This window comes from Hyla sarda, chromosome 3, assembly GCF_029499605.1.
Source record: "Hyla sarda isolate aHylSar1 chromosome 3, aHylSar1.hap1, whole genome shotgun sequence".
In the NCBI taxonomy this organism is placed as follows: Eukaryota; Metazoa; Chordata; class Amphibia; order Anura; family Hylidae; genus Hyla; species Hyla sarda.
The window spans coordinates 123924910-123996998 of record NC_079191.1 but is presented as its reverse complement, the minus strand read 5'-3'; positions in this window follow the sequence as shown (position 1 = coordinate 123996998).

Sequence of the window (72089 nt, the reverse complement as noted above, 5' to 3'; positions counted from 1 at the left end):
AAAAATTGGGTAATCTTAGTGTAAAAAAAAAAAATTTTTCAATTTATGGCTCACTTTTCAAAAAACCTGTGAGGTGTTATTTCCCTCTGTACCCCTTGGTACCTTCCTTGAGGGGTGTAGTTTTAAAATTGTGGTCACTTGCCGGGGTATTTTTTAAAGAATTTATGGCAGAACCTCAACCATTGCAGTGCAAAGCACCACTTTAGGCCTCAAATCTCATTGATGCTGTCTCACTCCTAAGCCCTGTTTTGCACCCACGTAGAGCTTTACAGCCTTATATGGGGTATTTCCTTATTCTGGAGAAATTGGGCTTCAAATTTTGGGGGGTATTTTCTGCTATTACCCTTTTTAAAAATGTAAAATTTTTTGGAAACCAAGCATTTTAGGTAAAAAATGTTTTTCTTTTTTACATATGCAAAAGTCGTGAAACCCCTGGGGTATTAAAGTTCACTTTACCCCTTGTTACATTCCCCAAGGGGTCTAGTTTGCAAAATGGTATGCCATGTGTTTTTTTTGTTTTTTGTTTTTTTTGCTGTTCTGGCACCATATGGGCTTCCTAAATGCGGCATGCCCCCAGAGCAAAATTTGCTTCCAAAAAGCCAAATGTGACTACTTCTCTTCTGAGACCTGTAGTGCGCCAGCAGAGCACTTTTCACCCCCATATAGGGTGTTTTCTGAATCGGGAGAAATTGGGCTTAAAATTTTGGCGGTATTTTCTGCTTTAACCCTTTGTAAAAATGTAAAATTTTTGGGAAACCAAGCATTTTAGGTTATATATATATATATATATATATATATATATATATATATATATATATATTTTTTTTTTTTTTTTAACATATGCAAAAGTCGTGAAATCCCTGTGGGGTATTAAGGTTCACTTTACCTTTTGTTACGTTCCCCAAAGGGTCTAGTTTCCAAAATGTAATGCCATGTGGTTTTTTTTTTGCTGTCCTGGGACGATAGGGGCTTCCTAAATGCGGCATGCCCCCAGAGCAAAATTTGCTTCCAAAAAGCCAAATGTGACTCCTTCTCTTCTGAGACCTGTAGTGCGCCAGCAGACCACTTTTCATCCCCATATGGGGTGTTTTCTGAATCGGAAGAAATTGGGCTTAAGATGTTGGGGGTATTTTCTGCTATTACCCTTTTTAAAAATGTTAATTTTTGGGGAAACCAAGCATTTTAGGTAAAAAATAATTTTTTTTTTACATATGCAAAAGTCGTGAAACACCTGTGGGGTATTAAGGATGACTTTATTCCTTGTTACGTTCCTCGAGGGGTCTAGTTTCTAAAATGGTATGCCATGTGTTTTTTTTTTGCTGTTCTGGCACCATAGGGGCTTCCTAAAGGTGACACGCCCCCCAAAAACCATTTCAGAAAAATGTTCTCTACAAAATCCCCTTGTTGCTCCTTCCCTTCTGAGCCCTCTACTGCGCCCGCCGAACACATTACATAGACATATGAGGTATGTGCTTACTCGAGAGAAATTGGGTTACAAATACAAGTAAAAATGTTCTCCTTTTACCCCTTGCAAAAATTCAAAAATTGGGTCTACAAGAACATACGAGTGTAAAAAATGAATATTTTGAATTTTCTCCTTCACTTTGCTTCTATTCCTGTGAAACACCTAAAGGGTTAAAACACTTACTGAATGTCATTTTGAATACTTTTGGGGGGGGGTGCAGTTGTTATAATGGGGTCATTTGTGGGGTATTTCTAATATGAAGACCCTTCAAATCCACTTCAAAACTGAACTGGTCCCTGAAAAATAGCGAGTTTGAAAATTTAGTGAAAAATTGGAAAATTGCTGCTGAACTTTGAAGCCTCCTGATGTCTTCCAAAAGTAAAAACACGTCAACTTTATGATGCAAACATAAAGTAGACATATTTTATATGTTAACCAAAACAAATTTATTTTGAATATCCATTTTCCTTACAAGCAGAGAGCTTCAAAGTTAGAAAAATGCTACATTTTCTAATTTTTCATTAAATTTTGGGATTTTTCACCAAGAAAGTATGCAAGTTACCACAAAAATTTACCATTATGTTAAAGTAGAATATGTCACGAAAAAACAATCTCGGAATCAGAATGATAAGTAAAAGCATTCCAGAGTTATTAATGATTAAATTGACAGTGGTCAGATGTTCAAAAAATGGCCGGGTCCTAAGGTGTGAAATGGGCTTGGTCATGAAGGGGTTAATATTGGCATCATGGTGAACTTTGTAAAATAATGTAAAAGGGGTCTGGAAGCATTTTTGGAGAATAACAACATCGCTGGTTATGTATATTATATTTATAGGGACAGAACGTTGATCCAGGGATTTTTTTCTGAAGCCATATTTGGAGTCGGGAAGGAATTTTTACCTCTAGTATGAGGGTTTTTTGCCTTCCTCTGGATTAACTCACTAGGGACTTATTAGGGGTATAGGTTGAACTTGATGGACTCTGATCTTTTTTCAACCTTATGAACTATGTTACTATGTAATATGGTCAAACTTGGGGGTAGACTCGCCTTAAAGGGGTTCTTTGGTGCTTAGACATCTTATCCCCTATCCAAAGGATAGGGGATAAGATGCCTGGTCGTGGGAGTCTCGCCGCTGGGGACCCCCATGATCTTGCTTGTGGCACCCCATTTGTAATCAGTCCCCGGAGGTCTGATTACCGGCGACTACAGGGCGGGTGGCTGGTGGCGTGTGACGTCACACCTCCGCCCCCTGTGTGATGTCACGCTCCTCCCCTCAATGCAAGCCTACGGGAGGGGGCGTGATAGCTGTCACGCGTCCTCCCATAGACTTGCATTGAGGGGCGGAGCGTGACATTACACGGGGGCAGAGGCATGACGTCACACGCCGCCCGCCCTGTAGTCGCCGGTAATCAGACCCGGAGCGAACACGCTCCGGGGACTGATTACAAATGGGGTGCCGCGTGCAAGATCACAGGGTCCCCAGCGGCGGGACTCCCACGATCAGGCATCTTATCCCCTATCCTTTGGATAGGGGATAAGATGTCTAAGCACCGGAGTACCCCTTTAAGACAGTGTATAAGATGCAAAAAGAGCAGAGGAGAAGGGAAGAGGGTGGAAGAGAAAAAAAAATCTGACTCTTGCATTGTATACCTAATGCACATCACGGCATGAAAAGATGAAGGAAAAGGGAATTGTTTTCATGAGACATAGCAACAAATAAATCATATATTTATTTTTGAAATATGTTTCATTTTTTTCTATTATAAAAAATGTTTCCTTTCCCACATTACACACACAATCCTTTTCATACATATATTTTTGGCAGAACACTGAGTACACATTTTCTGAATTCTAATTATGGTTTTGCATTGCTGAGCTACTCTGTCTTAATTTATTAATGAAAAACAAATTTACTAATTCTCTTCCAATCTGTTTCTATCTCAGATGTTTTCATTATCCCTGGAACATACAGGCACCATATTTGTACAGACAGGATATAATGGATATGTTTATGACACTTGTTGATGTACTTGCAAGATCTTGTTAAAAATCTCTTGCTTGAACTTACAACAGCACTAATGTCATGTTATGATGACTAATATAAACAGCATTAATACTCGTGTGTCAAGTTAGTAATTCAATTATGATGTTATTTCTTTTGTGCTATTATGTGTTTTCTATAACCTATATTGATGATAAAATATATTTATTAAATACAAAGCATTCAAAGGTTTTCAGAAAACACATTCAGACCCTTTCCTATGATACTGAAAATTAACCTAATTGGTTTCCCATTTCTCTTGATCATCTCTGAGATGTTTCTACACCTTGATTTAAGTCTTCAGTGACAAATTCAGTGGATTGGACAAAATTTGGAAAGACACAGTCCTGTCTATATAAGGTTTCTCAGCTGACAATGCACATTAGAGCAAAAACCAAGCCATGAGTAGGAAGAAATGCCTGTGGAGCTCAAGAGATAGGATTGTGTACAGGCATAGATCCTGGGAAGGGTTCTAAAGAATTTTGCCGCACTAACAAGATTTCTGACCATTACTGGCCGCTGTGTGTTTCCTTACCACCCACTCCCACAACATGTGTGTCCAATCCCGTCACATGACATCCTAGAAAAATGAAATAAAAAGTGATCAAAAAGTTCCATCAAAATAAATATGGAATCAATAACAACAGACCACAATTGTCTCCACATGGGGTCCCCTTACCTTCCTCTGGCCGCTGATCACCAAGTCATTGATAAAGGCTGCCTGGGTTAAAAGGGAGGAAGAAAAAATAAAAACACAATTGCAATGATTCTTCCCCGTCTGCTTCGAGAGGTAAACATTTAGATTTTTGGCCTTATTTGTAGTTGCTGTGACGTCCCGATCTATCTGTGGGTCTGTCTCTTTAGCCATTCAGATATCTTGTGTGACCACACCTGCTCAGCTGCCTATATTAACTTGCAGTGTGCTTCTACTGTACATCTCGCGAGTGAAAGAATATTGTTTCTGAAGCTAGCTTCCTTATTCTGCTTTCTGCATTTCTCTTGATTACCTGGCATTTTGTGACTCTGCCTTTAGTCTAAGAATATTCTATCTGGTTTTTGCCTTGGCTTATATTTGTCCTTTTTGTTCCAACTCGGCATGTTGACTATCCTGTGTGTTTGTTTGTCTCCCCTGAGTATTGTTTTGTGTGTATTTGCCTTTTTGTATAATTAATCAACAAGCGTACCTGGACAGTGTGACTTCGGCAAGGCATGTGCTGACATCAGTCAGCGAAGTATTCACAAACTTGGTTGCTTTCTCAATAACTTCTTTTCTTTATTTGCAGTTTCATAACTTCATATTTTGCAGCGATAAACTTCATGCAAACAGATGTCTGATCTTATGCAGGTCAGATGGATAAAGACCTGTGCTCCATCCTGCCGCACTCCACGTTTCAGGGCAAACCCCCTTAGTCATGCGCAAAGGTAGGACAGGTCAGGTGCTAGATATAGGGTGTAGCAGTCTTACAATTAGCTCTTTCTGCACCAGAAATTCAGAAACATTCCATCATTCGCAAGACACATATCCTATCACCAATACAAATCTAGAGAAATACCTTAAAATTATATGCTTCATTCAAACCTTTCGGTTCGAGAGATTGCAACTCCAAAATCCAATACTTCTCATGACGCAGTAAGTTCCTTTTTATTATCTTCCCTATTCATTCTACATTCAACATTCCCGAGTACCTCCGAATTACAGACTTGTGTTCACCTATTCTTATTTTAATCTGACATGCTTTTTGCCCCACATAAATTTTGCCACAAGGGCATTTGAGGAGGTAAATGATGTTAGTGCTCAAGCAGGAGTGGAACCCTTTAATCTGTATATTATAGCCTTTAGTGGGGTGATAAATAGTACAGTCACCTTTCACTATGCCACTACATTGGCCCTCATTTACTAACAGCACTCCGACTTTTTTTGTCAGGTTGTGTGCCTTAATTCTGTGTAAATTCTGAATGTGTGACAGAAAAAACCCAGAGGAATCAGAAACTTGGAGGTAAAAAACTAAATACAAAATGGGCTTGGTTTTCAGGAAAAGAGGTGTGTTCCCTACATTTCATCCAAAATCACTCGTCTTTTATGAAAACCACTTTGAAAATCATGTGAATTTTCTGGGAAGAAAACCCTACACTTTAACACATTAAGGACCATGGATGTGTATACACATCCAGTCTGGATATACGTTCCGCCATTAGGATGAGTAAACTCGTCAATGGTTCTTGTGGGTGCTGCCCAGTGCACCCACGAGATCCCGGCAGGGACTCCAATGTAACACAGTCAGGTCACTGGTCCAGCCAATACACTTGTAGGGGTGCGGTATTGCTCTGACAGCTCTGATCCTTTGCAGGCATGCAGTGGGGTCTATAATTCATATAATGATGTCCTGAAAGCCAAAGGGAGCTCCTCTCCTTCTTGGTCCTACCTGGTGGTCAGGCAATCAGATAGGGACTAAGTAGGTGTACTGCCCAGCCCGGGATTAACAGAGTTATAACATATGGGGCGGATTTCCTCCATTTCAAAAGCTACTTACCAAAATGATGTCCCACAAATAATTTGTGGGGAAAAAAAGCTAATTTCAATTTTTTTGACTTTGAAATAATTCTAGCAACACAATAAGGGCTCAACGCACTTACTTTTGCCCTAGGTGAATACTTTAGGGGGCGTACTTTCAAAAATGGGGTCACTACTTGGGAGGCCGTATTGTTCTGACAGCTAGAATGCTTTGCAGGATGAAGTGCGGTCTATAATTTGTATAATGATATCCTGAAAGACAAATGGTGCTCCTCTCCTTCTGGGTCCCACCATGTGGCCATGCAATTAAAATGGCCTAAGCGGGGGTATTACCAAACACGGGACAAACAGCGTAATAAAATATGGGGCACATTTTCTACTTTTCAGGTGCAGTGTAAAAAAAAAATATGTCCCACAAATGATGCATTTGTGAAAAAAAAGAAAATGTAAAATTTTCCACTGACTTTGTAACCATTCCATATGTTGAAGATACAGCACTCTCTGTAAGGGCTTGGGTGCACTGTTAGGGTCCCGACCCATGTGGATTCAAACAAATGATAACATAGCACTCCAATTGCGGTGAAAATAATAGTAAATTTTATTCTTGCAATCCAAAAATATATATGTGACGTTTCGGTCAAAAATGACCTTCCTCAGAACGGATTGCTGCAGAGGAGAGGTAAAGTTAAGGAGAAACGGTGTCCTATGACCGTGTGGCAGGTAAGTGGAGATGGCGAAAGATGTCGCCATCTCCACTTACCTGCCACACGGTCATAGGATACCGTTTCTCCTTAACTTTACCTCTCCTCTGCAGCAATCCGGTCTGAGGAAGGTAATTTTTGACCAAAACGTCACATATATATTTTTGGATTGCAAGAATAAAATGTGGAGTGGAGTGCTATGGTATAATTTCTTTGTCACCATTCCAGCCACACAAAAATGACTCAGAGTACTCCCTTTTGGTCTAGGTGAATACTTTAGCTGGTGTAGTTTCCAAAATTGGGTCACTTGTGGGGGTTCTATATGGTTCTGGCTGCTAAAACCCTTTGAAGGCATGAAGTGCAGCCTATAATCCATCTGGCCCAAAATTATGCCCTGAAAGCCAAATAGCGCTCCTCTCCTTCTGGGTCCTACCACGCGGCCAATGAACCAAATATGGCCTAAGTGGGGGTATTTCCAAACATGGGCTAAGCAGCTCAATAAAATATAGGGTGCATTTCTTTCAATATCAGAAGTGATGTACAAAAAATATGTCCCACAAATGATGCATTTGTGAAAAAAAGCTAATTTTGAATTTTTAACACTGATTTAATAATAATTCCTGCCCAAAAAACTATGGTGCTAAAATACTCACTGTACCCCCTAGCGAATACCTTGAGGGGTCTAATTTTTAGAATAGGGGCAATTTGGGGGGGGGGGGGCTATTTTCTACCACCTAAAAATTTCTGCTAACCTTGCATAGCACATAAAAAAAGATGTACTTTTCAAATGTAAAAAATGTTGAAAATGTCAAGTTAAATTGTAAGGCTTCTAATTCATTTAAAATGTTAATTAAAAACTAAAGAAATGCTTTCAAAATAAAGTAGACATCTGAAAGTATATGTTTCATAAACTATTTGGTCAGAAAGTTTAAATATTTGCAACCTATTAGTGTTAAAATAGCGAAAAATCTTTTTTTTTTTTATTTCATGATTTTTTGCATTGTAAAAAAAAAACTACTAATGATATCGGCTTTTACTATGTACATGAAGGACAACTTGTGACAAAAAATACTGTGTCAGAATTATCGTGATTGGCAAAACATTAAATTTGAAAAAAAAAAAGGCCTGATCTTTCAGGGGTGTACAGGTTTACTTGTGTTGGTCCTTAAAGGGGTATTCCAGGCAAAACTTTTTTTTTTTATATCCAACAACTTGCTTCGGAAAGTTAAACAGATTTGTAAATTACTTCTATTAAAAAATTCTCAATCCTTCCAATAGTTATTAGCTTCTGAAGTTTTCTGTCTAACTGCTCAATGATGATGTCACATCCCGGGAGCTGTGCATGATGGGAGAATATCCCCATAGGAACTGCACAGCTCCCGGGATGTGAGTCATCAGAGAGCAGTTAGACAGAAAACAACAACTCAACTTCAGAAGCTAATAACTATTGGAAGGATTAAGATTTTTTAATAGAAGTAATTAACAAATCTGTTTAACTTTCTGGAGCCAGTTGATACCGTATTTATCGGCGTATAACACGCACTTTTTAGGCTAAAATTTTTAGCCTAAAGTCTGTGTGCGTGTTATACGCGGATACACCCCCAGGAAAGGCAGGGGGAGAGAGGCCGTCGCTGCCCGCTTCTCTCCCCCTGCCTCTCCTGGGGTCTAGAGCGCTGCTGTCGGCCCTTTTCACTCCCTGGTTATCGGCGCCGCTGCCCGTTCTGTCCCCCTGACTATCGGTGCCGGAGCCGATAGCCAGGGAGAGAGAAGCGGCGCCGACAGCCAGGGGGAGAGAAGGGGCAGCGGCACCCATTGCCGGCGCCGCTGCCCCGTTGCCTCCCCCCATCCCCGGTGGCATAATTACCTGAGTCGGGTCCGCGCTGCTCCAGGCCTCCGTCGTGCGTCCCCGGCGTAATTGCTATGCGTTGAATGGCGCGGCGCATGACGTCAGAGCGCCGCGCCGTGCATAGCAACAACGCTGGGGACGCACGACGGAGGCCTGGAGCAGTGCGGACCCGACTCAGGTAATTATGCCACCGGGGATGGGGGGAGGCAACGGGGCAGCGGCGCCGGCAATGGGTGCCGCTGCCCCTTCTCTCCCCCTGGCTGTCGGCGCCGCTCCTCTCCCCCTGGCTATCGGCGCCGGCACCGATAGTCAGGGGGACAGAACGGGCAGCAGCGCCGATAACCAGGGGGTGAAAAGGGCCGACAGCAGCGCTCTAGACCCCAGGAAAGGCAGGGGGAGAGAAGCGGGCAGCGACGGCCTCTCTCCCCCTGCCTTTCCTGGGGGTATATCGGGGTATACACGCGCACACACGCACCCTCATTTTATCATGGATATTTGGGTAAAAAACTTTTTTTACCCAAATATCCTTGGTAAAATGAGGGTGCGTGTTATAGGCCGGTGCGTGGTATACCCCGATAAATACGGTATATAAAAAAAAGTTTTGGCCTGGAATATCCCTTTAAGGAGTTAAAGCATGTATAAAGTTTCTGAAAGCAGAGTAAATTAGTAAATACCTTGGGAAAAAAAAGGTCGGAACAGCAAAAAACACAACAAAACCTAAACTCCACTCTTAGTAAATCAGGGCCTTTGTGTACAATAAAGCATGGGTATGTTCCTCTCTACTTTGCCAAGAATGTTTGTTAACTTGTCTTTTTCTTTGCCACATCACTCCTAATTGGTCTCTCTCCCAGTGAGTTCCATTTTTAATCTGTTGCACATGCTAGATCATTTATCATAGAGACTTATATACATTACGCTTTCAATAATGCATTTTTTCTGCCACTCCTTTTCCTATTTCATTTCCAGTATTTCTAACCTTCTTTCTATTGTAACCTTTTTAACAAATGTTCTACAAATTTAATTTAATTATTTCCAATTTCTTGTCATTACTAGATATTTTTCTGGCTCCAACAAACTGACTCTTCGGTAACCCTTTAACTACTTAAGGACACATGACGTACCGGTACGTCATGTGTCCTTAAGTAGTTAAAGGGTTACCGAAGAGTCAGTTTGTTGGAGCCAGCCTTGCCCCCGCGTCATAGCGGGTCGGGCGCCGCCTCTAACATCGGCCGGGACCCGTGGCTAATAGCGCGCGGCATTGATCGCGGTGCCACGCGATATTAACCCTTTAGACGCGGCATTCAAAGTTGACCGCCGCGTCTAAAGTGAAAGTGAAAGCATGACGGTTAGCTCAGGGAGCTGTTCGGGATAGCCGCGGCGAAATCGCGGCATCCCGAACAGCTTACAAGACAGCTGGAGGATCCCTACCTGCCTCCTCGCTGTCCGATCGCCGAATGACTGCTCAGTGCCTGAGATCCAGGCATGAGCAGTCAAGCGGCAGAATCATTGATCACTGGTTTCCTATGAGAAACCAGTGATCAATGTGAAAGATCAGTGTGCAGTGTTATAGGTCCCTATGGGAGCTCTAACACTGCAAAAAAAATAAAATAATGAAATAAAAAAGTGAATAAAGATCATTTAACCCCTTCCCTATTAAAAGTTTGAATCACCCCCCTTTTCCCATTAAAAAAACACAGTGTAAATAAAAATAAACATATATGGTATCGCCGCGTGCGGAAATGTCTGAATTATAAAAATATATCGATAATTAAACCGCACGGTCAATGGCGTACGAGCAAAAAAAATTCCAAAGTCCAAAATAGGGCATTTTTGGTCACTTTTTATTTCATGAAAAAATGAATAAAAAGCGATCAATAAGTCCTATCAATGCAAAAATGGTACCGTTAAAAACTTCAGATCACGGCGCAAAAAATTAGCCCTCATACCGCCCCATACGTGGAAAAATAAAAAAGTTAGGGGTCAGAAGATGACAATTTTAAACGTATCAATTTTCTTGCATGTAGTTATGATTTTTTCCAGAAGTACAACAAAATCAAACCTATATCAGTAGGATATCATTTTAATCGTATGAACCTACAGAATAAAGATAAGGTGTCATTTTTACCGAAAAATTTATTACGTAGAAACGGAAGCCCCAAAAATTTATAAAACAGCATTTTTTTTTTAATTTTTTGTCTCACAATGATTTTTTTTCCGTTTCGCTGTAGATTTTTGGGCAAAATGACTGACGTTATTACAAAGTAGAATTGGTGGCGCAAAAAATAAGCCATCATATGGATTTTTAGGTGCAACATTGAAAGAGTTATGATTTTTTAAAGGCAAGGAGGAAAAAATGAAAATGCAAAAACGGAAAAACCCTCGGTCCTTTAGGGGTTAAATACCATTGGTGCATGATAACTAGTCTGGTGCAACATACTATTTCTATCGGTAGATTTACTATAACGTGTAGTAGAGAAGCCATACTGGTTAAGATGTACCTCCACATCTCAAAAATGTATTACATGGGGATCATATGAGAGAGTGAACTTAATGGTGTTATGGCATTGATTCAACTTCTCTACGAACTGTAGCAATGACATTTCGTTCTGCTTCCAAAGCATAAAGACGTCATCCACATAGCTAAGCCATGTGGATGACTTCTCCAGCCCACAGGTACCAAACACATGAATATCCTCAAAATTTGCCATAAAGGTGTTAGTCAAACTTGGGGCTACTGCAGACCCCATCAATACTCCATCAATCTGGAGAAAGAAATCATTATCAAACCTGAAATACTTTTTTGATATAGAAAAATCCAAAAGGATTATCAGGGAATTAAATTTACGATTATCAATCATGTGGTTCCTTGACAATAATTATCTAACACACCGGATGCCTTCTTTTTGTGTTATCTTGGTGTACAAACTCTGGACATATAACATACATAGATATGTAACACTTCTATAGTCCCACTGATCTAAATCATCCAAAAAATTATTAGTGTCTTTCAGGCACCTATCCAGTATTTTAATATTTTTAAAATGTAACATAGCAGGTAGACAGAGTTTGTAGGAGACAGGATACATTTATTTGTAGAATCTGGAAGAGACCAAGGTAGCAAGGACCAAGCTTGTAACAGGGTATCTTGAAGCGGATGTACTTGGATGAAAACCATACTATGTCACCAGGAGAGAAGGACAGAGGAGGTCTTATACTCTTATCAGCTTGCGCCTTCATGCGTGAAGAAGCCTGGGATAACAACTGTCGGATATGTTGCCAGATGGTGGAGAAGTCATGGACCAGCTTATAAACAGCAGGCACACAGGAGGAAACTGGGAGAGGAAGAGGAGAACAGAGATGGAGTCCATAGACAACAAAAAAGGGAGACGGACTCGTGGACTCGGAATCCTTATGATTATATTAGAATTCAGCCCAGGGGAGAAGGTCGACCCAATCGTCTTGGCGAACTGAAACAAAATGCCAAAGATAAGTCTAAAGAATTTGATTAACCCTCTCCATCTGACTGTTGGACTGAGGGTGGTAGGCCAAGGAGAAGTCCAGATTGATGTCCAGACTGTTACAGAGGGCTCGCCAGAACTTAGAAGACAAACTGCACACCACGATCCGAAACGATATGCTGAGGAAGACCATGTAAACGAAAAACATGCAACAAGAAGTACTCTGCCAGCTGTGGGGCAGAAGGAAGACCTGGTAGAGGAATGAAATTAGCCATCTTGGAAAACCGATCCACAACAACTTATATGACAGTGTTATTATGAGATGGTTGCAAATCGGTGATGAAATCCATGGCGATATGAGGCCACCAGTAGTGCCAGGAGATTAGAAGTAGAGTCTTGTGTATATCTGGATGACCTGCTGTCAAGGAAGAATGACCCCATTTCAGTACCTTGAATCTCAATCTGGCGGGCACAAAGGATTTTACCGGAGGAACTTGCTGAATTTCAGCCGGAGCGGCAGGAATCAAACGGTCTGGAGGAATAATATGCTTAGGCATGGAGTCCAAACCAATGACATCAGAGGACCTGGAGAGAGCATCTGCCCTGATGTTCTTATCTGCCAGATGGAAGTGGATGAAGAAGTTGAACCTAGAAAAGAACAGTGACCACCATGCCTGGCGGGGGTTCAAATGCTGAGCAGACTGAAGGTATAGAAGATTCTTATGATCGGAGTAGATGCTGACTGGATGAGAAGAACCTTCCAATAAATGTTGCCATTCCTCCAAAGCTAGCTTGATAGCGAGGAGTTCACAATCTCCAATGGAGTAATTCCTCTCAGCAGGAGAGAAGGTCTTAGAGAAGAACCCACAAGTTACAGTCTTGCCATTGGCGTTTTTCTGAGTAAGAATGGCACCCACTCCAATTGAAGAGGCATCAACCACCAAAGCAAAGGGCCTCTCCGGATCTGATCTTGTAAGCACAGGAGCAGAGGCAAACGCAGACTTTAAACGGGAGAAGGCCTCTTCAGCCTCTTGAGGCCAAGACTTAGGATTAGAAGTCTTATTAGTGAGAGCCATAACTGGAGCAACCAAGGACGAAATATGTGGGATAAATTGCGGATAATAGTTAGCGAATCCAAGAAATCGTTGAATGGCACGTAGGCCCGAAGGACGAGACCAATCCAATACTGCAGACAATTTATCTGTTTCCATCCGCAGGCCCCGGTGGGAGACAATGTAGCCAAGAAACGGAAGACTAGACTTGTCGAACAGGCATTTCTCCAGTTTTACGTAGAGATGATTCTTCCGGAGTTGCTGAAAAACCAGACAAACATTAGTACAATGTTCCTCTAAGTTGGAAGAGAAGATCAGGATGTCATCTAGGTATTCGCACGTTCTGTCGGAAACTGTTCAGACATGAGCTCCAAGTGCATAAAGCACTGTGTAACGAAGCCTCTGCATAACTTGGAATCACCATCATACTTAGAAGGAAAAAGCAGATGTAGCTGGGAGCCAGAAGACACTGCAGGAACTGGTGGTGGGCCAGGTTGCGGTACCTGCTGCTGTTGTTGCTGCAAGGACAATAGCTGTTGCAGCATAGCAGACAGTTGGGTAAGTTGCTGCACCTGTCTCGCCAATTGCTGAGACTGAGGTACCACAATGGAGGGAAGATCCACGACTTAAGGCAGGGGTACCTCAGCGGGATCCATGTCCGGATCTAACTGTAACACTCACGTTTCAGTAGACTGGAACACAGATGACAGTGGATCCGCTAGACCTGTGTGGTAAATGACTCGGACTGTATCAGGGAGCGGAGTCTAAGGTGCTGCTTGTTTTCACCAGAGCCCGCCGCAAAGCAGCATGGACTTGCTACAGCAGGTGGCACCCAGGTCGCTACCCCTGGCATGGCTCGACCACAAAGGCGGCTGAGGAGATTTGAGGCACAGGTGGGATTAGGCAACTCGTGGTCTGGATAGCAGGAGGTCAGGGCAGGCGGCACAGTAGCGTAGTCAGGAATGTAGCAAATGGTCAGGTCACAGAGCAAAGTAATCAGGTCACGGAGCAAAATAATCATACACGGCAAGACAATACACAGGAATGCTTTCTCTAAGGCTCTAGGGCAACAAAGATCCGGCAGGGAAGTGTGGGAGGTGGAGGAATTTATCAATGAGCCACAGGTGTTACTTCACTAATGGGCGCATTGGCCCTTTAACCCCTTAAGGACCCAGCTCATTTTCACCTTAAGGACCCGGGCATTTTTTGCACATCTGAACACTGTCACTTTAACCCTGTAAGGACCCGGGGTTTTTCCGTTTTTGCATTTTCGTTTTTTCCTCCTTACCCTTAAAAAATCATAACTCTTTAAATGTTGCACCTAAAAATTCATATGATGGCTTATTTTTTGTGACACCAATTCTACTTTGTAAAGATGTCAGTCATTTTACCCAAAAATCTACGGCGAAACGGAAAAAAAAATCATTGTGAGACAAAATTGAAAAAAATGCCATTTTGTAACTTTTGGGGGCTTCCGTTACTACATAGTATATTTTTCGGTAAAAATGACACCTTCTCTTTATTCTGTAGGTCCATACAATTAAAATTATACCCTACTTATGAAGATTTGATTTTGTCGTACTTCTGGAAAAAATCATAACTACATGCAGGAAAATGTATGCGTTTAAAATTGTCATCTTCTGACCCCTATAACTTTTTATTTTTCCGCGTATGGGGCGGTATGAGGGCTCATTTTTTGTGCCGTGATCTGAGGTTTTTAGCTGTACAATTTTTGCATTGATAGGACTTTGCATTGATGAACACTTTTTATTCATTTTTTCATGAAATAAAAAGTGACCAAAAATGCACTATTTTGGAATTTTTTTGAGCGTACGCCATTGACCGTGTGGTTTAATTAATGACATATTTTTATAATTTGGACAATTCCGCACACGGCGATACCACATATGTTTATTTTTATTTTTATTTACACAGTTTTTTTTGTCATGGGAAAAGGGGGGTGATTCAAACTTTTATTAGGGGAGGTGTTAAATTATCTTCATTCATTTTTTTTTCCACTTTTTTTTTGCAATGTTATAGCTCCCATAGGGGACTATAACACTGCACACACTGATCTTTTAAATTGATCAGTGGTTTCTCTTAAGAAACCACTGATCGATGATTCTACCGCTTGACTGCTCATGCCTGGATCTCGTGCACTGAGCAGTCATTCAGCGATCAGACAGCGAGGAGGCAGGTAGGCTGTCATGTCAGCTGTTCGGGATGCCGCGATTTTGCCGCCGTGAGCCCGAACAGCTCCCTGAGCTAGCCGGCATGGTTTTAATTTCACTTTAGATGTGGCGTTCAACTTTGCCACGTCTAAAGGGTTAATAGCGCGCAGCATCACGATCAATGTCGCGCACTATTAGCCACGGGTCCCGGACGTTGTTAGAAGCCAGGCCCGACCCGCTATGTTATAGATCGGGAGCGGATTCATACGTCATGGGTCCTTAAGAGGTTAAGCATTAATAACTCTGGGATGCTTTTACTTTTCATTCTGATTCCGAGATTTGATTCTGATTTTCGTGACATGTAGGAAGCCTATTTGGCTGAATTTGTGCGAGGGGGCGTGAATTCCCACGCCCCCCTGCACCTAGAGGCGGGGTCTTGCTGGAGGCACCACTATTAAACGCCCCCGCAACACACAGGTGGGGCGTACGTGGTTTTCAGGCACTTCGGCGGTCGTCCAGCGTGCAGAGGTCCCACCACGAGAAACCCGGTCTCCGGCCTTATGTCTCAGTCAGGTACCACCACACGCTCCAGGTTCCCGGAGAGGACCGGAGCACCGTCCCCGGTTGCCCCACTCAGGTCCCCTCGCCGCCCTCTGCGAGGCCCCCTGCCACCCCCTTTGCCGTGTTACTCTACTGGGCCGGGCGAGACACGGAGGGGCGGGCGGCAGCAAGCGGCGGACATAGTCATAGCCTCTGCCAGGCGGCCCAGATTGCTTCCCCAAGAGTACCCACCCCCACTCCCGGGGGCCCGAGCGGCGAGACCAGCGTCCGCCGGGCCACGGGGGGGGGGGGGGGGGGGCGGGGCCCACCGCCGTCTAGGTGCTCACCGGGCCCTCACCTGGTTCGACCCGGGTCTCCTCCTCGGCCGCGGGAGGGGGCGAAGCCCACGTCCAGCACGGTGCCCGGTCCGGTCCCCACGCCGGGCTCTCCTCCTCCTCCTCGGTCCCCGTGGTCCCGGTCGGCAGGATGTGGCGTTCTCCCCGGCTGCCGGGGGCGGCGCCGCCGGGCCGTGGGGTGCGAGGGGGCGGAGCCAAAACGTAAAAAACAAAAATACAAATAATAATAATAATAATAATAGTAATAAATATGTCAAAACAAACAAGTAAATGTATAAACAACAAGGCAGCCGGGTGGATCACTCTGGCTTCCCAACAGTAGGGGGACTGGCGGCACCCCTGCACCATTCAAGGGCTCAGATCCCCGCGGCCACCGGGCAGCTGGATGCCATAGGGGGAGTCTCCTCTGCATTTCCCCTCCTCCACTTTCACACCCAGGCTTTCCTTCCGGTACCAGGGCCATCTCGGCCCAGGTTGGTGGGGGTCGACTCTTTACGTAGCGGCCATGCCTCGCAGCCGCGCACAAGCGTTGTGCCGTTCAGTCACTCATAACATTCTTTCCGCACAGTCGCCCTTAGATTTCTTTCTGTACAGTCACTCAGCTTTCTTACCTGACAGTCACCCGGCTCTTACGTCGTCCAGTCACTCATAGCATCCACACCATGCAGTCACTCATAGCATCCGCACCGTACAGCCTTTTCATAGCTTTCACACCGTGTAGTCACTCATAGCTTTTACATACGGCACAGTCACTCACAGCTTTCACACCATGCAGTCACTCTCAGCTTCCATGCCGTACAGTCACTCACTACGTCCCTCACTGTGCAGCCACTCCTAGCTTCATACCGTATAGGCACTCTTAGCATTATTCCGTCACAGTTCACGCACAGCGTTCTGCCGTGCAGTCACTCGTAGCATTCACACCGTGCACTCACTCATAGGTTCACCATACAGCCGCTCATAAGCGTCATACCAGGCAGTCGCCCATAGCTTCTTGCAGTCCGCTCACTCATAGCGTCTTACTGCACAGTCACTCATATCATTGATATTGCACTGTCAATAGGCGCTCATACCTTGCAGTCACCCTTACCATCTCATTCTGTGCCATCTCCTCAACGTTTCCACCATGCACCAACTCTCAGCACTCATACCATGCAGTCACTCCTAGACCGTTCCACACGTAGCTTCTCACGATACATGTACTCATGGTTTCACAACGCACACAACACGTATACGGTTCATACAGTCACAACATTCACCACTCTTACGTAATGTCAGTACTACACCGCCCGCCGTTCTTACTGAACCTACGTGCATGCATTTCACACCACGTATAAACATTCAGAAATTTCATCCTGCACAACAGGCGCTCTTAGCGGCACACACAGGGCATACAGTTATAGTGTTGTATAGAGCACACACGTCATAGTGCTTCATGCAGTGGGTACAGCAAGTCGTTCACAGGTTACTCAAATTCAGGGTCACTTGCCGCAAGCACAGTCACGTCATTGTACAAATACACGCTCACAGTCTCACATACAATAGGTACAGTCGGGGTACCGTGTACGGTATGTACGCTCTTGGTGTAATTTACAGTGAGTACAGTTGTTGTTGCATTCAATTCACACGCCCAGTCGCACATAGGGGGTACAGTAGTATCACACACAGTACACACGCTCACTCTGTTACATGCAGGGAGTACAGTCACATTGTCGCATATAGCACACACGCTCACAATGGTTATGCTGCGAGTGCAGCGGTAGTACGGTCACAGTTCATATGATAGTTCCATGCAGTGGGTACAGTTCCGTTTTACACACAGCACATATGTACATCACGCCACATACTGTGAATACAGTCGTAGTGCCAGACGTTCACAATTGCAGCACCGTACCGTGCCCATCATGGTCATTTCGCACTCACATGTGCCGCGGCGTCAATTTCAGGCGCTCGCGGCATGCACGGAACGCACGCTCACAACAATCGTCGTGTCTAGCTCCTCACTGTGTTGCCGCACTCTGCTCATAGCTACTACTGTTTCATACGAACAACCTCACTCGGCACACCACACTCACGCTCGTAAACTTCTCACGGTACAGATATTCTCAGGTGGCACTGTACAGTCACATATAGTTACCCTGCACACGTCGGTAACGGCGGTTGGTCCCTGTTGTTGACATGCCACATTCACGTTACCATAGTAACTGCTCAGTCTCAGCCAAGCATCCGCATCATGCCATGCTCGCCAGTCACCTAGCTTGTCCTAACGGTTTATTGTTGTTGCGGACACGTCATTCTGCACATTTCATGCAACGACACAAGTGGGTACACCCACTCCACCTGCCACGTCCTGCAGGAAGAGCCGCTTCCCATTCCTTGTTACTGTCAGGTCTTCTGAATACAACATCACGACACATAGGTGGTTGTTTCCTCATCACACCTGCCACGCCTGCAGGGGACAGCACTTCGCGGTGGCTGCTACTGACACTCCTTCAGAGCTACGACACCACGAAACACGGATGGTGGGCGTATCCCTCATGGCTGCTCGGGGTTGCGCCGAGCAGCCATGGTTATAGACACCGTCAGATCACACACACTTTAAAAAATAAATAAATAAATAATAATAATATAAAATAATGGGAAACATGTACACTCACGCATGTACTTCTCGACACGTACCCACTGTTTCCATGTCACTTTCATCACTCTTGTTTGCTTACCACAGTTACTCGTTCCACACACCGACGCTGCTACTGACACGTCTTCAGAGCCTCGCGCGTCCACTCACCCACCAAGTTCCCAGGTCCGACTCGCTCCAGTCAGGGTCCTGGTAAAGTCCGTTGTTCCTGACTCTGCTTCAGTGCAACATGACTCGTCACACATAGGCAGTGGGTCAACCGTTGGCTGACACGTCGTCAGTGGGGGCCCCTGCGTATGCTGTTCTGACTCTTCTTCAGCGCAACAGCATACACTTAGTCTCATTTTCACGACACCATGCATACATCATGTGAGGCACTCAGCTGTCTTTCACTCCCGAAAAAAAAAAAAAAAAAAAAAAAAATAATAAATAAAGATATATATATATATATATATAAAATTAAAAAAAATACAAAAAAATTAAAAATAAATAAATAAATAAAAAGGAAGCATGCACACTCTTATATATGTACGTCGCAAAACGTACCCGATGATCCATGTGTTACTTTCACCTCTTTGTTGCTTACTACAGTTACTCGCATCACACACTGACGCTGCTACTGACACGTCGTCAGAGCCTCGCGCGTCCTCTCACCCACCAAGTTCCTCAGGTCAGACTCTCTTCAGTCGGGGTTCTGGTGAAGTCTGTTGTTCCTGACTCTGCTTCAGTGCAACATGACTCGATACACTTAGGCAGTGGGTCAACCGGCTGGCTGACACGTTTTCAGTGGGGACCCCTGCGTAGGCTGTTCTGACTCTTCTTCAGCGCCACAGCATAGTTTCACAGCTTAGTCTCATCTCGCGTCACCACGCATACATCATGCCAGGCACGAAGCTGCCATTTCACTCCCGCAGTACGAAAAAAAATAAATTAAAATAAAATAAATAAATAAATAAATAATAATAATAATTCAAATAAAAATGAATATGAACCCAGGGGTTGCATACCATCTCCACCTGCCACGCCTGCAGGGAGATTAAAGGCTTCGTCAGTATTTCCCCAAACACAGGTCGTAGAGTTACTATGTCATGACTCATAGGCGGTTTATTTCACGCATCAATCTGTCTTGTCTGCGCATGTCAGCATCACATTAACAGCTATCTCTTCCACAGACACGAGGGCACTCTAAGACCTGTCACGCCACAGGCACGAGGTTCGAGTCAGACTGCCTTTCCAGGCACAGCAGTATTGCAGAGACCTGTCACATCCACAGGCAAAAGGGTATGCGAGACCTGTCAGGTTACAGGTACGACAGTCACATACAGGCCTTCCACAGGCATGAGAGCATACAGGACCTGTCAGAATCTACAGGCTCGATAGTCGTGTAGAGGCCGGTCATGTCTGCGGACACAGTGGTTCTGTTGATGCCTGCCTGCAGGCATGGCGGTCCTTAGGCTTAATTTGTTACTGGTATCTGTCGAGAATGCAAGCGTGATCAGGGCTGGGAGGCCCGTCGTTCGCTACTGGTCATTACCTCGGAGACTATATTCGGGACGGCATGTTGGCAGGGCAGGATATGGCTCACAGTACAGTCCAGCCAACTCTTCATATCTCTACACAATGAATTTTTGCCACTCTCTAGCAGGGACAGGAGGACATGTGTTGCCCGACAAGCTCTATCGGTTCCCCTTTTCGGCAATTACACAGTGAGCATGCCAATATGAACGAATCAGCTAGCACGTAGTCAGGCCCTGTTCCAGGGCTGGGCCGGACGCAGTAGGCGTCTCCAATATATTCTCTCCGTGTCAGACACTGCCTCAGGTGATTGCCAGATGGCAGGCAAAACTCTCTTGGTTCCTTGAGTCTAGCATGAACAGTTTGGGGGAAGATAGACATGACGAATTTTGGTGTTGGTTGTTATGGTTAGGGATGTTATCAACTCTACTTCTTGATTTTTTGCCCTCTATAGGCGTGCCCTCATACGCGGTTACGGGCACAATTCAACCGCTTTTCCAGTCATTTTATTGATATAAGTACATAGGTTTGTATGCAAGGTGCAATCACAAGTACGGAACAACGCAAGCCGCTTGGTAAGTCAACGTTATGGTTTGCATAGTTGTGTTTCAGTGCTTGCCACTACAAGCCCGAATGTAAGCCCTGAGCACAAATTCTACTTCCTGTTAGCGGCAAACAGCTGTCTGGGCATGCTCGGAGTTGTAGTTTTGAAATATCTGGAGGGCTACAGTTTAGAGACCACTGTATAGTGGTCTTAAACTGAAGACCTCCAGATGTTGCTAGGCAACTCACAGGCTTCGGTAGGATCCACGGAGCCACGTCTTCTTCTTCCGTCGATCCCCCCCACCGATCGCTGCCTGCTTCTGCCGCTGATGGGCAGCAGCCGCTGCCATATTCCGGGTCACCGGGTCACAATAGACCCGTGATGACCCTGAATCGGCGCAAATCGCCGGTATGAATTCACCGGCGATTTGCGGCGATCGCCGGCATGGGGTGGTCTAATGACTCCCCTAGGCATTTGCGTGGGGTGCCTGATGATAGATATCAGTAGTCACTGTAAGGAGATCTGATCTTATCTAGGTACCCCTGGTACCGAACTTCGGTGGTTAGCTTGATTTAAGTATTTATCTGGATCCAGGAGAGTGAATCTACCAGAAATAACACAGTAACAACAGTTTGTCCGGCGGTGACCAAAATTCACACAGGCGTACAGGTATGCCCTGGGTCCTTAAGTACCAGGGTGCGAAGGCTTACCTGTACACCCTGGGTCCCTATGTGGTTAAATCTTAACTCCTTAATGACGAAGGATGTATATTTACGTCCTCCGCCGTCTTCCACGATATGCTGCGGGGCCACGCGGTGACACCGCGTCATATTGCAACGGTCCCTGCGGCCATCAACGGCCGGGACCCGCAGCTTATACAGGACATCACCGATCGGAACCACCACTGTGAAATCGCGGCGTCCCGAACAGCTTACAGGACACTGGGAGGGACCCTACCTGCCTCCTCGGTGTCCTATCGGCAAATGACTGCTCCGTGCCTGAGATCCAGGCAGGAGCAGTCAAGCGCCAATAACACTGATCACAAGCATGTTAATACATGCGAGTGATCTGTGTAAAAGATCAGTGTATGAAATGTTATAGGCCCCTATGGGAGCTATAACATTGCAAAAAAAAAAAAAGTAAAAAGATCATTTAACCCTTTCCCTAATAAAAGTTTGAATCACCCCCCTTTTCCCATTAAAAAAATAAAACAGTGTAAATAAAAATAAACATATGTGGTATCTCCGCGTGTGTAAATCTACGAACTATAAAAATATATCATTAATTAAACCGCACGGTCAATGGCGTACACGTAAAAAAAAACATTCCAAAGTCCCAAAAAGTTTATTTTTGGTCACTTTTTATACCATTAAAAAAGTGAATAAAAAGTGATCAAAATGTCTGATCAAAACAAAAATGGTACAGATAAAAACTTCAGATCACGGTGCAAAAAATTAGCCCTCATACCGCCCTGTACATGGAAAAATAAAAAAGTTATAGTAGTCAGAAGAGTAAATTTTTAAAGTATACATTTTCCTGCATGTAGTTATGATTTTTTCCAGAAGTACGACAAAATTAAACCTATATAAGTAGGGTACCATTTAAACCATATGGACCTACAGAATAATGATAAGGTGTCATTTTTACCAAAATATGCACTGCGTAGAAATGGAAGCCCCCAAAAGTTACAAAATTGCGTTTTTTCTTCGATTTTGTCGCACAATGATTTTTTTTTTCTGTTTTGCTGTGCATTTTTCGGTAAAATGACTAATGTCACTGCAAAGTAGAATTGGTGACGCAAAAAATAAGCCATAATATGGCTTTTTAGGTGGTAAATTGAAAGGGTTGTGATTTTTAAAAGGTAAGGAGGAAAAAACGAAAATGCAAAAACTGAAAAACCCTGCGTCCTTAAGGGGTTTTAGCTCCGGCTTGCGCGTGCCCTAGGGGACGGGGACACGCGTGCTGGAGTGGAGAGGCAGGGGCAGGAGAAGCACCAGGTGAGTGACAGTCTGGGATTCGCATGTGGGCGCCTCCCATGATGCAAATCCCAGCTCCGCCGGCAGCAGCAGGTAACGGGACCATGCACTCACAGCCAGCTTGTGCGACCGGAGCGCATAACATAACAAGTACTCTTGGTTAATCACTACAATGGCCCCTCCTTTATCCGCCCTCTTCACCACCAAAGAGGGGTCATTGCAGATAGAACCGAGAGCATTACACTCCTCAGGAGTAATATTAGATTTCACATATACACATGTATCCCATTTTTCAACGATCTCTTTAGAAACTACTTGTATAAAAGTGTTAATACTAGACACCCTCACTTCAGGATCGAAATTGAGACGATTTGTGCAAGGCTACAGGAATGACCTCAATACAGTTAAACTTTCTTGACAAATGACTCACAACCAAATACATCCTCATTTGGAAATTTCTACAGAAACGGTAAAAGTCAATCTTCTGATCAAATTTTGAATTTTCATACAACTGGACGAAACCTAGTCCTTTATTAGGGAGCATTCACACCACGTTTTTGCAATACAGTTCTCGTATCAGGTTTTTAATGAAAAATGGATTTTTCAAAACTGTACTGCGTCAAAACGTGTGTGCAAATTTTAACCCGTATACGGTTTGAGAAATGATGTCCGAACATATATGTTTTTAACATTTCACTCTTCATTATGAATAAAGTTTCACTTGTTTGATTGAAATTCCAAGAAAATAACTGTGCAAAGTAAAGAAACATATGGCGCAAACCAGATGGAACCCTACGCACTTACGGTTCTCTACGGTTTCCATTGACTCCCATGTTAAAAAATAAAGGTATACGGTTTCAATACGGTTTTTCACACAGACCAAAAACCATGGTAGGCTACAGTTTTGGGTAGGGGAAAAAAACGGACAAAACCGTACAATATGCAAAACGGATGCAACCGGATGGATTATTTGGCATTGTTTTCAATGGAGAGTCAATGCATACCGTTTTTAATATGGTTCCATATGTTTTTTTTAAATTGAAAACATATATGGGAGCTGTATTGCAAAAACCTGGTGTGAATTCACCCTTAAGCAGATTTGACTCGGTTTCTGTAATTCGGAGGTACTTGCAGAGTGACATCATACCAGAAGTGGGAACTTAAGATCGTGAAACTAACGTAGCGTAGTATTTTAAAATTAGCAGTAATTCAGTATCAGATCTAAGGTGGCAAGTAATTGTTGAATGTAGAAGATGCATTGGATTACGGAGTTGGAATCTCTCAAACCGAAAGGTTTGAATGAAGCATGTAATTTTAAGGTATTTCTCTAGATTTGTAATGTTAATAGGATATGTGTTTTGCGAATTAGAGAATGTTTCTGAATTTCTAGAGCAGAAAGAGTTAATTGTAAGACTGCTACACCCTATATCTATGACCTTACCTGTCCTACCTTTGCACATGACTAAGGGGGTTTGCCCTGAAATGTAGCATGCGGCAGGATGGAGTACAGGTCTTTATCCATCTGACCTGCATAAGATCAGACATCTGTTTGCATGAAGACTATTGCTACAAAATATGAAGTTATGAAACAGCAAATAAAGTCACACTGAAGTCACACTGTCCAGGTATGCTTGTTGATCAATTGTGGGAAGAGTTTGTGCAGCAGACTCAGGTGCCTGTCGACTTGAGCAGTACTTTATTATTGGAGTACTTTAATCTGAACTGTGCCCAAGAACTGTGTGTTTCCAAATTAGCCTTTTTATATTCCTGATGTTGCCTGACCTGTGACTTATTATTTTGTAGTTTGTTATTTTGACTTTGAAGTCCCAGCACATAGCTAGGTAGGGACCGTCTTCGTGGTTGTGGCTCTATCAGTTAGGGTGGATACACAATAAGAAGGGACAGAGGTTGTGGGCAAGTGCAGGGCTTCACCTTTTCCCTGCCCATACATGACACACAATTATCCATATCCTAAATGCCAAAATGAGCAGTGTTCTTAAGGGGTTAATGGCCTTTTTGACTACATTCGGGCATTTAAGTCAATAGTATGCCAACAAGTACCTGTACAGAGTCCCCTGAGGAAAGAGACAAAACAGCTGTAGGGGTACATAGGTACTGGAGCACAGTCCCAATATGGGTAAGATATGAATTTGATGGCAATGTAATTTATGCATTATACGGTGTATATGGCAGGATATAATTGAAGGTGTGTCTGCATACCTGCACAGGCACTTTTACATAGATGCTAAAATTGTGGTAATCTATATCCCATACACTTGTGTATTATAGCACCTTATATAGCACATGCACTTTTGTGAAGATAGTTTACTAGACTCTGTGTATTTGATGTATATATGCACATGGTATATGTTACTACATGTAGTTGCCAATAGCGACCACTACATTTGTGCCAATGATATGTAATTATATTTAACTGTGGTACCAGGAGCCTCCATTTATTGGCTACTTTTGCCTTTTTTAACTTTATATTTATGTGTATTGTATATCATTAATAAAATGTCATTATATATTTGAATCTTATCTCTAGTAAAGTTTTCCTTGTGCTTTTGTGTAAAATATGTACCTGTACGTGTACAGCGCCATCTCATTTTGATGGTTTGCCAACGTATACATGCAGTGTATTGCACAATTGTAATGTGAGCCCAGCCTTATTTTTCATAAGAAGGTTAAAGAAAGGAGCAACAGGAAGGTTAGATGTTTAACAAAACTAAGACACTTAAAATGCCTTTTTAATTTATGTTTCATTTTAGCTTCTATTATCTAAAAAGAAACAAAGCTATTACCACAAAGAGCAGTCCGCTCCCTTCACAGGGATATTTATAGAGTGGATGATGTACTGTAGATAAAAATAGGTGATGGTGATAGAGATAGAACACTAAGTAACTTTTTCTTGTTTGATATTATTAATTGAAGGAATTGTTTGTAAAGAAAAACCTTGTAGCTCTACTAAAGTTTCCGGCTTTGGAGAGGCGTGCAGTCAACATTAGGGTAGAGGAACAAATGTTCCTTCTTTGTAGTAAGATAAAAGTTATTATTTTGCTTATTTCTGGTGGAAGGGCATGACTTCTTTTTTCAGTTCTTTTACGAGTGGATTTTCCTCTCAGGAGATACTTGAGTGAAGTCACATTGGACCTTCCTGTCAGGATTGCAGGAAATTGTTTCCTCCACTTCACATGTTTGTCTTTATATGATAAATGTCTGCATTTCTCACAACACTTTGCATGTGTACTGTTTATAGCTTCCCCTCCTCCACATCATTGGCGAGATAGATGAGAACTTACTAAACTCTTAGATGTGTAAATTTAAACCTGTTAAGAGAACATGTCCCTTTCCACTGTCTTTACATGCACATTTATTTTTATTCCAGTTTTCATAAGACATGGTAGATTATGTTGATCATTATATGTAAAATAAGTTACTTTTTTTTAACAGAGTGCTTATAAATATTTAAAATACAACAAAAAATATTTTTTATTGACTTGTCTGCAATTAATATTTGCGTAAACATGATAGAAGTCAACAATTATGTAAAGATGTTCGATGCTGCTTATCTCTTCCTCCAAAATCAGTCTATTCTACATTTAAACAAAAGCTTTTCTTTTATGCCATTTATTGATTTATGACAAGAGGTTCTTCAGTAGCTTTGTTATTTTTTTTCTCAGCTTTTCCCAGAGCCATATTGAATCAATCAAATAGTGTATAGAGTGTTGTTCGAGGAAAAATGTCATTGGATCAATCCAGCATTGAATTTCAACATGTACTGTAAAGCAGGTGATTTTTATCATCATTTGTTTTAACATATTCTCCTCTCTCATCCATGTGCATCCGCTTTATGTGCCAATATTTTCCTTACAATATGAAATGATCTGTATGTTCTATAATACTATTTGGTATATCACTTAGGAGTAGTGTTATTTACAGAATGTTTACATACAATGTAAATATTGATTTTTAAATGTAACAACCAACATTATTATAACTCTTAAGGATAAGATTAGAGATGAGCAAACTTTTGAAAAATTTGATTTGGCCGATTCGACAAATTTTTCGAAAACATTTGTTTTTATCCAAATTTATTTGCGGCAAATCTATATTAAAAACTGCTATTTCTAGACTACAGAGAGCCTCTATAGGGGTGTAGAACACTTTGTTTTGTTCTAACATGCATATGGAGTGTTCTGGGATAGTGAAATAACACTGTTATTCAGAGTGACATGCAGATTACAGGCATCACTTGGATGTGGCTGAAGCATGAGGAGACCATATAGTGTCTGAATGGCACAGCCTGGTGTTGGCACAAGCATGAGTAGACACTACGGCTTCACAATCCCTAAGATTAAAAGATTAATTAGGAAATTTAAATTGAAGATTTAGGGTAGCTAGTGCTACCATAAAACCTTTTAAGGCCCAGACCCAGGCCCAGCAGCATCAGTAAACCATATATTGGCTGAATGACACAGCCTGGAGTTGGCTGAAGCATGAGGAGACCATATAGTGTCTGAATGGCACAGCCTGGAGTTGGCAGCAGCTTCACAATCCATAAGATTAAAAGATGAATTTTGACATTTAAATTTAAGATTTAGGGTAGCTAGTGCTACCATAAAAAATTTAGGCCCAGACCCAGGCCCAGCAGCATCAGTAAACCATATATTGGCTGAATGACACAGCCTGAAGTTGGCTGAAGCATGATGTGACCCTATAGTGGCTGAATGGCACAGCCTAGAGGTGGCTGAAGCATGAGGAGACTATATAGTGGCAGAATGGCACAGCCTGGAGGTGGCTGAAGCATGAGGAGACCATATAGTGTCTTAATGGCACAGACTGCAGTTGGCAGAAGCATAAGGAGGCCATTGAAATTTAAGATTTTGAAATTTAAATTTAAGATTTTGAATTTTAAATGAAGGATTTTGAATTTTAAATTTCACTACTCTGCTGGACATACATATTGTGTATATGAGGGGAGTACAATACGCTTCACAATGCTTAAAACAGTATTGTCTAGAACAACAGCAGATGTGTAATATTGGCTGTCCTTTTACAGTATATAGACCCTTGACAGATGAACAGGTACAAAAACAGTACACTTAAAAAAGTACCTGAGGAAAAACACAAGCCGGTGAGTAAGTATCTAGGCCCTTGACAGATTAACAGGTTTAACATAGTGCAATACTTAGATGTAGGTATGTGGTATGCACTTATGAGGGCAGAAAAATGTGCTACAGTATGCTTAATAAACGTATGGAGTAAAACACCAGCCGGTGATTACTTTTGGCTGTCCTTTCACAGTATGTAGGCCCTTGACAGATTAACGGGCACAAAATAGTACACCACTTAGATGCAGGTATGTGGTATGCAGTTATGAGGGCAGAAAAATCCGGTATAGTACACTTAAAAAAAAAACATATTTTAGTAAAACACCAGCAGTACACAACAGTGCTGCAGCCAAAAAAGCTGTCTACTAAACACAAAATTTCACTCTGTCAAAGACTATTAGGAATGGACTGCTGGGCATTATACTGTCTACAGACTGGTATAACCAGCAGATGATTTGTTGTGGAACAAAGACACAGAATTGCACTGAAAAATTATTCCTGCCTCCTCTGCTAAGGTTTGTGAACTTGAGGCAGCTTGTTGAAATGTATGAGGCAACAAACAGCTATCTGCTCTTCTCTGTAATACAATGCTAAAGAAAGTAACTGGGAGATTAATGGCTGCAGTAAAAATCATTTTCAGTGAAAAAAACTCTGCTCTCTCTCTGTCCACCAGATGTAATGTGACTAGGATGTGAAACTCTGCTGGAAAAAGCTTTTCTGTGTAACACACACACAGCGATGTCCGTCCTATGTATGCAGTGTAAATGAATGATATCAATGGCTGCTGAATATATAGGGCTGTGACATCACAGGGGTGACTGGCTGCTGATAGGTTGCATCCTGCATGGGATTCAGGGTCATCTCGCCTACTTCCCACCTTTCCAGGGTTCCTAGCCCCATGTACTGACATGTGGATCCACCATTTCAGATGCCCTGGAGCCTGGACCGCAGTAAATGGAGTTCAATGAAGCGATTCAATCGATACAATCGCGGCGATATTCACATTCGTTGCAAATCGAATATTTCATGAAAATCAAAACGAATACGGGTTTGCCATCTTTGATTCGATCATCTCTGGATGAGATCAATGGTGCTGGCCTTCAAACCAGCGTGCACAGTGCCACTATAAGACATGTGCTACGGGGTAAATTATGCATTTTTAAAGGCACAAGAAAGAATTGTGTCGATTTATAGAGTCATAAAGACACGTCAAAAAATTTTCAGCAGGGGTTATAGCACAATACTGAGATGTCTGAGCTATACTGAGTAGAGCAGGATAAAGCTGATGCCGATATGAATTCTAATATGGGCTGTATATCTCACTGGAGCAGAAGACAAGTGAGCTGTAAGCAGCTCTATATCAAAGATACATGGAGACTTCCCTCTCCTAAACCATCCACTTCCTTCTATTTTCAAATAGCGTAGATGAAAGATACTTCGGCAACTCACCAAATCTTCTTTCTTTGTCTTTATTGCATAAACAAATACTCACATATTACATACAAGTGTCGGGGTGGACATGTCCAGGGGGGTACAGTAGGCAACTGCTGCCGTTGTTGCCTACTGTACCCCCCTGGACATGTCCACCCCGACACTTATATGTAACTAGCTGAGTACCCGGCATTGCCCGGTTTTTCCTTCCTAATCCATAGCAACCAATCAGATCGCTTCTTTCATTTTGCAGAGGCCCTGTGAAAAATGAAAGAAGCAATCTGATTGGTTGCTATGGGCAACTGAGCAGCTTTTCCTCTGGACAGGTTTTGATAAATCTCCCCTATTGAATTTTATATATATAGATATGTGAGTATTTGTTTATGCAATAAAGACAAAGAAAGAAGATTTGGTGAGTTGCCGACCTATCTTTCATCTACGCTATTTGAACAATTGATAACTGTATCACGTCAGAGCACCACTGCACTACTACAGACAGTATCCTAAAACACCTCATGAAGTTACTCTTCTGGTAATGCAGAAGTAAACTGTGCTAAGCTATCCTATTTAACTGCTTCTATTTTCAGCCTACAATCTCTTCATTACAACTCAACCCCTCCTGAGGATGGAATTTGAGGTCAGATATTGGGTCGGAATATGAGGTTGGAATATGAAAACGGGATATGAGGAAAAGAGTCTCCTCCCATGTTGCTTTTCCTCTCCCACACAGATTAATTAGGAAAAATGTTGGGTACTCTGCTAGTTAATCATAAATTGTGCAACAATATGATAAATGTATGTGAAATAAAAACTAAAAGTGGAGGCTCAAAAAGAGGATGAGTTGCAAATAACAAGAACACCCCCCCCCCCCCTTTTAGTACAAGTCTCACGGGAACTACCAACTTACCGCATAATAAAGAGTGTGGCTTTTTATAAGAACCACCTTGCTTTCTGTAGCTGTATATATGTCCCTGTAACTGCCAAGCATCACTACCTCCTGCATATAAAGTTATACCAACTGACTATATCTGTCTATTTACTGCTACAACATTTCTGCCATTAATGTTTATATACATATTTCTTGCTGACAGGACCACTTAAAGCATTTGATCATTTTCTGTCTGCACAATCTTTTTAAGATAATTACTTCACTAGGAGAATAGAACATGCTTTTGCCAACAAAATTATATGGGCACAGATAATATTGCCTCCCTCTCTCCTTATATTTATGTATGCACAGATAGTGCTGTCTATGTCTCTGATGTAAGCACGGGTAATACTTTCTTCCACTTCTCTAAGCCTTCAGAACATTTTGTTCCGAACACTGATCAGCGGAGTACCCCTTTAATGATGTTCTGTATAAGAGTGATAAAATTCTGATGAAGTCCATTCAGCATGAAGGTTCGGTATTGAACATTTTTTATCTATTTTGACTCATTGTCTAGTTATCTCTATTCATATCATGTTTACTTAAATCATTTCATTAAACTCAATGCAATGGAACAACATATAGTAATGCTTTCATCCTTAACAACCCAGGATGTAAATGTACGTCCTGGCGAGCTGGTACTTAAAGCACCAGAACATACATTTACGTCCTATACACAACCGCGAGTATCGGAGCGATGCTCAGGTCATGCGTGGCAGGTCCCGGCTGCGGATAGCAGCCAGGGACCCGCTGGTAATGGTGGACATCCGTGATTACGTGGATGTCCGCCATTAACCCCTCAGATGCCGTAATCAATACAGACCACGGCATCTGCAGCATTGCGTTACTTTAAATGGATGATCGGATCGCCCGCAGCGCTGCCGCGGCAATCCGATCATCCAGAATGGCAGATGGAGGCCCCTGCCTTCCACAGGTCTTCTGCTCTGGTCTGAGATCGAGCAGACCAGAACAGAAGATGCCCGATAATACTGATCAGTGCTATGTCCTATGCATAGCACTGAACAGTATTAGCAATCAAATGATTGCTATATATAGTCCCCTATGGGGACTATTAAAGTGTAAAAGTAAAAAGAAAATAAAAGTGAAGGACCCCTCCCCTAATAAAAACATAAATTGTCCAAATTTCCCTATTTCACCAGCAAAAAGTGTAAAAAAATTAATTTTATATACATAATTTGGTATTGCGACATGCGTAAATATCCAAACTATTAAAATATAATGCTAATGATACCGTACGGTGAACGTCGTTAATGTAAAAAAATATTATATTGTATTTATATTAGCAAATAATGTATCAATAAAAAGGTACAGATCATGGCGAAAAAAATAACCCTCATACCGCCGCTTATACGGAAAAAAGAAAAAGTTATAGGTTTTCAAAATAGGGGGATTTTAAACGTACTAATTTGGTTAAAATGTTAGCAATTTTTTTTAGCACAACAGTAATAGAAAAGTATGTTATCATGGGTATCATTTTAATTGTATTGACCCAAAGAATAAAGAACACATGTCATTTTTACCGTAAAGTATACGGCGTGAAAACAAAACCTTCCAAAATTTGTAAAATTGCGGTTTTCTTTTTAATTTTCTCACACAAATAGTATTTTTTTGGTTGTGCCATACATTTTATGGTAAAGTGAGCATTACAACGGACAACTGGCCGTGCAAAAAACAAGCCCTCATACTAGTCTGTGGATTAAAATATAATATAGTTATGATAAGGCCTAAATGGGCGGAGTCCTTAAGGGGTTAAAGTTTTGTACTGATTTCATATATTGATTTTTGTCATAGCTACAATAAATTTACTGTAAATGAATAAATAAATGTCTAATAAATAAATGAATAAATACTGTCACATTTTTACACAAATGGTAATATCCTCACATGGTAGAATCTATATTTACACCTACTATACGTATCTGTCTTTGAACAGCTGTGATAAAGATGATGTGCACATTTACTGTACATCACCGCCAAACATACAAGGGTAATGTATGGAGGCCAATGTGCCAAGGTGAAATAGATATGTTTATCTTGGTTTAATTATAGTAATTCTTGGTAAGTGGTGCAGTGATTTCCATCTATGTTGGACATATGATCTGTCTCTTGTCTGTTTTCTGTTTCCCTATTGATTCTTGACACTGGAAGCAATTTTCAGCAAAAACAATCAACAGCCGTTTAGGGAAAATATTACCTTAAAGGAATTGTGTATTGTGAGGCCCAGAATACAGTTTGTAAACTTAAATAGATCCATGCTTTGCTGCAGCACAGAACTGAAAAATGTTATCGAATTTCAGTCCAGATACAAAAGACTAGAGATGTAACTTTGGGCCCCTCAGACATCAGGGCCACTGTTCAGGCACAACTGTTCCATGAAGGAGTTTAACCCCTTCTCACTATAGGACGTATGCATATATCCCAGCATCCGACACATTCGTGCGTTGGGACATTTGCATACGTCCTAGCGATCTCCTGCACTGCCGCGGGCAGTTAATCACAGCAGGAGTCCCGCCGCAGCTGCCGGGGCTGTTATCGCACTGCTCCCGGCAGCATTAACCCCATTGATGCCATGATCAATCCTGATCGCTGCATCTATAGTGTTCACCAACGGTGCTGTCGTGATACAATCGCGGATTGTCATTAGTTGCTATGGCAGCAGAAGGTCAGATCATGACCTCCTGTCTGCCTGCTACGGAAGTCTGTGAGATGTAATGTAAATTATCCCATATGGTGAACAGCGTTAAAAAAAAACAACAACAAAGTGCAAAATTTACCAATTTTGGTACAAATAGCGGAATACATTTTTTTCCAGTTTTTCACAATATTTTGGAATTTTTCACATAAAATGCTGCATGTGTTAACAAAAATGCACCACTTATATAAAGTACAATATGTCACGAAAAAACAATATATAAAAAAAAAAGACTGGTTATTTAGGTTAAAAATAATCCCACAAAAAAACTAAAAACTGTTATATGTTACTCAGTACTTCACCCTGATCATGTACATGTAATTTTTATGTCTCTATCACCCATATTTCACAATGAAACAGTATATTACAGCTGCTCACTGTCTTTCCTAACTTTTCAAAGCGAAGGGGCATGTCTTTATCTAGCCTGCACTGTGATGACTCCTCCCCCTTCCTCACTCTGCTGACTCAGTGCTCTTGGAGCACTGGCAGCCCTGCACTGTGACTCATTCCTCTCTGGATTTATGCTGTACATACACACACAATAATTATTGGAGATTGCCTGTACTCTACCACCAAAGACAATGGGGGAGATTTATCAAAACCTGTGCAGAGGAAAACTTGCCCAGTTGCCCATAGCAACCAATCAGCTTGCTTCTTTCATTTTTTTTAAGTCCTGTCAAAAATGAAAGAAGCAATCTGATTGGTTGCTATGGCCAACTGGGCAAGTTTTCCTCTGCACAGGTTTTGATAAATCTCCCCCCATATGGTAAGTGTATAATTTCCTATGTCATTCATGTGTGTCATCATTTGTCAGTCCTGTATTGCTGGGACTTGTAGTTATGGAAAAGATGGAGGTACAGTGTTTGGATAACTCTTTTTTTGCAGCAGTGTAGCCTTCAGCTGTGTGCCTACAGCTTTTGCAAAACTACAATTCCCAGCATGCCCAGACATCCTTTAACTGTCCAGGCATGCTTGAAGTTGTAGTTTTGCAACAGCTGGAGGCACGGGATTGGTAAAAATCTTTGTTACAGCAGTGTTGCTGCAAGCTATGTTCCTCCTTCAGCCTTGCCAATCAGCCATCTCATGTCCATGACCCTTGAACATGATCATGCTGCTGTGAATGCATCAATGTCCCAGGAGGCATGGGGGACCCCTAGTGATAGGATTTTCAAAGGCAGTTTTCTTTAATAAAATGTGATTTTTTTTAAAAAGAAGTATATTCGAAAAACTATTGTTTTGCCAATATGTACATACAACATATAAAAAGTTTTTAAATCGGACATTGCATATTTAAACATCTCAATTCTTGCTTAAGGTACTGTAAATAAAAAAAAAAAAGAGGGGGACATTTATCAAGGTATTTAGAGGTTTTTGTTTTTTTTGCTTACTCTGGGCACATAAAAATTTGCACAAGCGCTTAAACTTTTGTGGGTGAACAGCCTTACCTAAGCAAATTAGTGATAGTGATGACAAATATGTAGCCGATAGGCAAAACTAAAGTAAAAAGGCCTTCAGAACTTGCTTACCAAAGCAACAATGACAAATGTTTGAGTGTTTTACTTTAAGAGACTCTTTTGATGTGCTTCTTGTTATTGCCTGGTATATATCATGAAATGTAATGTATATATTGTATGTCTGCTATATATGTTGTATGAGAGAGAGAGAGAGAGAGAGAGAGAGAGAGAGAGAGAGAGAGAGAGAGAGAGAGAGAGAGAGAGAGAGAGAGAGGAGAGAGGGAGGGAGGGAGGGAGGGAGGGAGAGGGAGATACAATTCTCTGTATCTGAACTTATCCTGTATATATATATATATATATATATATAGATGCTACACAGTACCAATTCTCCTGTTCTATATGTTGGGGTTAGGGATTAGGGAATTGACTCTGATGAATCCGAATAAGTTATGAATTTCAGGAAAAATTTTATTCCCAATGAATGCAAATATCGCCGCGATTCTATCACGTGAATCGCTTAATTAAACTCCATTTAGTGCGGTCCAGGCTCCAGGGCATCTAAAGTGGTGGATCCACATGTGAGGACATGGGGCAAGGAATCTTGGAAAGGCAGGAACAAGGGTCGGCGGGATGACCCTAAATCAGATGCAGCATGCAGCCTATCGGCAGCTGGTCACCCCTGTGATGTCACAGCCCTATATAATCGGCAGCCATGTTGCGGCCAGTCACTTCAGCCTTTCACTGCAGAGAGACACAGTATGTAGGGACAGACAGCAGTTTGTGTTGCACAGAAAAGCTTTTTTCCAACAGCAACATGCCTCCTAGTCAAGTTAGTGTTCTGTTGCACAGAGAGAGGGAGAGAGAGCAGTGTGTGTTTCACAGAAAAGCATTCTTACTGCTGTGATTCACCTCCCAGTTACTGTCTACAGCGTTCTATTACAGAGAGGGGCAGAGAGCAGTATGTTGCACAGTGTGTTGCACAGAACAGCAGCGATTCACCTAAAGCACAAATCCTGTTTAGAAGCACTGATAGGGAAGGGAGTGAGATTGAGAAAGTGCAATTTTGGGTGTAGTACACAGCGACTGTGTGCTGCAGCACTGTTTTGTACTGCTGGTGTTGTGCACAAAAACTTTTTTTAAGCGTACTGTAGCGCATTTTTCTCCCCTCATAAGTGCATACCACATACGTACATCTAAGTGGTGTACTATTTTGTACCTGTTAAAGTATCAAGGGCCTAGATACTGTGAAAGTCCAGGCAAAAGTACTCACCGGCTGGTGTTGTACACAAATACTTTTTTAAGTGTAGTGGAGCGTATAGTACTCCCCTCATATACGCACTAAGTATGTCAGGCAGAGAAGAGCCAGGACGTGCACAGAGGAGTGGCAGAGGCTTAAATTCATCAGGCAGATGTCGCAGCAGACTAGGGGTGAGTGGCAGCAGGAGTCACAGCAAAAGGCCTGAGCTCCTGGGATCAGCTAGCGGTCGTGTTTCGACCAGCAACCCATCTGCCGTTATCAATTGGTTAACACGGTCATCCACTTCATCACAAGTGACATCTGACACCCCTAGTCAACAGTCGGTTGGTTCCTCAGACACAACCCTCAGTTTGCATGGCCCGCAAGCAGTCCCTCTCCTCCCATTGCCTCTGTCCTATGCTGTTCCTTCCCCCACAGAAGTATCTTATGCTGTGGGTTCAGCTCCACTATTTAGTGAGGACAATCTAGAGGACAGTCAGCAGCTACTGCCCATCCAAGAATTGGAGGACACATTCGCTGCTTCCTATGCCATGCGGGCAAGCAGTGATGTGGAGAGTGACGTGGGAGGTGGTGTTACGAGCATACAATGTTGAGGAACCTGAGGAGGACATGCGTGATGTGCAGACACAACTCGATGATGATGATGATGAAGCCGATCGCACTTGGGAGCCAGGTACAGAAGGGGCTTCATCATCAACAGGATAAGAGGGTTGCAGGTTGCCCGTGAGACAGCAGCTGAGCCAGCAAGGTGGTCAGCATGGTGACAGAAATGGAAAGTCTGGAGCCAATCATGCCCGGGGTAGACCACCTGCTTTGCGGCAGTCTACCTGCCAGGTAGGTGGTGAAACAGGAGTTCCTAGAGTCCACGGGAGTAGCAGTCAATCGGTGCGGACTGTTGGTGGGAAAATTGGCTACTCGGCGGTGTGGCAGTTTTTCATCAAGCATCCGGAGGAGGTTCACATAGCCACATGCAAGATATGTCGGCAGAAGGTTAAGCCTGGCCAGGGTCCCAATGTTGGCACGATGGCCCTGCGTCAACATATGTAGAGTCACCATAAAGCGGCCTGGGAGAACCGTGGCTCTGATGTGGTGGTCCAGCCTGCTGCATCACCCTGTGGATGACTTCTGGCTCTCCACCTTATTGGACCCTCGCTACCGGCACAAAATTGGTGCCTTTTTCACACCCACTGAGAGTGAGGACAAACTGACCTACTACAGAGACATCCTACGTAGTCAGTTGGCTGATGCCTATCGGCGCCATTGTCCATCCTCTAGCAGTTCTGGCTCGGGGGGGGGGGGGGCCCTCTGCGCTCACCTTCCACTGTCATGGCTGCTGGGGAGGGGTGGGGTGGCAGGAGCAGTACCAGTTCCATCAGCAGCAGCCTGAGTCTACAGTTGTTGATGAGTAGCTTTCTTCAACTACATAGTGAAGCAACTCATCAGCAGCTGGTATACCTGGAGCAAGACCTGAACCAGCAGGTGGTGGCATACCTTGACATGAAAATGCCTACACTCCTTGAAGATCCACTGGACTTCTGGGCAGCCAAACTTGGCCGTAACTAGCAGAGTTTGCCCTCGAAAAGCTGTCCTGCCCGGCCAGTAGTGTGCCATCAGAGCGGGTGTTCAGTGCGGCAGAGTTCATATTAACACCAAGGAGAACTCATCTGTCAACAAAAAATGTGGAGAGACTGACCTTTGTGAAGATGAATCAGGCATGGATCAGCTAGGATTTCCACCCACCAATGCCTGACGCATCAGAGTAGATTGACCATGGTGCCACACCAACACTTCACAAATATGGATAGTGCAAAATATGTTTAAGGCGCTACTCCCCAGTTACAGACATTCCTCGCCATCAGACCACATGTAAGTATTGAGAATATGCATTAGCTAAAACTTAACTGTTTTAGGATGAAAAATTTTTTTTAAACCAAACAAAAGGAAAAGTGTGCAAAAAACACCATGTGCCATCTAAACCACCAAGTATTGATGCGATGCAAAGACCTCTAAAAGGTGGAAGGGAGCAACATATGGTCCATTGTAACCGGTGGGGGTAAAAACTTCTCCTGTAAGGCCTTACTCTCGCATTATAAATTCCCTTCTTTGCAAGTGTTACTCATTCTAAAAAGGGTGGCCCTACATAGGAACCTCTCCCAATTTAGCCCTACAAACACTGCCATTTCCCAGCATATTATTAAAAGTTAAGTTTCATGTAATGCATATCCTCAATACTTACTTGTGCACACTAACACTTTTAGAAAAGAGACCGTTTTCTTCTGCCTACCTGCCTCAGCTACTATTCTGATCCTGCCACCCACCTGAATCAACACATCTGATGCCAAGTTCTCCTTTTTTCACCCACCTTCATTACCAGGTACCGGTATTGCCACCCACTGCATCACTCTGTCACTGGGTCACTTTCAGGACTCCTAATGTTGCTGCTGCCACCTCCAGGCTGTCTCATTCAGCTACTATATGTTCTCCACATCATGCTGCTGCCACCTCCATGCTGTGTCATTCAGCCACTATATGGTCTCCTCATACTGCCTCGACCTTCACACTGTGTCATTCAAGCACTATATGGTCTTCTCATGCTGCCGTCACCTCCACGTTGTATTATTCAGCCACCATGTGGTCTCCTCATGCTGCCGCCAACTCCAGGCTGTGTCATTTAGCCACTATATGTTCTCCTCATGCTGCCGCCACCTTCACGCTGTGTCATTCAGCCACTATATGGTCTCCTCATGCTGCCAACACCTCCACGCTTTGTCATTCAGCCACTAGATGGTCTCCTCATACTGATGCCACCTCCTGGCTCCGTCATTGTGCCGCTCTGCGGCAGTGATTCTGAAAGTGATGCCAGTAATCTGCATGTCATTCTGAATTACAGTATTATTTAACTACCCCAGCACACTCCATATGCATTTTAGAACACAGCAAAGTGTTCTACACCCCTATTGAGGCTCTCTGTAGGCAATAAATAGCTGCAAATAAATCCAGAACAAAACAAATTTTTGGAAAAATTCGGCAAATCGTCCAAATCAAATTTTTCAAAAGTTTGCCCATCTCTAGTAATCATCACAAATTAAAATAGCAAAATGCCTTTTCAGAAATTCACAAATTTTTGCATATAATTTTCCAAATGTGTTTTTAATGGATTTTAAACACAATACAAAGCAATATGTGTAAGTGTGCATTCATATGTCCACATTTTTTAATGACTATTTTTTTTTTTTTTTGTGTGTGTGTGTAAAAACAGATATGTTTTAAAGGCACTTAAATTTTTCTCTATCCTGAGTTGGGTTACATTTAATCAGGGTTATTTGAGACATAAATCATATAGTACCATGTCAATTTGAAAAGGAATAAAATGTCCTTGCATTTTATCTGTACAGAACCAGCAGAGTAAATGCACAGTCATGCTGGAACAGAAAATGGCCCAAACTGTAATCCACAAATTTGGAAGCATATGATTGTCTAAAATGTCTTGGTATACTGAAGCTACTACAGTTTTTGACCCTAAGCCAGAAGTGGATCCAGTAGGAAGGATAAGTATAAGCCATTCCTTTATATTTCTCATTCCTCTTGTATCCACTTCTGGCCATGGTCAAAAACTGCAGTGGCAGTTGTCAAAAAAAAAAAAAAACTGGTAAGTGTAAACCCAGCCTTACATATTTCTCTTTACTGGGTTGATCCCCATTTCATTATCCCTCTTTCAGTAAACTGTATATCTCGTAAAATGGGTTTAGGCATTTGGGTAGAGGCAGAGGGCCTGGCTTGCAGCTTTGTCCACGACAGCTTAGCTGCAAGGCATGTCCCTTGCAATGATGTTGCAATGCATGCAGAAGGGCAGGTCTGGGTTTAGAGAAGGTGTAAGGGTTCCTGGCAGCATGGCAGGGAAAGTGAGGACTGCAGGAAAGTGTAGTTCACAGACAGCATGCAGGACGAAGCATTAGAAGATGACCAGAGTGGCAGCAGGAGCTGGATGATGCACCAAGGAGCACTAAGAAAATCCAGGGGCTAGGTGAATATATTTCACATCTTGCATTTTTTTTAAATAATTCTATGGATAACCCCTTTAAAGGGGTACTCCACCCCTAGCATCTTATCCCCTATCCAAAGGATAGGGGATAAGATGTCAGATCGCCAGGGTCTCGCGGCTGGGGACCCCCGGGATCTCCACTGCGGCACCCCAATATCATTACTGCATAGAGTAAACTCGCGTATTGTGCGTAATGACGGGCAATACAGGGGCCGTAACATTGATATGTCAAGGCTCCGCCCTCTAGTGATGTCACGGCCCGCCCCCTCAATACAAGTCTATGGGAGGGGGTGTGGTGGCCATCATGGCCCCTCCCATGGACTTGCATTAAGGGGGCGGGCCGTGAAGTCACGAGGGGCAGAGCCGTGATGTCACAATGCTCCGGCCCCTGTATCGCCGGTCATTACGCACAGAGCGAGCGTGCTCTGTGCAGTAATGATAGCGGGGTGCCACAGCGGAGATCCCTGGGGTCCCCAGCAGCGGGACCCTCGCGATCTGACATCTTATCCCCTATCCTTTGGATAGGGGATAAGATGTCTAGGGGCGGAGTACCCCTGTAAGGCTATGTTCACAGGGCAGAATTTCTGCTATTCAGCCCTGGGGTTCTTCCTGCTTCTTGGGCCCAACATGTAACACTGTGCTCCACTTATAACAAGTCACAATGGTTTCCTATCTCAGCTGGTGACAGACTAAGCATCAGTACCATGGAAATGGCCTGGGCCATTACATAACGCTGCCACTCAGCCTATCATCGAATGACACCTATAGGGGAAATGAAAAACAGAGTCCGGAGGACAGCGTCTTGTGTGTTACCATTAGGTGGCTGAGATGCTTAATCAGGGATCCTGAAACTCAAAAAGAACGTAGCTGGTCAAGATGGCCTCTCATCTTAATCAACAACAAAGTTGTGGTCTCAAATGACTGGAGGTGCTCAGCCCCAAATGCAGTTGTGCATATATACTGGGAGAGCAGATCCTGCCCTTGTGGTCCGTTGCTACAGGCAATCCCCAGCATAAAAATGCATACAATGGAGGATGCCTGCAGCGGACTACAAGTGCCACAATAGAATCCTACACCAGCTAAACGGTGTTGATGTGTAACAATTAGAATAATACAGGAATGTAGGTGCACTACTGTGGTAGATGTAAACAATGACATTGGCTAACCTTCAACACTGATGTTAAAACTGAGACATTAGCCAGTATATCCTTGTATGAAGGACATACCTGAGCCCGCACACCAACACCAAGGTTTCTCAAGTGGCACGGGACCTAACACTAAACCTACCTTTGCATGATAAGCAAAACCAGGGGCCAGTGGGCAATTCCGGCAGCATTAGGCCGACTCACAGCCTCCTCCCAGATACCCTCCAGTGTGGCTGAGCACACATACAATGGGAGGAGGGAGGCATCCTCCATTGTATGCATTTTTATGCTGTGGATTGCCCATAGCAACGGACCACAAAGGCATGATCTGCTCCCCCAGTATAAATGCACAACTGCATTTGGGGTTGAGCACCTCCAGCCATTTGAGACAACGTCTTTGTTGTTGTTTAAACTTTATACTTGGAGGTGTGTAAACTCCGTATGTAATGCGCCTTGAACATCTCCCAGGCAGCATTAAGGAGCACCTGTGAGGCCGGCAACTATATTAGCCAACTTAGGTGGGGCTTGTAGTCTGCCTCCCTCCTCCCATTGTATGTGTGCTCAGCCAGAGTGCTCATTGCCCACTGGCCCCTGGTTTTGCTTATCACGCACTAGGTTTAGTGTTAGGTCCCGTGCCACTTGAGAAACCTTGGCATTGGTGTGCGGGCTCAGGTATGTCCTTCATACAAGGATATACTGGCTAATGTCTCAATTTTAACATCAGTGTTGAGGGTTAGCCAATGTCACTGTCTCATCTTAATCAGGAAATAAAGTGTATGCACTAGTATTGGGGTACATATTAGCTGTTAATAAAGCTTCAGAACCCAGAAGGTCACAGGGAGAGGGAAACACAACCTGTCAGGATACAGTATTCTGGTGTTGGAAGAAGACCTTTCTATACGCAGACGCTGCTTGTTCCGAGCCAATGGAAAGAAAACTCCAGATGCTGGATATTGTTGAATCCACAAGGAATGCTTATTTAAAAGAGTAATGCATTTAAAGGAGTACTCTGGAGCGCTGGTACTTAACATTTTTTTTTTACCTCATCTGATAGCTCTTTCAAAGACCTTTCCAACGATACCTCATTTGTCAAATTTGGCCCAGCCAGTCTCTTGTAATTGCAGCCATGTCATAAAGACTACATTTCCCATGACTCCCTGCGCCAGCTTCCTGTTAGCTGCTGCTCTCTCCCCCTCCTCTCCCCCCCCCCCCCCAGGAAATTATAATAAATTATAATAAAGTTCCTTCCTTCCATGTGCCCACTAGCGCAGTGTTTCCCAACTAGGGTGCCTCCAGCTGTTGCAAAACTACAACTCCCAGCATGCTGGGAGTTGTAGTTTTGCAACAGCTGGAGGCAACCTGGTTGGGAAACACTGCACTAGCGGTGTCACAAGAATGCCACCCATCCCTACCATCACCGCTAGCGGGGTTGGGCGCGGCTAACGTAGTACTGCGCAGGCGCAGCACTACGCAAATAGCGTAGGGCTAACATAGGCAGCGATAGGAGCCTAGCGTTAGCCCTACACTATTTGCGTAGTACTGTGCATGCGCAGAATAAATTAACTTTGGGGGAGTAGCCAATTCCGGGCTGGGAGGCCGGCACAGCCCGCAGTGACTCATGGGAGCGATGAGTCACCGGGCTAAGATGGCAGCGGTGCAGAAGAAACAGCGGTCGAGCGTCATAGATTGAAGAAAAAGGAGCCATCTTCCGTTAGAAGGAGAAATGCGGGAGAAGACCAGGAAAAGAGCGATATGGATAAGGTAAGTAATTTACAATGTTATATAACTTTGCTTTAGGGTTAGTTTACCATAAAAAAAAAAATAGCATCGGAGTACTCCTTTAACAGAAATACCAATGACAAGTTTCGGGAGCTTGTCCCCGGAAGAAGTCTGGTGACGAAACGTCGGGTGCTGGAGTCCTGCGATTATTAGCCACTAGACAAGTTATTATGTATATACTCTATGTAACGTTCTAATTTTAGCTTTATGCCTAGATCACTATTTTGCGTACCGTAGCACTAAGTGACCCATGCATTGTGCTATTACAATTTATTTAGCTTTGCACTTTTGATGTTTAAATATCTGTTTACAATTGGACGTTTCCATGCTGTACATTTTTTAGGCCTCCTTTTCTCCTTTCTCTACTGGGTTATCCTCTCAGTTACATATGTTCTTTACATTGGACATTTATTCCCTCATTTCTCTGTGTTTTTAATGGTTTTAAATGTATGTATTTTCATATATGTTAATAAATGTTGATTTAATTTGATTCTTATAAGCTTGTCCTTGCTGAATTACAAACTACTACCCCTAGCAGACTTTTATAGCCTGGGAAAATGAGCGCCATACAAATTGTGGGCTGAGATATAAACATCATGTGCATGATCAATATTCATAATGCAACACATTAACAGACATGAGACTAAGCAGTTCAAGCATAACAAACATTACATAGGTACCACTAGACAAGTTAATCTATAATAAATAAACCTTAGATACAGTGAACAATATACTACCAGGTAAACTCAGGTCACTGAACATCCTATACAGAGTACACAGATGATGTCAATGCTCAAATCGTATGGTAAATATAAACAAATGCATGTGTTATCACAATGTAAACAGTTCTACCATGCATCTTACTGTGATGGCACCAATTTTCCCAGGATATAAAAGTCTGGTAGGGGTAGTAGTTCATTAGGCAATCTGAGGAAGGGGTAACAAGCTCCCGAAACATGTCATTGCCATTTCTGTTAAATGCTTTATTATTTTAAATTGTGGTGGATTCGAAAATATCCAGTACCTGGAGATTTCTTTCAATTGGCATCGACCAAACAGCACCTGCATAATGAAAGGTCTTGTTCCCACACCAGAATACCATCACCGGTCAAGGCGGGACATCCAGGGGCGGACATATCACTTGTTCAGCCGGTTCGGCTGCACAGGGGCCCATCGTGTTAGGGGGCCCACCTAGTAGCCCAGGTCACAGCCTGGGCCTCACAGTCTGGGCCCCTGCAGGGCCCCCTGCCAGTACTTCATACTATATGCTGCAGCAACAGGTCCCGAACCTGCCGCTGACAGCAGTAATTTACCTTTGAGACGGACAGGCAAGGCAGTCATCAGGGGGGTACAACCGGTACCCCAGTAAGGGGCCCGGACCCTCAGGGAGGCCCGACTGGCCCCAACACTCTTTCTTGCGAGTCAGTGAGTGATTGTCACTCACTGACGGCTGGGGGGGGGGGGGGGGGGGAGCCTTACTGTACACTGACTGACTACATCACATTCTTTTTTCTTATGTTCCAGCCCTGCCCTGTCTGTTGCCCAGACTGGCCAGCGGGGGCTGGAGCGAGAGGGAGCGCCGTCCGGAGGGTAGCACACTGTCACTTTAAAATGTCAGGGGCTGCAGTTGGTAGGAGACATGCCTGTGCGCGGCTCTCAGTTACCAGCAGGGCCTGCTAGTAGCAGCTGGTCAGTGACGTCAGCTCACGTGTCCCTCCTCTTCCTGCCCAGTTCCTGCAATAGAGGAGCGGAGCAGCAGGCTACACTGCACACAGGTACTAACTTGTATGGGGGCAGTGTATGATGGCTGTGTGTGTGTGTGTATGGGGGCAGTGCATGTGTGTATGGGGGCAGAGTGTGTGTGTATGATGGCTGTGTGTGTATAAAGGGGCAGTGTGTGTATATAGCAGCTGTGTATGTTTATATAGAAGCTGTGTATGTGTATATAGAGGCTGTGTATGTGTATATAGAAGCTGCGTATGTTTATATAGAAGCTGTGTATGTGTATATAGAAGCTGTGTATGTGTATGATGGCCATGTGTGTATACAGGGGCAGTGTGTGTATATAGAGGCAGTGTATTTATTTATGGCCATGTGTGTATGATGGCAGTGTGTGTCTATATAGTGGCAGTGTATATGCATATAGAAGCTGTGTATGTGTATGATGGCCATGTGTGTATAAAGGGGCAGTGTGTGTATATATAGTGGCAGTGTATGTGTATATAGTGGCTTTATATGTGTGTATGATGGCAGTGTGTGTCTATATAGTGTTTGTGTATAGTGGCTGTATATGTGTGTATGATGGCAGTGTGTGTCTATATAGTGGCAGTGTATATGCATATAGAAGCTGTGTATGTGTATGATGGCCATGTGTGTATAAAGGGGCAGTGTGTGTGTATATATAGTGGCAGTGTATGTGTATATAGTGGCTGTATATGTGTGTATGATGGCAGTGTGTGTCTATATAGTGGCAGTGTATGTGTATATAGTGGCTGTATATGTGTGTATGATGGCAGTGTGTGTCTATATAGTGGCAGTGTATGTGTATATAGTGGCTGTATATGTGTGTATGATGGCAGTGTGTGTCTATATAGTGGCAGTGTATGTGTATATAGTGGCTGTATATGTGTGTGTGATGGCAGTGTGTGTCTATATAGTGGCAGTGTATGTGTACATAGTGGCTGTATATGTGTGTATGATGGCAGTGTGTGTCTATATAGTGGCAGTGTATGTGTATATAGTGGCTGTATATGTGTGTATGATGGCAGTGTGTGTCTATATAGTGGCAGTGTATGAGTATATAGTGGCTGTATATGTGTGTATGATGGCAGTGTGTGTCTATATAGTGGCAGTGTATGAGTATATAGTGGCTGTATATGTGTGTATGATGGCAGTGTGTGTCTATATAGTGGCAGTGTGTGTATATAGTGGCTGTATATGTGTGTATGATGGCAGTGTGTGTCTATATAGTGGCAGTGTATGTGTATATAGTGGCTGTATATGTGTGTATGATGGCAGTGTGTGTCTATATAGTGGCAGTGTATGTGTATATAGTGGCTATATATATGTGTGTATGATGGCAGTGTGTGTCTATATAGTGGCAGTGTATGAGTATATAGTGGCTGTATATGTGTGTATGATGGCAGTGTGTGTCTATATAGTGGCAGTGTATGAGTATATAGTGGCTGTATATGTGTGTATGATGGCAGTGTGTGTATATATAGTGGCAGTGTGTGTATATAGTGGCTGTATATGTGTGTATGATGGCAGTGTGTGTCTATATAGTGGCAGTGTATGTGTATATAGTGGCTGTATATGTGTGTATGATGGCAGTGTGTGTCTATATAGTGGCAGTGTATGAGTATATAGTGGCTGTATATGTGTGTATGATGGCAGTGTGTGACTATATAGTGGCAGTGTATGTGTATATAGTGGCTGTATATGTGTGTATGATGGCAGTGTGTGTCTATATAGTGGCAGTGTATGTGTATATAGTGGCTGTATATGTGTGTATGATGGCAGTGTGTGTCTATATAGTGGCAGTGTATGTGTATATAGTGGCTGTATATGTGTGTATGATGGCAGTGTGTGTCTATATAGTGGCAGTGTATGTGTATATAGTGGCTGTATATTTGTATATGATGGCAGTGTGTGTCTATATAGTGGCAGTGTATGAGTATATAGTGGCTGTATCTGTGCGTATGATGGCAGTGTGTGTCTATATAGTGGCAGTGTATGTGTATAAAGTGGCTGTATATGTGTGTATGATGGCAGTGTGTGTCTATATAGTGGCAGTGTATGAGTATATAGTGGCTTTATATGTGTGTATGATGGCAGTGTGTGTCTATATAGTGGCAGTGTATGTGTATATAGTGGCTATATATGTGTGTATGATGGCAGTGTGTGTCTATATAGTGGCAGTGTGTGTGTATAGTGGCTGTATATGTGTGTATGATGGCAGTGTGTGTCTATATAGTGGCAGTGTGTGTATATAGTGGCTGTATATTTGTGTATGATGGCAGTGTGTGTCTATATAGTGGCAGTGTTTGTGTATAGTGGCTGTATATGTGTGTATGATGGCAGTGTGTGTCTATATAGTGGCAGTGTATGTGTATATAGTGGCTGTATATGTGTGTATGATGGCAGTGTGTGTCTATATAGTGGCAGTGTATGAGTATATAGTGGCTGTATGTGTGTGTATGATGGCAGTGTGTGTCTATATAGTGGCAGTGTATGTGTATATAGTGGCTATATATATGTGTGTATGATGGCAGTGTGTGTATATATAGTGGCAGTGTGTGTGTATAGTGGCTGTATATGTGTGTATGATGGCAGTGTGTGTCTATATAGTGGCAGTGTTTGTGTATAGTGGCTGTATATGTGTGTATGATGGCAGTGTGTGTCTATATAGTGGCAGTGTATGTGTATATAGTGGCTGTATATGTGTGTATGATGGCAGTGTGTGTCTAGATAGTGGCAGTGTATGAGTATATAGTGGCTGTATATGTGTGTATGATGGCAGTGTGTGTCTATATAGTGGCAGTGTATGTGTATATAGTGGCTATATATGTGTGTATGATGGCAGTGTGTGTCTATATAGTGGCAGTGTGTGTGTATAGTGGCTGTATATGTGTGTATGATGGCAGTGTGGGTCTATATAGTGGCAGTGTGTGTATATAGTGGCTGTATATTTGTGTATGATGGCAGTGTGTGTCTATATAGTGGCAGTGTTTGTGTATAGTGGCTGTATATGTGTGTATGATGGCAGTGTGTGTCTATATAGTGGCAGTGTATGTGTATATAGTGGCTGTATATGTGTGTATGATGGCAGTGTGTGTCTATATAGTGGCAGTGTATGTGTATATAGTGGCTGTATATGTGTGTATGATGGCAGTGTGTGTCTATATAGTGGCAGTGTATGAGTATATAGTGGCTGTATATGTGTGTATGATGGCAGTGTGTGTGTCTATATAGTGGCAGTGTATGAGTATATAGTGGCTGTATATGTGTGTATGATGGCAGTGTGTGTATATATAGTGGCAGTGTGTGTATATAGTGGCTGTATATGTGTGTATGATGGCAGTGTGTGTCTATATAGTGGCAGTGTATGTGTATATAGTGGCTGTATATGTGTGTATGATGGCAGTGTGTGTCTATATAGTGGCAGTGTATGAGTATATAGTGGCTGTATATGTGTGTATGATGGCAGTGTGTGTCTATATAGTGGCAGTGTATGTGTATATAGTGGCTGTATATGTGTGTATGATGGCAGTGTGTGTCTATATAGTGGCAGTGTATGTGTATATAGTGGCTGTATATTTGTGTATGATGGCAGTGTGTGTCTATATAGTGGCAGTGTATGTGTATATAGTGGCTGTATATGTGTGTGTGATGGCAGTGTGTGTCTATATAGTGGCAGTGTATGTGTATATAGTGGCTGTATATGTGTGTATGATGGCAGTGTGTGTCTATATAGTGGCAGTGTATGTGTATATAGTGGCTGTATATGTGTGTATGATGGCAGTGTGTGTCTATATAGTGGCAGTGTATGAGTATATAGTGGCTGTATATGTGTGTATGATGGCAGTGTGTGTCTATATAGTGGCAGTGTATGAGTATATAGTGGCTGTATATGTGTGTATGATGGCAGTGTGTGTCTATATAGTGGCAGTGTGTGTATATAGTGGCTGTATATGTGTGTATGATGGCAGTGTGTGTCTATATAGTGGCAGTGTATGTGTATATAGTGGCTGTATATGTGTGTATGATGGCAGTGTGTGTCTATATAGTGGCAGTGTATGTGTATATAGTGGCTATATATATGTGTGTATGATGGCAGTGTGTGTCTATATAGTGGCAGTGTATGAGTATATAGTGGCTGTATATGTGTGTATGATGGCAGTGTGTGTCTATATAGTGGCAGTGTATGAGTATATAGTGGCTGTATATGTGTGTATGATGGCAGTGTGTGTATATATAGTGGCAGTGTGTGTATATAGTGGCTGTATATGTGTGTATGATGGCAGTGTGTGTCTATATAGTGGCAGTGTATGTGTATATAGTGGCTGTATATGTGTGTATGATGGCAGTGTGTGTCTATATAGTGGCAGTGTATGAGTATATAGTGGCTGTATATATGTGTATGATGGCAGTGTGTGTCTATATAGTGGCAGTGTATGTGTATATAGTGGCTGTATATGTGTGTATGATGGCAGTGTGTGTCTATATAGTGGCAGTGTATGTGTATATAGTGGCTGTATATGTGTGTATGATGGCAGTGTGTGTCTATATAGTGGCAGTGTATGTGTATATAGTGGCTGTATATGTGTGTATGATGGCAGTGTGTGTCTATATAGTGGCAGTGTATGTGTATATAGTGGCTGTATATTTGTATATGATGGCAGTGTGTGTCTATATAGTGGCAGTGTATGAGTATATAGTGGCTGTATCTGTGCGTATGATGGCAGTGTGTGTCTATATAGTGGCAGTGTATGTGTATAAAGTGGCTGTATATGTGTGTATGATGGCAGTGTGTGTCTATATAGTGGCAGTGTATGAGTATATAGTGGCTTTATATGTGTGTATGATGGCAGTGTGTGTCTATATAGTGGCAGTGTATGTGTATATAGTGGCTATATATGTGTGTATGATGGCAGTGTGTGTCTATATAGTGGCAGTGTGTGTGTATAGTGGCTGTATATGTGTGTATGATGGCAGTGTGTGTCTATATAGTGGCAGTGTGTGTATATAGTGGCTGTATATTTGTGTATGATGGCAGTGTGTGTCTATATAGTGGCAGTGTTTGTGTATAGTGGCTGTATATGTGTGTATGATGGCAGTGTGTGTCTATATAGTGGCAGTGTATGTGTATATAGTGGCTGTATATGTGTGTATGATGGCAGTGTGTGTCTATATAGTGGCAGTGTATGAGTATATAGTGGCTGTATGTGTGTGTATGATGGCAGTGTGTGTCTATATAGTGGCAGTGTATGTGTATATAGTGGCTATATATATGTGTGTATGATGGCAGTGTGTGTATATATAGTGGCAGTGTGTGTGTATAGTGGCTGTATATGTGTGTATGATGGCAGTGTGTGTCTATATAGTGGCAGTGTTTGTGTATAGTGGCTGTATATGTGTGTATGATGGCAGTGTGTGTCTATATAGTGGCAGTGTATGTGTATATAGTGGCTGTATATGTGTGTATGATGGCAGTGTGTGTCTAGATAGTGGCAGTGTATGAGTATATAGTGGCTGTATATGTGTGTATGATGGCAGTGTGTGTCTATATAGTGGCAGTGTATGTGTATATAGTGGCTATATATGTGTGTATGATGGCAGTGTGTGTCTATATAGTGGCAGTGTGTGTGTATAGTGGCTGTATATGTGTGTATGATGGCAGTGTGGGTCTATATAGTGGCAGTGTGTGTATATAGTGGCTGTATATTTGTGTATGATGGCAGTGTGTGTCTATATAGTGGCAGTGTTTGTGTATAGTGGCTGTATATGTGTGTATGATGGCAGTGTGTGTCTATATAGTGGCAGTGTATGTGTATATAGTGGCTGTATATGTGTGTATGATGGCAGTGTGTGTCTATATAGTGGCAGTGTATGTGTATATAGTGGCTGTATATGTGTGTATGATGGCAGTGTGTGTCTATATAGTGGCAGTGTATGAGTATATAGTGGCTGTATATGTGTGTATGATGGCAGTGTGTGTGTGTCTATATAGTGGCAGTGTATGAGTATATAGTGGCTGTATATGTGTGTATGATGGCAGTGTGTGTATATATAGTGGCAGTGTGTGTATATAGTGGCTGTATATGTGTGTATGATGGCAGTGTGTGTCTATATAGTGGCAGTGTATGTGTATATAGTGGCTGTATATGTGTGTATGATGGCAGTGTGTGTCTATATAGTGGCAGTGTATGAGTATATAGTGGCTGTATATGTGTGTATGATGGCAGTGTGTGTCTATATAGTGGCAGTGTATGTGTATATAGTGGCTGTATATGTGTGTATGATGGCAGTGTGTGTCTATATAGTGGCAGTGTATGTGTATATAGTGGCTGTATATTTGTGTATGATGGCAGTGTGTGTCTATATAGTGGCAGTGTATGTGTATATAGTGGCTGTATATGTGTGTGTGATGGCAGTGTGTGTCTATATAGTGGCAGTGTATGTGTATATAGTGGCTGTATATGTGTGTATGATGGCAGTGTGTGTCTATATAGTGGCAGTGTATGTGTATATAGTGGCTGTATATGTGTGTATGATGGCAGTGTGTGTCTATATAGTGGCAGTGTATGAGTATATAGTGGCTGTATATGTGTGTATGATGGCAGTGTGTGTCTATATAGTGGCAGTGTATGAGTATATAGTGGCTGTATATGTGTGTATGATGGCAGTGTGTGTCTATATAGTGGCAGTGTGTGTATATAGTGGCTGTATATGTGTGTATGATGGCAGTGTGTGTCTATATAGTGGCAGTGTATGTGTATATAGTGGCTGTATATGTGTGTATGATGGCAGTGTGTGTCTATATAGTGGCAGTGTATGTGTATATAGTGGCTATATATATGTGTGTATGATGGCAGTGTGTGTCTATATAGTGGCAGTGTATGAGTATATAGTGGCTGTATATGTGTGTATGATGGCAGTGTGTGTCTATATAGTGGCAGTGTATGAGTATATAGTGGCTGTATATGTGTGTATGATGGCAGTGTGTGTATATATAGTGGCAGTGTGTGTATATAGTGGCTGTATATGTGTGTATGATGGCAGTGTGTGTCTATATAGTGGCAGTGTATGTGTATATAGTGGCTGTATATGTGTGTATGATGGCAGTGTGTGTCTATATAGTGGCAGTGTATGAGTATATAGTGGCTGTATATATGTGTATGATGGCAGTGTGTGTCTATATAGTGGCAGTGTATGTGTATATAGTGGCTGTATATGTGTGTATGATGGCAGTGTGTGTCTATATAGTGGCAGTGTATGTGTATATAGTGGCTGTATATGTGTGTATGATGGCAGTGTGTGTCTATATAGTGGCAGTGTATGTGTATATAGTGGCTGTATATGTGTGTATGATGGCAGTGTGTGTCTATATAGTGGCAGTGTATGTGTATATAAAGGCTGTATATTTGTATATGATGGCAGTGTGTGTCTATATAGTGGCAGTGTATGAGTATATAGTGGCTGTATCTGTGCGTATGATGGCAGTGTGTGTCTATATAGTGGCAGTGTATGTGTATAAAGTGGCTGTATATGTGTGTATGATGGCAGTGTGTGTCTATATAGTGGCAGTGTATGAGTATATAGTGGCTTTATATGTGTGTATGATGGCAGTGTGTGTCTATATAGTGGCAGTGTATGTGTATATAGTGGCTATATATGTGTGTATGATGGCAGTGTGTGTCTATATAGTGGCAGTGTGTGTGTATAGTGGCTGTATATGTGTGTATGATGGCAGTGTGTGTCTATATACTGGCAGTGTGTGTATATAGTGGCTGTATATTTGTGTATGATGGCAGTGTGTGTCTATATAGTGGCAGTGTTTGTGTATAGTGGCTGTATATGTGTGTATGATGGCAGTGTGTGTCTATATAGTGGCAGTGTATGTGTATATAGTGGCTGTATATGTGTGTATGATGGCAAGGTGTGTCTATATAGTGGCAGTGTATGAGTATATAGTGGCTGTATGTGTGTGTATGATGGCAGTGTGTGTCTATATAGTGGCAGTGTATGTGTATATAGTGGCTATATATATGTGTGTATGATGGCAGTGTGTGTATATATAGTGGCAGTGTGTGTGTGTATAGTGGCTGTATATGTGTGTATGATGGCAGTGTGTGTCTATATAGTGGCAGTGTTTGTGTATAGTGGCTGTATATGTGTGTATGATGGCAGTGTGTGTCTATATAGTGGCAGTGTATGTGTATATAGTGGCTGTATATGTGTGTATGATGGCAGTGTGTGTCTAGATAGTGGCAGTGTATGAGTATATAGTGGCTGTATATGTGTGTATGATGGCAGTGTGTGTCTATATAGTGGCAGTGTATGTGTATATAGTGGCTATATATGTGTGTATGATGGCAGTGTGTGTCTATATAGTGGCAGTGTGTGTGTATAGTGGCTGTATATGTGTGTATGATGGCAGTGTGGGTCTATATAGTGGCAGTGTGTGTATATAGTGGCTGTATATTTGTGTATGATGGCAGTGTGTGTCTATATAGTGGCAGTGTTTGTGTATAGTGGCTGTATATGTGTGTATGATGGCAGTGTGTGTCTATATAGTGGCAGTGTATGTGTATATAGTGGCTGTATATGTGTGTATGATGGCAGTGTGTGTCTATATAGTGGCAGTGTATGTGTATATAGTGGCTGTATATGTGTGTATGATGGCAGTGTGTGTCTATATAGTGGCAGTGTATGAGTATATAGTGGCTGTATATGTGTGTATGATGGCAGTGTGTGTGTCTATATAGTGGCAGTGTATGAGTATATAGTGGCTGTATATGTGTGTATGATGGCAGTGTGTGTATATATAGTGGCAGTGTGTGTATATAGTGGCTGTATATGTGTGTATGATGGCAGTGTGTGTCTATATAGTGGCAGTGTATGTGTATATAGTGGCTGTATATGTGTGTATGATGGCAGTGTGTGTCTATATAGTGGCAGTGTATGAGTATATAGTGGCTGTATATGTGTGTATGATGGCAGTGTGTGTCTATATAGTGGCAGTGTATGTGTATATAGTGGCTGTATATGTGTGTATGATGGCAGTGTGTGTCTATATAGTGGCAGTGTATGTGTATATAGTGGCTGTATATTTGTGTATGATGGCAGTGTGTGTCTATATAGTGGCAGTGTATGAGTATATAGTGGCTGTATATGTGTGTATGATGGCAGTGTGTGTCTATATAGTGGCAGTGTATGTGTATATAGTGGCTGTATATGTGTATATGATGGCAGTGTGTGTCTATATAGTGGCAGTGTATGAGTATATAGTGGCTTTATATGTGTGTATGATGGCAGTGTGTGTCTATATAGTGGCAGTGTATGTGTATATAGTGGCTATATATGTGTGTATGATGGCAGTGTGTGTCTATATAGTGGCAGTGTGTGTGTATAGTGGCTGTATATGTGTGTATGATGGCAGTGTGTGTCTATATAGTGGCAGTGTGTGTATATAGTGGCTGTATATTTGTGTATGATGGCAGTGTGTGTCTATATAGTGGCAGTGTTTGTGTATAGTGGCTGTATATGTGTGTATGATGGCAGTGTGTGTCTATATAGTGGCAGTGTATGTGTATATAGTGGCTGTATATGTGTGTATGATGGCAGTGTGTGTCTATATAGTGGCAGTGTATGAGTATATAGTGGCTGTATGTGTGTGTATGATGGCAGTGTGTGTCTATATAGTGGCAGTGTAAGTGTATATAGTGGCTATATATATGTGTGTATGATGGCAGTGTGTGTATATATAGTGGCAGTGTGTGTGTATAGTGGCTGTATATGTGTGTATGATGGCAGTGTGTGTCTATATAGTGGCAGTGTTTGTGTATGGTGGCTGTATATGTGTGTATGATGGCAGTGTGTGTCTATATAGTGGCAGTGTATGTGTATATAGTGGCTGTATATGTGTGTATGATGGCAGTGTGTGTCTAGATAGTGGCAGTGTATGAGTATATAGTGGCTGTATATGTGTGTATGATGGCAGTGTGTGTCTATATAGTGGCAGTGTATGTGTATATAGTGGCTATATATGTGTGTATGATGGCAGTGTGTGTCTATATAGTGGCAGTGTGTGTGTATAGTGGCTGTATATGTGTGTATGATGGCAGTGTGTGTCTATATAGTGGCAGTGTGTGTATATAGTGGCTGTATATTTGTGTATGATGGCAGTGTGTGTCTATATAGTGGCAGTGTTTGTGTATAGTGGCTGTTTATGTGTGTATGATGGCAGTGTGTGTCTATATAGTGGCAGTGTATGTGTATATAGTGGCTGTATATGTGTGTATGATGGCAGTGTGTGTCTATATAGTGGCAGTGTATGAGTATATAGTGGCAGTATATGTGTGTATGATGGCAGTGTGTGTCTATATAGTGGCATTGTATGTGTATATAGTGGCTGTATATGTGTGTTTGATGGCAGTGTGTGTCTATATAGTGGCAGTGTATGTGTATATATTGGCTGTATATGTGTGTATGATGGCAGTGTGTGTCTATATAGTGGCAGTGTATGTGTATATAGTGGCTGTATATGTGTGTATGATGGCAGTGTGTGTCTATATAGTGGCAGTGTATGTGTATATAGTGGCTATATATGTGTGTATGATGGCAGTGTGTGTCTATATAGTGGCAGTGTGTGTGTATAGTGGCTGTATATGTGTGTATGATGGCAGTGTGTGTCTATATAGTGGCAGTGTGTGTATATAGTGGCTGTATATTTGTGTATGATGGCAGTGTGTGTCTATATAGTGGCAGTGTTTGTGTATAGTGGCTGTATATGTGTGTATGATGGCAGTGTGTGTCTATATAGTGGCAGTGTATGTGTATATAGTGGCTGTATATGTGTGTATGATGGCAGTGTGTGTCTATATAGTGGCAGTGTATGAGTATATAGTGGCTGTATATGTGTGTATGATGGCAGTGTGTGTCTATATAGTGACAGTGTATGTGTATATAGTGGCTGTATATGTGTGTATGATGGCAGTGTGTGTCTATATAGTGGCAGTGTATGTGTATATAGTGGCTGTATATGTGTGTATGATGGCAGTGTGTGTCTATATAGTGGCAGTGTATGTGTATATAGTGGCTGTATATGTGTGTATGATGGCAGTGTGTGTCTATATAGTGGCAGTGTATGTGTATATAGTGGCTGTATATGTGTGTATGATGGCAGTGTGTGTCTATATAGTGGCAGTGTATGAGTATATAGTGGCTGTATATGTGTGTATGATGGCAGTGTGTGTCTATATAGTGGCAGTGTATGTGTATATAGTGGCTGTATATGTGTGTATGATGGCAGTGTGTGTCTATATAGTGGCAGTGTATGAGTATATAGTGGCTTTATATGTGTGTATGATGGCAGTGTGTGTCTATATAGTGGCAGTGTATGTGTATATAGTGGCTATATATGTGTGTATGATGGCAGTGTGTGTCTATATAGTGGCAGTGTGTGTGTATAGTGGCTGTATATGTGTGTATGATGGCAGTGTGTGTCTATATAGTGGCAGTGTGTGTATATAGTGGCTGTATATTTGTGTATGATGGCAGTGTGTGTCTATATAGTGGCAGTGTTTGTGTATAGTGGCTGTATATGTGTGTATGATGGCAGTGTGTGTCTATATAGTGGCAGTGTATGTGTATATAGTGGCTGTATATGTGTGTATGATGGCAGTGTGTGTCTATATAGTGGCAGTGTATGAGTATATAGTGGCTGTATGTGTGTGTATGATGGCAGTGTGTGTCTATATAGTGGCAGTGTATGTGTATATAGTGGCTATATATATGTGTGTATGATGGCAGTGTGTGTATATATAGTGGCAGTGTGTGTGTATAGTGGCTGTATATGTGTGTATGATGGCAGTGTGTGTCTATATAGTGGCAGTGTTTGTGTATAGTGGCTGTATATGTGTGTATGATGGCAGTGTGTGTCTATATAGTGGCAGTGTATGTGTATATAGTGGCTGTATATGTGTGTATGATGGCAGTGTGTGTCTAGATAGTGGCAGTGTATGAGTATATAGTGGCTGTATATGTGTGTATGATGGCAGTGTGTGTCTATATAGTGGCAGTGTATGTGTATATAGTGGCTATATATGTGTGTGTATGATGGCAGTGTGTGTCTATATAGTGGCAGTGTGTGTGTATAGTGGCTGTATATGTGTGTATGATGGCAGTGTGTGTCTATATAGTGGCAGTGTGTGTATATAGTGGCTGTATATTTGTGTATGATGGCAGTGTGTGTCTATATAGTGGCAGTGTTTGTGTATAGTGGCTGTTTATGTGTGTATGATGGCAGTGTGTGTCTATATAGTGGCAGTGTATGGGTATATAGTGGCTGTATATGTGTGTATGATGGCAGTGTGTGTCTATATAGTGGCAGTGTATGAGTATATAGTGGCTGTATATGTGTGTATGATGGCAGTGTGTGTCTATATAGTGGCAGTGTATGTGTATATAGTGGCTGTATATGTGTGTATGATGGCAGTGTGTGTCTATATAGTGGCAGTGTATGTGTATATAGTGGCTGTATATGTGTGTATGATGGCAGTGTGTGTATATATAGTGGCAGTGTATGTGTATATAGTGGCTGTATATGTGTGTATGATGGCAGTGTGTGTCTATATAGTGGCAGTGTATGTGTATATAGTGGCTATATATGTGTGTATGATGGCAGTGTGTGTCTATATAGTGGCAGTGTGTGTGTATAGTGGCTGTATATGTGTGTATGATGGCAGTGTGTGTCTATATAGTGGCAGTGTGTGTATATAGTGGCTGTATATTTGTGTATGATGGCAGTGTGTGTCTATATAGTGGCAGTGTTTGTGTATAGTGGCTGTATATGTGTGTATGATGGCAGTGTGTGTCTATATAGTGGCAGTGTATGTGTATATAGTGGCTGTATATGTGTGTATGATGGCAGTGTGTGTCTATATAGTGGCAGTGTATGAGTATACAGTGGCTGTATATGTGTGTATGATGGCAGTGTGTGTCTATATAGTGGCAGTGTATGTGTATATAGTGGCTGTATATGTGTGTATGATGGCAGGGTGTGTCTATATAGTGGCAGTGTATGTGTATATAGTGGCTGTATATGTGTGTATGATGGCAGTGTGTGTCTATATAGTGGCAGTGTATGTGTATATAGTGGCTGTATATTTGTGTATGATGGCAGTGTGTGTCTATATAGTGGCAGTGTATGAGTATATAGTGGCTGTATATGTGTGTATGATGGCAGTGTGTGTCTATATAGTGGCAGTGTATGTGTATATAGTGGCTGTATATGTGTGTATGATGGCAGTGTGTGTCTATATAGTGGCAGTGTATGAGTATATAGTAGCTTTATATGTGTGTATGATGGCAGTGTGTGTCTATATAGTGGCAGTGTATGTGTATATAGTGGCTATATATGTGTGTATGATGGCAGTGTGTGTCTATATAGTGACAGTGTGTGTGTATAGTGGCTGTATATGTGTGTATGATGGCAGTGTGTGTCTATATAGTGGCAATGTGTGTATATAGTGGCTATATATTTGTGTATGATGGCAGTGTGTGTCTATATAGTGGCAGTGTTTGTGTATAGTGGCTGTATATGTGTGTATGATGGCAGTGTGTGTCTATATAGTGGCAGTGTATGTGTATATAGTGGCTGTATATCTGTGTATGATGGCAGTGTGTGTCTATATAGTGGCAGTGTGTGTATATAGTGGCTGTATATTTGTGTATGATGGCAGTGTGTGTCTATATAGTGGCAGTGTTTGTGTATAGTGGCTGCATATGTGTGTATGATGGCAGTGTGTGTCTATATAGTGGCAGTGTATGTGTATATAGTGGCTGTATATGTGTGTACGATGGCAGTGTGTGTCTATATAGTGGCAGTGTATGAGTATATAGTGGCTGTATATGTGTGTATGATGGCAGTGTGTGTCTATATAGTGGCAGTGTATGTGTATATAGTGGCTGTATATGTGTGTATGATGGCAGTGTGTGTCTATATAGTGGCAGTGTATGTGTATATAGTGGCTGTATGTGTGTGTATGATGGCAGTGTGTGTCTATATAGTGGCAGTGTATGTGTATATAGTGGCTATATATATGTGTGTATGATGGCAGTGTGTGTATATATAGTGGCAGTGTGTGTGTATAGTGGCTGTATATGTGTGTATGATGGCAGTGTGTGTCTATATAGTGGCAGTGTTTGTGTATAGTGGCTGTATATGTGTGTATGATGGCAGTGTGTGTCTATATAGTGGCAGTGTATGTGTATATAGTGGCTGTATATGTGTGTATGATGGCAGTGTGTGTCTATATAGTGGCAGTGTATGAGTATATAGTGGCTGTATATGTGTGTATGATGGCAGTGTGTGTCTATATAGTGGCAGTGTATGTGTATATAGTGGCTATATATGTGTGGATGATGGCAGTGTGTGTCTATATAGTGGCAGTGTGTGTGTATAGTGGCTGTATATGTGTGTATGATGGCAGTGTGTGTCTATATAGTGGCAGTGTGTGTATATAGTGGCTGTATATTTGTGTATGATGGCAGTGTGTGTCTATATAGTGGCAGTGTTTGTGTATAGTGGCTGTATATGTGTGTATGATGGCAGTGTGTGTCTATATAGTGGCAGTGTATGTGTATATAGTGGCTGTATATGTGTGTATGATGGCAGTGTGTGTCGATATAGTGGCAGTGTATGAGTATATAGTGGCTGTATGTGTGTGTATGATGGCAGTGTGTGTCTATATAGTGGCAGTGTATGTGTATATAGTGGCTATATATATGTGTGTATGATGGCAGTGTGTGTATATATAGTGGCAGTGTGTGTGTATAGTGGCTGTATATGTGTGTATGATGGCAGTGTGTGTCTATATAGTGGCAGTGTTTGTGTATAGTGGCTGTATATGTGTGTATGATGGCAGTGTGTGTCTATATAGTGGCAGTGTATGTGTATATAGTGGCTGTATATGTGTGTATGATGGCAGTGTGTGTCTATATAGTGGCAGTGTATGAGTATATAGTGGCTGTATATGTGTGTATGATGGCAGTGTGTGTCTATATAGTGGCAGTGTATGTGTATATAGTGGCTATATATGTGTGTATGATGGCAGTGTGTGTCTATATAGTGGCAGTGTGTGTGTATAGTGGCTGTATATGTGTGTATGATGGCAGTGTGTGTCTATATAGTGGCTGTGTGTGTATATAGTGGCAGTATATTTGTGTATGATGGCAGTGTGTGTCTATATAGTGGCAGTGTTTGTGTATAGTGGCTGTATATGTGTGTATGATGGCAGTGTGTGTCTATATAGTGGCAGTGTATGTGTATATAGTGGCTGTATATGTGTGTATGATGGCAGTGTGTGTCTATATAGTGGCAGTGTATGAGTATATAGTGGCTGTATGTGTGTGTATGATGGCAGTGTGTGTCTATATAGTGGCAGTGTATGTGTATATAGTGGCTATATATATGTGTGTATGATGGCATTGTGTGTATATATAGTGGCAGTGTGTGTGTATAGTGGCTGTATATGTGTGTATGATGGCAGTGTGTGTCTATATAGTGGCAGTGTATGAGTATATAGTGGCTGTATGTGTGTGTATGATGGCAGTGTGTGTCTATATAGTGGCAGTGTATGTGTATATAGTGGCTATATATATGTGTGTATGATGGCAGTGTGTGTATATATAGTGGCAGTGTATGTGTATATAGTGGCTATATATGTGTGTGTATGATGGCAGTGTGTGTCTATATAGTGGCAGTGTGTGTGTATAGTGGCTGTATATGTGTGTATGATGGCAGTGTGTGTATATATAGTGGCAGTGTGTGTGTATTGTGGCTGTATATGTGTGTATGATGGCAGTGTGTGTCTATATAGTGGCAGTGTTTGTGTATAGTGGCTGTATATGTGTGTATGATGGCAGTGTGTGTCTATATAGTGGCAGTGTATGTGTATATAGTGGCTGTATATTTGTATATGATGGCAGTGTGTGTCTATATAGTGGCAGTGTATGTGTATATAGTGGCTGTATATTTGTATATGATGGCAGTGTGTGTATATATAGTGGCAGTGTATGTGTATATAGTGGCTATATATATGTGTATGATGGCAGTGTGTGTCTATATAGTGGCAGTGTGTGTGTATAGTGGCTGTATATGTGTGTATGATGGCAGTGTGTGTATATATAGTGGCAGTGTGTGTGTATTGTGGCTGTATATGTGTGTATGATGGCAGTGTGTGTCTATATAGTGGCAGTGTTTGTGTATAGTGGCTGTATATGTGTGTATGATGGCAGTGTGTGTCTATATAGTGGCAGTGTTTGTGTATAGTGGCTGTATATGTGTGTATGATGGCAGTGTGTGTCTATATAGTGGCAGTGTTTATGTATAGTGGCTGCATATGTGTGTATGATGGCAGTGTGTGTCTATATAGTGGCAGTGTGTGTGTATATAGTGGCAGTGTTTGTGTATAGTGGCTGTATATGTGTGTATGATGGCAGTGTGTGTCTATATAGTGGCAGTGTTTGTGTATAGTGGCTGTATATGTGTGTATGATGGCAGTGTGTGTCTATATAGTGGCAGTGTGTGTATATAGTGGCTGTATATGTGTGTATGATGGCAGAGTGTGTATATATAGTGGCAGTGTATGTGTATATAGTGGCTGCATATGTGTGTATGATGGCAGTGTGTGTCTATATAGTGGCAGTGTATATGCCAATTAGGAAGCAAAATCAGGATAACAGCTTTTGTTTCACACTAATGTGGAGGATTGTATGTTTACTTCATGTGACTAATCTTAAAATGTGGGCATTGGGTAACTAATAGTACCTGCAGATATGAAGATGTCCTAAGAACAGTTATGTTGTATGCACTGTATGGATTAAATGCCATTCATTTGATAGCATGCAGTAAGAGACTGAGAATGTAGTCTGCCAGAGAGAGGATTTATGCATTGATGTTTTGGAGTGCGCTAAAACTCTCAATAATATACTAATAATGAGTGTGACTACAAAACTAACAGTACTAATTCTGAATACATGCAAATACATAAAATAACTGACAATGATTCTTGTGATGGACATGGAACACATGATTGTAGAAGAATGTATATAAGACTAACACATTGATGTTGAAAATTGGATGTTCACTCAGGCAAGTGTGCATATATGGTCGGTGTGACCAGGCGGCAAGTATTAATATGGCTACTAAGATGGTGGCCGGAAATAGATGCAGATATGTATGAATACAGTTCTATTCACTTTCTTTTTTGATATATGGTTTTTAGAAGAAGTATTAAAAGTGAGGTTTTAAAGTCTCAGATTATGTATTCAGTGCCATATACAGTCATAATGGTAAATGTTGGCACCCCTGAAATTTTTCAAGAAAAATAAGTATTTCTCACAGAAAAGGATTGCAGTAACACATGTTTTGCTATACACATGTGTATTCCCTTTGTGTGTATTAGAACTAAGCCAAAAAAGGGAGGAAAAAAAGCAAATTGGCCATAATGTCACACCAAACTCCAAAAATGGGCTGGACAAAATTATTGGCACCCTTAACTTAATATTTGGTTGCACACCCTTTGGAAGAAATAACTGAAATCAGTGTCTTCCTATAATCATCAATAAGCTTCTTACACCTCACAGCCGGAGTGTTGGACCACTCTTCCTTTGCAAACTGCTCCAGGTCTCTTATTGGAAGGCGCCTTTTCCCAACAGTAATTTAAGGATCTCTCCACAAGTGTTCAATGGGATTTAGATCTGGACTCATTGCTGCCACTTCAGAACTCTCCAGCGCCTTGTTGCCATCCATTTCTGGGGGCTTTTTGACGTATGTTTGGGGGTCATTGTAATGCTGGAAGACCCACGATCTCGAACGCAAACCCTGCTTTCTGACACTGGGCTGTACAGTGCGACCCAAAATCCGTTGGTAATCCTCAGATTTCATGATGTCTTGTACACATTCAAGGCCCCCAGTGCCAGAGGCAGCAAAACTATCCCAAAACATAATTGACTTCCACCATATGTCACTGTAGGTACTGTGTTCTTTTCTTTGTAGGCCTCATTCCATTTTCGGTAAACAGTAGAATGATGGGCTTTACCAAAAATCTCTATCTTGGTCTCATCTGTCCACAAGACGTTTTCCCAGAAGGATTTTGGTTAATCAAGTTCATTTTGGCAAAATGTAGTCTTGCTTTTTTATGTCTGTGTCAGCAGTGTTGGTCCTCCTGGGTCCCCTCCATAGCGTTTCATTTCATTTAAATGTTCATGCTGACTCTGATGCTACCTGAGCCGGCAGGACAGCTTGAATATCTTTGGAACTTGTTTGGGGCTGCTTATCCACCATCCGGACTATCCTGCGTTTACACCTTTAATTAATTTTTCTCTTCCATCCATGCCCAGGGAGATTATCTACAGTGCCATGGGTTGTAAACTTCTTGATAATGTTGCGCACTGTGGACAAAGGCAAATCTAGATCTCTGGAGATAGACTTGTAACCTTGAGATTGTTCATATTTTTCCACAATTTTGGTTCTCAAGTCCTCAGACAGTTCTCTTCTCCTCTTTCTGTTGTCCATGCTTAGTGTGGCACACAAAATGCCAAGACTAAGTGAACTTCTCTCCTTTTTATCTGCTTACAGGTGTGATTTTGATATTGCCCACACCTGTTACTTGCCCCAGGTGAGTTTAAAGGAACATCACATGCTTGAAACAATCTTATTTACCAACAATTTTGAAAGGGTGCCAATCATTTTGTCCAGACCATTTTTGGAGTTTGGTGTGACATTATGTCCAATTTGCTTTTTTCCTCCCTTTTTTGGGGGTTAGTTCCAATACACACAAAGGGAATAAACATGTGTATAGCAAAACATGTGTTACTGCAATCCTTTTCTGTGAGAATTTTATAGAAAAATTTCAGGGGTGCCAACATTTACGGCCATGACTATATGTGTGCATTGGCGCTGTGTATGAGTATATAGAGGCTGTGTACGCATATGAGGCTGTATATGTGTATTTCCTTAAGGTTGCAGGGTGTAAATGTATGTCCTGCCCCCCTCCAGTTCTATGCTTCATAACCGATTGGTTAGAGCTGGGACATGTGGCTAATGCCAGAGTTCACCAATCAGGGTGATGTCCAGCATTAACCACATTAAATGCCACAATCAAAGTTCATTGCAGCACCTAAAAGTATGAAAATAGGTTGCCAGATAGCCCAGAGGAGCTGATCAGGACCACAGCAAAATTGTGGTGTCCCGATCAACTCAGCAGAGGGTACCTATCTGCCTCCGGCTCGTCTGATCTGTGCTCCATTAGTGCAGAAAGCTTCAACAGCCTGAAGTAAGGTAGCGCCAATAACACTGATCAATTCTGTGCTATGGCACAGCATTGGTAAGTATATGCAATCTAAAAATTACCTGGGGGCGGGGAGGGGTTGAAGGGGGCCTTGACCTGTGTAAGGGGCCCCAAAATTTCTGATGGCAGCCCTGATGAGAAGGACAGGGTGGGGGGGGGGGGTGTCAGCTGTGTAATAATGATGAGGTGCTTAAGGTATATGGGGGTGATGAGGAGACTGAGGATGGAGTGCATGGGGTGTATGGGGTGATGAGGAGACTGAAGATGGGGTGCGTGGGGTATATGGGGTGATGAGGAGACTGAGGATCGAGTGCGCGGGGTGTATGGGATGATTCAGTGGTTGGTACAGTATTTGGCAGTATTATATTCATGGAGTACAGTGGTTGGTAGTATTATATTAATGGAGTACAGTGGTTGGCAGTATTATATTCAGGGGTACAGTATTTGGCAGTATTATATTCAGGGGTACAGTGGTTGGCAGTATTATATTTAGGGGTACAGTGGTTGGCAGTATTCAGGGGATACAGTGGTTGGCAGTATTATATTCAGGGGGTACAGTATTTGGCAAGGTTATAATGATTATTGTCATCATACAGAGGATGAGGATCTACTGACAAATTAAGGAACCAATGATGTCCAGGTGTCAGACTCTGCAGAGAAGATGGAAGAAATCCTGGTGTCTGGACCAGATGAAGAAGAAAAGTAAAGACAACAGAGAAGACGTCTCTCAGGTCAGTGATATCATTGTGTATTTTCCTAACTGTCCCATCAGAGCTGTAGTCACTGATATCATTGTGTAGTCTCCTGACTGTCCCATCAGCTGTAGTCACTTCAGACATGATGGGAGTTGCAGCTTTCCAACATCTGGGGAGCCACTTGAACCAAGGTGATTGGTGGGGGTCCCATGAGTCAGACCCCCAATATAAAAATGGGCTGTTTATTTTAAAATGTCTGGGCCTATTTTTGGTCCCAGTCTGGCCCTGCCTGTAAGTTACTTCTATTACTAAGGAGCCAAGGAACCAGGGGGGGGCCAAGGGGTGTCATGCTAAGTCAAGGGGTGCGAGTGTAAAGGGGAGCACTGCCCTCGGCCTCCCAGCTAGATACGGGTCAGGCTGACCCGGGGGAGTACTCATGGGGCCTGGTCCGCACACTGAGAGGGACAGGGGCCACCCGGAGCCCACCTCAGGAGTCGTTCCATCCACCTGTGGTGGACAAGGCAAGTGGCGACACTACACGGGCGGGGTAAATGGAGGCACTCCGGTGGGGTCTAGGTACATGAGGGGGCACAGTTCTGGGGGGGGGGGGCCCAGGCACATTCTTTGCACAGGGGCCCTCTGCTGTCTGTATCCGCCCCTGGGGACATCGATGCCGCCGGCAAGTAGCTGACCATAGTGTGACATTTCTGTAATCAGAAGTGGGAAAAAGTCCCTTAAAAAACATGTACCCACTTCTCTAGTTTCCTTGCAGCCACATTTATTGTGTCACCCAATCTCTGCTGCAACACACATCCCGGTTCTCCAGACAATACGTCACATTACCGCTCAACCAATCACTGCCTACAATTCTAATAAAAGTTTATCACTTATGTCTAGAAGTCACTAAGCAGCCACCATCACAAAATGTAGGTATCTTATTTAATATTAGTCACTTTATCATGAAAACAAATGAGAGCTTCCCATAACTTAATGCATGACATTCTCTCATAATAACTTCTGGCTAGTATGCCATCCCCATGGTGTTTATATTTGTCTTGAGTGTTTTTGTGGGTTTTTGCTGTATAATCAAGTTGTGTATAATCTGTGTGTTCTTTAGTTAGACATATTCAATAGTGTTGCTCGCGAATATTCGCAATTCGAATATTATTCGCGAATATCGCATATTCGCGAATTCGCGAATTTCGCGAATATAGCGCTATATATTCGTAATGACGAATATTCGTTTTTTTTTTTTTTTTTTTTTTTCTTCACAGTACACATCACAGTGATCACCCCTCTCTGCTTCCAGCTTGTGTGGTGTAAAGAAGGCTGTAATACTACTGTGTGAGACTGGCGTGCGAAAATTCGCATATGCGAAGATTAGCATATGCTAATTTTCGCATATACGAATTTTCGCATATGCTAATTTTGTATATGCTAAAACTCACATATGTTAATTTTCGCATACTCGAATATTCGCATATGCGAAAATAAAACGTGAATATAACGACTATGCGAATATTCGCGAATATATGACGAATATTCGTCCATATATTCGCGAATATTCGCGAATTCGAATATGGCCTATGCCGCTCAACACTAATATTCAATTGTGAACTCTGCTGGGTCACAGGATGTTGTTTGTTCTGATGTTATTTCATTACTAAGTACACATTTTACAACTATAAACCCCACATAACTATAAACACCATATAAACCACACAACTAGTATTATAAAATATTTTTTTTATAAACATTTTATATTTAATGTTTTGTCTTATTGTTCAGTTTATATTAGATTATTTATGAATTAAAAAATTTAAATCAGTATGATTGTGTTACATGAAGTATGTACGGAGAAGAGGAGTGTGAATTATCCATGAAACTTACAAGATTCTAAAGAAAATGCTTGGCACATCTGAGGAGCACCATTTAGGAGTAAAAAGGCTATTAAACTCATTTTATTCCTCTTCCAGTGTGTCATTGTGCTTCATCTGCATATAAACCAATGTAAATACAGGTTGGATATGAACATTCCTTTTCAATTTATAGGTACTAAAAACTCTACTAAAATGGAGCAGAACTGTTGAAGGGAATCAGATCTGGTGCAAGATAATTAACACTGGCCATTCAGCTGTATTATTCAGGCAGAATGGAGAAGTAGATATTGATGTGGCTTCTTTCTCACCCAAGCCTTCATACCCTCTATATCATATTTCCAGTCTTAGATGAAATGAATCTTTGTTTGGCTGAACCCATTTGATTCATTCAGTCCAATTCCCTGAATACAGTACAGGTTCTTAACTCAGCTAATCTGCTGCATAGTCATGTTTGACAGTCTAGTTCTTTAGGATTTGTTTCCTGGCAACCATGGGGTTGTCAGGCAGTGCATTCATAGCAACCAATATATCTCAGATTATTCAGGTTAATTGGCATTGTTTTAATTAAGGCACAAAGGAGCATTGTAGTACTAAAACAATGTATATCTGCCTGTGCTTCACAGACATATACCCTCCCCCCTACCCACCTGCAATCAGACATCTCATCCCCTATCCTAGGGGATAAGATGTCCATGGCCGGAATACACATTTAAAGTCAATTGGATTTCAAATTTTTGATGTAGGGAGTAGAGGTGAAGACCAGCAGCTGCAAAATTAGGAAGGTGGAAAGAAGAAAATAGCAGACTGCATTACCCATGCGTGTTGAAGCTTTATTGTAGTGTTGCTCGCGAATATTCGCAATTCGAATATTATTCGCGAATATCACATATTCGCGAATTCGCGAATTTCGCGAATATAGCGCTACATATTCGTAATTACGAATATTCGTATTTTTTTTTTTTCACAGTACACACCACAATGATCATCCCTCTCTGCTTCCAGCTTGTGTGGTGTAAAGAAAGCTCTAATACTACTGTGTGAGACTGGCGTGTGAATTTTCGCATATGCGAACATTTGCGTATGCAAATTTTCGCATATGTGAAAATTCACTTATGCTAATTTTTGTATATGCTAATTTCCGAATATGTAAATTTTCGCATGCGCAAATTTTTCGCATTTGCGAAAATAAAACGAGAATATTACGAATATGCGAATATTTGCGAATATATGACGAATATTCGTCCATATATTCGCGAATATTCGCGAATTCGAATATGGCCTATGCCGCTCAACACTACTTTATTGTAGCAGATAAATCGAAACCATATTCAGCAGGCAGACGCAAGAGGTACAGGGGTGCAGGACAGATCCGTTTTGCGTGACTAGCACGCTTCCACAAGCTCGTGGAAGTGCGCTAGTTGCACAAAACGGATCTGTCCTGCGCCCCTGTTCCTCTTGCATCTGCCTGCTTAATATGGTTTCGCTTTATCTGCTACAATAAGGCTTCAACACGCATGGTGAGTGCAGTCTGCTATTTTCTTCTTTCTACATGCCTTTAAATGTTTGAGCACACAGAAATTCTGCCCAAATTCCATTCAAATTTAGCAAAATTGCAAAAATTCCACACATTTTTTATGAGCTCTCAAAGATACATAAAGGGGTTACTCCCCTAAAGGGGCGACCCATAGTGTTGGGAGTAAATTCAATCACTCAAAAACTAGGTATTTACCTAGATCAGATATTGAGAGAATATGTGTCCTCTTTACTCTGTCTCATACTATCTACAGACTAGGGGCATTCACTTCCGGACCCATAACGAATACATTGTTCAATTATTGGAATTCCCTCTAACCAACAATTATTTTATTTTCGATTCTCGGTACTACCACCAGCTCAGGAGTACTGCCATGGGGAGCATGCAAACCTTACCCTGGGCAGGTGGGAGAGTACCATAGTTTTTGGGGAGGAGGAGAGTAAGTGGAACCCACATTAAATTTATTGGGGTAGATATATTGACGACATGTTCGCAATTTGGTCCGAAAGTGAAAATCTTTTTAAGGAATTTGTAGAAGGTCTAAACCACAACCCCCTAGGTCTTAAGTTTACGTTCGAGATCGATAGAGATGAATTGCCATTTTTGGATGTATTAATTAAAAGAGGAGAGAATGGTTTTCTAGAGAGATGCACTTATAGGAAACTTAAATCGACGAACAGCCTACTTAGATGGGATAGTTTCCATCCTGTACCCCTCAAAAGAGGTATCCCTACTGGAAGATTCTTGCGGATACGTAGGAACTGTTCGTTGATTCAATAGCCAAGCAAGAGACCTGAGGGATAGGTTAATTGAACGAGGCTATCCCTCAGAGACGTTGGTTACATCTTTTAGAAGGACTTTAACATCGGAATGTCGGAATTTGTTAACCCCAAAGAATAGGACCATTGAGGATAACTTTGTGAGATTAATTGGTAAATTGGTACCTATGATAACCAATCAGAGAGGGTAAAAAATGTACTAAAACGATATTGGCCTCTTTTGCGGAGTGATCAAGAAGATCTTCAAGATAGTGTTTCCCCTTTTCCTGTGATTATATTCCGTAGGGGTAGGTCCATTAAAGATAGACTGGTACATAGCCACTTTAATGAACCGACTAGAAAAGGGACATGGCTGGATAGGAAACCACTCGGCACTTTCCATTGCGGCCGATGTAGGGCATGTAGTAACATTGAGCAATGTAAGACCTTTACAAGTGTAGTGACTGGAAGGGAATATACAATTAGAGATTTTGCCAATTGTGATACTGAAGGGGTGATTTATGTAGGCACTTGTAGATGTCCCCTTCAGTATATAGGCAAAACCAGAGGTCCCTCAAGAAAAGGATTAGGAAACACATTTGCAATATCCAAAATCGAAGGGACACGCCAGTGTCACTACACATGTGGGCAAAGCACGGGGGTGATACAAAATGTTTCTCCTTTTGCGTTATGGAAGTAATTCGGAAATCCCCCAGGGGTGGCGGGTGGGACAGACGCATCCTACAAAAAGAATCCAAGTGGATTTTTAGGATGCGATCTGTATCACCGCTTGGCCTAAATGAACGTTTAACTTGCAGCTGCTTTGTGTAGCAAATTACAGCACTGTCACTTCTTGTCAACTCTTTTTGTAATCTAATTTTTGTCTTAGAGGAGGGCCCCATTGAAGTGGGACTTCTCCCCTTTTGCTTGTCTTCTCCATTTTTAAAATGAATATCATCTAGTAAAGACATTACCCATAAGATCTTTGTCACCTGACTTTGGTGAGATAATATAAAATGGACCTTAGAGCTAGATGGAACTGCGAGAAATGCCCCTAATTTTATTGGCTCTTTTGAGCAATTAGGTTTCAAAAGTGATTATACTATTTATGCAGTCCTATTGACACATAATTTAAATTTATCATTTTTTCTCAGTACTTTATTATTCTCTATATATTTGTAATAAAATGAGTATATTATGTGGTTATTTTTTTACCACTTTGCTTGTGACTTTATATTTATATATATATATATATATATATATATATATATATATATATATTTTGGTATATCTGTTTTTTGTTTAAGTTATATATGTTTTCTTAATCTGGTACTTTATGTCTATATATATATATATATATATATATATATATATATATATATATATATATATATATATATATTACATGCAGAACTCTATTTAAGTTCTCCTGTGCTGTTTCTACCTGTTATGTATTATTATTTCTTGCTAGCCTCCTTTCTAACTCTCCTCCCACTTCTATTTTATCAATTGGGTGTGCAGTGGAGTGACGAACGCAACAGGTCACATGATGTATCATGTGTTCTATCTTGGTTACGGCATCCTTGGAGATGCGATCACATGACGCGCAGTTACCGGAAGTAACGCATTTGGCGTTCAGGATATGGGCGATATTGTAGAGGTATATAAGGTAGAGGCTGGGCTACGATTAGCCATCTGCGACGTGGATCTTCAGCCGTAGAGGGACGCATGGCATTCTGGCATTCTGGCTTATGGCATTCTGATATGGTGGTAAGCACCTGATAATGTATGTTAGGAGATTGTTGGACTCTGGTGTTAGGATTTATCTATTTAGCTTTGTAGTTGTTTATTACAGAATCTATGTATGGATAATGGCTGGACATCTTTTGGACAGACTGTGGTTATGTGGACATTATAGAGGCTGCTTTTACATCTATTAGGGTGTTGTGGTAGTGACTCTGGATTATATGTACATATTGCATTTATTAATCCACCCTTATTTATATAGGTGGTATTGTTATCAGAATATCTTATCTATAAGAATTTTTTTAGGGTCATATAGGATCCCGGTGGTTGGATAATTGTGGTCCGGAATTATTTATAACAAAGGAGCTATTATTACCGTTGCCATCTTTTCAGGTAGTTTCTTGACTTATAATATAGAACTGGCCAGTTTATAAATGGTAGACATGCTATGGTTTACTTTTTTGCTCTCTTATCTTCAGGGGGTTATTTGTCAAGTCCTTTTTTGGAGGAGTCCTTATATTAGGGTCCTTGCTTTATCAGTGACCCTAGTCCAACTTCTTTACCCCCTAGAGGTAATGACATATACTTGTGTATCCTTTTATTTGGTTATTGGGTATATATCTTGGAGACCACATTCGGTGTAACTAAAGGATCTAATAATATCCCTTCTCTTTCATCCTTTTTCCTTTTCTTTTTTCCTTTTTGGTATTTACCTTATTGGTTTCTCGTCCTTTAATAACACAGTCCTTATCTCCACTATCTTCTAATTTTGTCCTAATGTTAATATTTATCTTTTTGTATGTCTTATTATATTTCATTGTCTTGTTTTTCTATCTGGTTTGTGACTATATGTATATGAAATATTTGTTTGCTATTTTTTGCTAAAGCTAATGTTATGTTTTGTTTTATATGTGGTATGTTGCTTTTTTCTTCCTTGTTTTGCGTATTGCTACAGGTTATTGCATCAGCCGGAGGACATTCAAATGAAGCCACAAACAAGCTTTTTCATCATTTGTCTGCATTTATGTGCTTTGTACTGTATACATGTTTGCTCTAATGTGCTACAAATGTTCATAGTCTGAATTGTCCCCTTTTTTGTACTAAGTTGTGCCATTGTCCATGACTCACATACCATCTAAATATATTCTCTCTATATGTTTGTGCTTTCTAAGAATACTTTTATACTGTTGTTGTCATCCCCTGATGAACCATTTTATATCATAAGATACACGGGGAAACACGTTGGGATATACAGGTGTTCATCATAGGAGAACTTTTTCTTTTCTTTTTTGTGTGGATATAATTTCTTTATACTATTGAATTTGGGTGTTTTTTAATGAGGAAATAATAAATTTATACATTTTAGCTACATGGTTTAGTGTTATTTTGGTACAAATTAGCTATAGAACACTATTGTGTCTAATTGTCAGTGATATTGCAAAAATTCCACAGCAAGCATTGCAAAACAAAATTTGAGTGGAATAGTAGAATTTCCGTCGTGTAGACATAACCTTACATGGTTTGGCTTTAATTTCTTCTAAATGTATCTTTGAAATAAAGGAGAAGGAGAACAAACACCATTCCATCTATGACTCAGGCACCATACACATTACGGACATCCCATTTTGGAAAGGGTATATTCACACAGCAAAATTTCCATACAAAATCTGAAAAAATATAGCTTGGAAATTCTGCTAGATGAAGGTAACATTGTGG